This window comes from Rissa tridactyla, chromosome 9, assembly GCF_028500815.1.
Source record: "Rissa tridactyla isolate bRisTri1 chromosome 9, bRisTri1.patW.cur.20221130, whole genome shotgun sequence".
NCBI classification, from domain to species: domain Eukaryota; kingdom Metazoa; phylum Chordata; class Aves; order Charadriiformes; family Laridae; genus Rissa; species Rissa tridactyla.
The window spans coordinates 46,061,264-46,130,858 of record NC_071474.1 but is presented as its reverse complement, the minus strand read 5'-3'; the positions used below and the strand labels follow the sequence as shown (position 1 = coordinate 46,130,858).

Below are 69,595 nucleotides of genomic sequence, written 5' to 3'. Positions count from 1 at the left end.
AAAATGCCTGTTAGTCTGATTTGTCCATCCTCGCCTATGTCCATGTTTCAGTCATACAGATGCAATCAGTTCCCTTGACCTGGATGACTTCTTCAGAGGCCGAGGGTCTGCCAGGAGCCCAGTCTCCAGCCCCCAAAAGGCTCCTGGCGAGGTACCACCAACTCCAGCAGAGTGATTTACCCAAGGTGGCAGAGGTGTGAGTCCCAGGCCTGAGCACCAGGGCTCCAGGAACAGCTTTCCTCCACAACGTCAGAGAAAGGAAAGAAAAAGTACAAACTGGCTCTTTGCTTCTACATTTTCATGAAATATTCTGGTTCTGCTGACATTTAATGAATGAAAAATACAAATCCAGGAGATCAGCACTGTAAAACACCAACTTTCTGCCCAGATCTCAATCTGGGATCAATCCAGACTTGCTATGAGGTTTGCAAGGATTTAGGTAACTTTTTAAGGGCTGTTTTTGCCAGCCTCTGCGTCTTTTGGCTTGGCTCAAGACCAGAAGGAGCCATGATGAAGCCACTGGATGGAGTATGTGTTTCCAAGGATGCGGCTGCCAAGTTTGTTTGCCAGCTTTTGGCATAAACAGCCCGCATCCGCAGGCTGAGGAGCTGCACCCTCAGCTCTTGGATGGCACCTTCACCTCTCCTTCTGCACGCGTTTACCACGCAAGAAATTTCACCCGCATCAGAAATCCCAGTGACTTCCGTGGGTCATCCTGCATGAGCAAAGTTCCCTGGATAAATAAAAATAAAGGATTTGGGTCTTTTTAGTCTGGAAAAAAGACAGCTGAGGGGGGATCTTACCAATGCTTATAAATACTTAAAGGGTGGCTGTCAGGAGGATGGGGCCAGGCTCTTTTCAGTGGTGCCCAGTGACAGGACAAGAGGTAACGGGCACAAACTTGACCATAGGAAGTTCCATCTCCACACGAGGAGGAACTTTCCTTTGAGGGTGGCAGAGCCCTGGCCCAGGCTGCCCAGAGAGGTGGTGGAGTCTCCGTCTCTGGAGACATTCCAAACCCGCCTGGAGGCGTTCCTGTGCCACCTGCTCTGGGTGACCCTGCTCTGGCCGGGGGTTGGACTGGGTGATCTCCAGAGGTCCCTTCCAACCCCTGCCATTCTGTGATTCTGTGTGATTTGGGATGTCACCTAGGTGGTAGCTGGTATTCTGGGATTTCTTGGAATTGGGTTCAGTCCTGATGTGGTGACATTCGTGTCGACAGAGCCATATCATGGCTGATGCCACTCCAGTAAGTTTTTCATAGATAACACCCATCTCGCGGGTTGATGTAGATGGGGCTGGATTTTCTCTCTGTGAGTCCTTGCTTTGCGCAGCTCCGTCCCGCAGCGCCGCTGGCCTGCACCTGGCCAGGCCCCCGCGCACCTGAGTTATTTCAAACACATGGCGCAGGCCGTCCCCGTTCAGCAAAGCACTTAAACACATGCTTAATTTTCAGCTTAAATTCACAGGGCTATATCTTAAACCGATGGGACATTCAATCGATGGGATTTTTTCCTTCGTAAGGACTGTAGGGCCAGAATTTAATAGGGAAAGTCATGGGGGTTTCTCCTAAAGGCTTGGTTTATAAAAATGAATATTATAGCATTGTTTTCAAGCTTATTAACTGTGTCATACTGTTATTGCCTTCAGTCATTTTTTTAGAAAACACATAAACAGCAAGTATTTGTCAGTCTCAGCAATAAACTATAGTGGCAGCAAACTTAATCTGGTGTTAATTAGGCTTGTGGAAAACTAAATCAAGCATCAGAAACCACAGATTATTTTAGGCTTCCTCTAGCATAAACACAAAGGCTTGAGGATCCATAACATATTATTTTTGTTGACAGTTTTCCACTTTTCCCCCAATTTATTTCATGTATCCGATAGGCTGCTCCTTGATTGCTTTTAGCTCTGTCTTCTTTTGGCCTCGGTGTGGCAGTTTGTTAATCCTTCCTATTTTTGTGTATTTAAACAGGATTACAAACTTCAAATACATTGTAAAAGGAACCTGTATACAATCTTTCAAAATCACTTAAGTGGGCCAATGACAGAAGTACCAGCCTTGCAAGTAAATACAGAACATTTCGGAAATCATCCCCAGTGTTTATTTATAAGCCATTTTTAATTACTCAGCAGGAATGAATGAAAGAACTAGAAAATGGAAAACGACAGAGGGTTTTGCATTAAGTTACAACTCACGGAGAACAAGGCAGTGATCGCCGTGCTTTCAAGTCTAGCTGATTTTGGTGTATAATTATGCCCTGCCGGTTTATTGACAAGCTAATAAAATTAAACTGCGACCTCTTCTGCAAATAGCACGGCGATAAGGCTCCCGCAGCACAGAGACATAGCAGATGTCTCCGTCTGGGGAGCAGCAGGTAAAGACGATGGCTCAGTCACAGAAAACTCACTGAAAGATGAATTTAGGGCCGCAAAGGCTGAGAGAGCTTGGAAGGCTCACTCGGACGCAGAGCCAAGAGGAGGGTGCTCACGTTCACCCTCAGCACCCGTCTGAGGATGCTGCAGCGTGGTCCAGCACCGCGGCGCCCGCACGCCCGGCTCCCTGCCACCGCTGCCCCCGGTGCCACCAGGCGATGACGGCACATCAGCACTTTGCCGACTCATTTGAGGTTGCAAAGGGTGAGGATTTAAGATAAACAAGTGTGAAGGCAGCTGGTGCCATGAGAGCCCTGCGGGGAGGCAGGACAGGGCAGCCTGGAAGGCATGTTGCCTGGGGAAATCCAAACTCCGGCAAGGTGAGAACGGCAGGCAGGGTGCTCCCTAACCTGTATGAAATGGGAACCATGGAGCTTCAAGGTGGGGCTGCACATGAAACAAAGCTGGCAGTAACTTGGGCAGCAACCAGCAGGCTGCTGAGCCGTAACGCGGTTGGGATTTCTTCAAACTGCTTCCCAAGCTTCGGCCTCTGAAGCGATCCTTGCACCCATGGCTGGAATTTGTTGCAGGTGCCACTCACTGCAGGGCCATCTTGCCAGCAAGCTTTCTTCTGGGAGGGGTGACTAGTGTGGTGCTTCGAAATAAACGCAGACATAGCAGTTATACAGGGATTTCAGCATCTCCCAGGTGCTGTCTATAGGCTCAGGAGCAATTTGGTGATGCTGTGACACCAAACTGAGGACAGCGACAGTTGCAGAAGACAGCTTGAGCAAGGCCGGGGTGGTGGGTTTCCTCCGGATAGAGGACCCCCTGCCCTAACGGGAAAGACATCCCTTTGGAAAAACTCTGCCTGTTCCCAGCATCAAACCAGAGTGTTTTTTGAATTGATCCCAGGGCCAAAGTGATGGAGCAGCCACATGAAGTGTTGGTAAATGCCAAAGCGTCCCTGGAGCCGCATCCCCAGGGCCTCCATTGCTGCAGCATCGCCCAGCGACACAGGGCACATGGTGTCACAGGAATTCAAGGATCGGTAAATGGGCAAAATGCATATAAAATGCCAGTTTACATGGGACTGATGAATAATTAATCAGTAACAAATAAAAGAAAAAAAGTATGTGAAAGAAACTTAATCTTATTTCTAAAAAACCGGGCTCAGCAGGCAAAGATGAAGAGCAGCACATTCCCACCGAGCACGAGATGAGCCCACAAAGACTTGTTCTGACCATTAAGGCACAGGGATGGGAAATATCTTACAGATGACGGTGGTTTACTCAACAGCTTGAACAAATTCCTTGTCTCGTTATTCATCAGCGAAGCTGGAGGTCAACCTGTCTCAGATGAGCTGACGTGTTGTGCAGACAGAGGGAGCAAAGTTCTCCATGAGCTGCTGCCACCGGCTGGGAGAACACACTGGTTGGAAACCGGAATTCAATACTTGCTGTCCTTACACATTTTATTTATCATTTATAAATAAGTGTATGGTTCTAACTGAGATCTGCCATTTAAAGGTTGCCCGTTCCTGAAAGTAACGAGTCAATACTGTGACTCCTTGCTCAATGAGTTTTCCTACCAGACTGGAGAAGGAATGAGATTAGCGCCAATGAAGCCAAGAGGAATCCCACGTTATCGCCTCCCAGGAGAGGCAATGGCCACCCTCACGCCGCAAGGGCACTGCAGTTTCTCCTCTGGCTTCCTCCAGGCCCTCTCCTCTGCCCTCCAGCATCACCTGAACCAGCTCCAGATGGGATTCATTCCGGTCTCATCTGTTACCAAATACTGTTGAGAGCAAAGAAACATCAGCATCTGAATCAGATGTTGGGAATTTAAAAAGTAATTAAGCATCTTTAAAGGTTTTTAAGCAATAGGCCATATATTTTATGGGCTGGGAAAGGCCAGAGGTACCCATATGTCCTTCACGCACCACGTTGAGTTCATCCCTTTGAGCAGCCACCCCAGAGAGCCGAGCGCTGCCGTGCCTGCCTAAAAACCTGCAAAAAGTGATACAAACAATAATTTTGGAAGTGTATATGCATGTGCATCGTATGCTGGCCTGTCATCTGGATTAAGACCGTGAGTTCTGCTTGGCGTATCTGTGGGGAACAAACGTGTGGGCGCAGGAGGCTGTGCTAACAGGAAAGAGACGCTGCAACGCTGCAGGTTTACCTAAAAAGCATTTTATCTACAATTCCCGCAAGACAGAGCAGGCTGACAGAGCAGGAGAACACCAAAGGCTGAGGGCTCCACTCCAAACTCACCACAAAGTACTAACATTAAATCTTTTTTAATGACACCCCAAGGTTAGCTGTAAGAGCCAGGGGGGGTTTCCTCTCCTGTCCCCTGACGGTGCAACGCGACCTGCCTGGACGCAGCACGCCGGGCTCCGAGCGCCCCGGGTGCTCCGAGAGCACCCCAAAACCACGCGAGGCCATGCCGACCATTTCATCCGCCCCGTCCTTTCCAGTCGCACGGCTTTAAAGCCGTTCAGACGACCCTGAAGATACACAAGCTGTTTTCCCTGCTCACGGCAGTATCGCGAAGCACGTGAGGGATTTCCTAGCGACTCAGCTGTTTCTTACTTTGCCACGTCTAACCTTAATTCTGCAGTTTCAAATTCATAGCTCTTACGCTGGGACAATTAAAATATCCCTGCTTTATAGTTTACTTTTCTTTACTAAGACTTTCTCTCTCAAACATAAGTCCACACTAACGTAGGCTTTTTTGCATAATGATTTCCTTGTTTTTTTAAAAAAAGTCATTAAACATCTATGCACAAAGGCTGAACAATGACCCAAACTGAATAGCATATGCTGTATTTCCAGGGTAAAAAAGACAGGGTTTTTCCTCATGTTGCCAAAAACTGTGTTTCTTGTGGACGGCAGCTGAGCCAGGGGAGGTGCCGTGCTCTGGCTGACGGTGTAAATGTGCGTGTGTGGTGTGTGACAGCGGGATGGGCTCCAAAGGAAAGACCTGGGGCCTGGGCAAAGGGTCCAAAAGTAAAAAAAAAGTGAGAAAACCTCCAAACCCACATGGTTTTAGATGGGCAGCCCTGTGCCACCCCCTCCCTGCCCACGCCAGGGCACGTGGGCAAAGGCAGCAGATCTGGAGAGTGGTGCCAGCTGAGCTGTGTCGGTAACGCGAACTGTGCTTTCCTCTTATTAGGCCTTTACGTGTAACGTTTTTTAATGTAAAAAAGTAATTTTAGCTCATTTGTAAGAGATTTCTCATGGCAACTCCTGCTCCTGTATGTTTGATTTAGGGTTACCAAGATATTCGACTTAGTAAGCCCAGACCTGCAAAGAAAAAACATTCAAATAGAGTAACAGAAAAATTTCCAAGCATTTCTAACATTGTTCAGCCCCAGACCGATGACAGGGTGACGAAGGAATCAGCATTGTTGCCCAGGCCACGCTGCATCAAGGGTTTGCAACGGGTACAGATTTCTGGCCTGACAAAAAAATTTTTTCAGTGTCTACAGCACACGAAGAGGCTACACCACACAGCAATGTCAACATACATTACCCACACACCTTCACGTGGGCACGGTTTTCTTTGCAATTCAGTCTGTAAGAAATTTGGGTGAAGCAGCAGAAGTAATAACAAGCGGTGGGGCCATTTTTCACCTTAAGCAATATCCAATTTATGAGGCTGCTGCTTCCTTGCTTCCTTAGAAAGATTTGAGGATATTAAACCTGGGGACTGCAAGAAGGAGAAATCTCAGCACAGATAGAATCATAGAATCATAGAACCATAGAATCATAGGGTTGGAAGGGACCTCTGGAGATCACCCAGTCCAACCCCCTGCCAGAGCAGGGTCACCCAGAGCAGGTGGCACAGGAACGCCTCCAGGCGGGTTTGGAATGTCTCCAGAGACGGAGACTCCACCACCTCTCTGGGCAGCCTGTGCCAGGGCTCTGCCACCCTCAAAGGAAAGAAGTTCCTTCTCATGTTGAGATGGAACTTCCTATGGTGAAGTTTGTGCCTGTTACCTCTTGTCCTGTCACTGGGCACCACTGAAAAGAGCCTGGCCCCATCCTCCTGACACCCACCCTTGAAGTATTTATAAGTGTTGATAAGGTCCCCCCTCAGCCGTCTTTTTTCCAGACTGAAGAGACCCAAATCCCTCAGCCTTTCTTCATAAGAGAGATGTTCCAGTCCCCTCAGCATCTTGGTAGCCCTTTGCTGTCCCCTCTCCAGCAGTTCCCTGTCCTTCTTGAACCGGGGAGCCCAGAACTGGACACAGCACTCCAGGTGCAGCCTCCCCAGGGCAGAGCAGAGGGGGAGGATGACCTCCCTCCACCTGCCGGCCACACTCTTCTTGATGCACCCCAGGATGCCATTGGCCTGTTTGGCCACAAGGGCACATTGCTGGCTCATGGTCACCCTGTTGTCCACCAGGACTCCCAGGTCTCTTTCCACCGAGCTGCTCTCCAGCAGGACAGCCCCCAATCCCAGCCATTTCCCATTTCTTAATGCCAAGATCCCGGTTTCAGAATAACCTGAAATGGGTAGCCGCAAGGATACATCTACGACACCCGTACGTAGACTACACATTAACACTTGCAGTCACACACTAGCAGCACCACCATTACGAACCTCACTTTCCCCCAGTGTTTATTCTTCCTTGAGTTTCTATTCCCATAAAAGTTAATATTAGGTTGCCTGAGAAAGAACGGAGTGTTCATTTATCGGGACAAGATGGTTTTCAAGCTGATTTGCATTAATTTTGAAAGTAAGAAAGAGATTTATTTTTTTTTTGTTCCCGTTTCTTTCCAGGAAAAACTGAAGTCATATGAGAGCAAACCCTCCCTTGCCTGGTTTTGATCACTTGGCATACTTAGAACCAAACTCCTCAAAGTAAATATTTCCTAAGAAGATCATTAAGGGTGCGACCAACATGTAAGGAACAGCAACAGGAAAATACTGCTTTAAACCTAATACCACATCATGTTGCATTCATTAGTTACTTGACATTGTAGCTGGAACAGGAAAAAATAAAAAGGCATGGAGCAGAACGATATTTCAGCTTGTTAAATGCTTCTGAATCAGTACAATTACCCCCCCCAGCCCCCGAATTGCAATAGTTCTCCATGCGTTTAGCCGAGGCAGCAGCTGCCTGTGCACTCAGTGATACCCTGTTCTGCGTGGGTGCCGCAGGGTCTGAGAGTTCATGCTCAGCTCAGAACCACGCCAGAAGCCGCTACCAGCGAGACATCCAACGTGGGTACCCGAGATACGATTTGGGGGATGATGCCTTGCTCCCTGCATCACAAAAGAGAAGTAATATTTTTACCAGGATAAAACTAGGAGCCAGGACAGCCCAATCCCGGAGCTGCACCTTCACCTCCCGGGTGGCAGAGCCAGGAGGTCTGGCTGGGATGGATGAGGATGAGCCTAGGATGTGCTCCGGGAAGCTCGCCAGCTCCTGCATGCTAAAAACCAGCCTTAATTTATATTTAGAAAAAAAAAAAAAAAAAAAAAAAAGATGACGCACTCCCGCAGGGTGCTGGAGGAAGGAAGATAAGGCAGCCATCCTCCCTCCTCCCCGCGGCCCAGCTGAAAGGCTGTGCTTTATCTGGCGAAGGCAGGGCTGCCCAGCTCCTGCTGCCAGGCGAGGGGGCACGGTGCCAGGGATGGGGTTTTTAGGAAATAACGCAGCAGTTTTTAGCAGCGGAGGGAGTGGCCAAATGGCCCTGGGTGTGAGCAAGGGGATGCTCACCCTGGCCGGGCTGCAGCGCTTCGCTGGCTGGTTGCACCTTCCCACTTGTAAACCAGCTTTTTAATCAGAATTTCTGCTAACTGATCAAAAATCATTCATAGTAATAATAATATCAACCAGAATTTCTGCTGAGTGGTCAAAAATAATTCATAGTAATAATAATAACGATTTTGCCATGCTTTGCACCATGGATGCAATTCTAAATGAAGGACTTAACGAGGCTAGATGAGAGACACCAGCCAAAACTGAAAGCCAAAACCTACATTTTTGCGAGAGATTGTTCATACAAACGCACTCAAGCACCACCACACGAGCTGCAACTATTCAGGAGCTCAGGACACTCGGGGTGTGTCATAACTGTCACAGCTCTGTCTACCTCTCTAAGCTTTTGAGGGTATTAAATCGAATCGTGAGTGAGCTGAGCCTTTGGGCATCACTGGTTACGGGGGCTGGTTAGGAAATGCCCGCGTGCCCGGCGTTAACGCAGGCAGATTTCACATTATTCAAATTGCAGGAAACACATTCCCTCTGCCTGGCACCGCCTGCCCTTCTGCTCCCACGCGGGTGACGCTCGATGTACCTGCCTGCAGCGCTGCAGCACCGTGAGGTTATCGCAGAGGAACCAGGGGAAATTAAGGAAGGGCAAATATTAATTCCGCAGTAAGTGAATTTTCTTTGCTTTGCCACAAGATGGAGCCTTGAGATTAAACCATTTGTTCGAGGTTTGATTGTTATTTAAAAAAAAAATAAAATTAAGCCATATTTAAAGAGGTATGTTTAATTTTCTCAGATGACTATCTGTGTTTTTCTAATGAATCACATTTTTCATCATCTCTTATTAGTCAGGTATGAGGAAACTCTGAAGGCTTTGCCAAAATAGCTGCCACTCGGGCAGAACTCAGTGGGGGAAGATGTTGAACAATGTGGCTTTTCTTCTTCAGTAAGAAATCACACTCCAATACCACGCAACATTCTGGGAGGGGATGAGATGGTAGAAGAAAGAGCACTTTGTGGAAAAGCTGAGGCACGAATGAGGGATAAAAGGAAGATATTTGGGAGGCAGAAGGCTTTTTTATTTTTTTCTCATTTACCTTGCGGTTCCATTTTACTTCCGCAAAGTCCCCTAGTTATACATCTCATAGTTATTTCTCAAGAACAATAGAAAATTACCAACGCAAATATTTAACGGAATTTCAGCATTTGATATCAGCAGCAGAATTTAAGAGACAGCCATCCTAGCAGCATGTTCCTCCCTGACCTTGGTCAACAGGCACTTCCCCAAAATATAAAGCCTACGTGTATAAATTTCATTTCTCTTCTGATTTCACTTCCCTTCTGCCTGGGGGTGGGGGTGGGGGGCTGAAAACAAAACGTTTTGTTTTGTCAGTGCTGGGTTGTTTTCTTTTTTTCTAGTTGAAGTTAATTGTGGAAAAACTGGGACAAGAAGCGAGGTTTGGATTTTTCTCTGTGCGCATTCGAGCTCGAGAAAAGTCTCTGAAAGTGGGTTTTACAGGAAAATTAAAAAAAAAAAAAATCCCTCTTCTTTATTTGGGCGTCGCTCCTGAGAGTGATAGTTGCAGGGCTGCAGCGGCCCCCGCCCCTGCAGGGACTTGGGTCAGCAAGGAGAAGAGTTGGAGGAGAAAGAGCCAAATTCTGAATCCAACTCAGAGTTCAGCAGAAGGCAGGGGCTGATAAGGCTCCTTGTGCTCTCTGCATGGGTTTTTGTGTTCGGGAGTGACAAGGAAACGTCTAAATTCAGAAACGGGAAGGCAGATTGACAAATGCTGTTAAGTAGATAATAAGCTGATGAATAACCCCCCCGCTCTGGTCTTCGCTGGGAGCCAGGGCTTGCCCGGGTCACTGTAAGAGAGCAGTGACGCCTCTTTTGTGGGGATTGTCCTCCTCAGCAAGGTGAGCAGGATCAGGGCATGGCTGCCCACAGTCTCAAAGGGCTTATCCACCCGCCCTCAATCAACAGTAGACAATACTGAGGTGTCAGTGGACCTCTTGTCCTCCTCACACCTCTCGCTGGTCTCCTATCTCCTCCTGTGCCCAGATCCTAAAGGAATGGGATGGATCGATGGTCTCCCTTTTGAATTCCACCCTTGGCATCACTGTGTCTAGATCAGAGAAGAGCAGCAAAGGCCTGAACCCCATCTGCTTGTGACGTGCTGAGCGGGGACAATGAGCTGCTGGATCAGCACATCCATTGCGGTGGTCAACCCCATACTGGGTTTCACTTCTCCAAACTTCCCGGTACTCTGCAACTCACTCTCCAGCCATCCTCTCCGCAGAACGGTGGGGTGACCGCCGCCTGTTGCCTTGTCGAGGAGTGGGCAAATTTACCTGGCTGGTTTTTCACATGGAATATACCTGGTTGGAAGCCAAGAGCATGAGCTGAGGAGGGTGGTTCCGCTGGGAGAGGCTGGGAAGTGAGCGGGCACCCAGCTGCGGCCGCCGCGGAGGCAGCATCGGGCAGGCGTCCCGCAGGCAGCTGCCTCCCCTGCCCACCACAGTTCCAGGCCTTGGGCAATCCCAACCCGGCGGCTCCACCCTCGGAGAGGTCTGTGTCTTTTATAGATAAAAAAGCCAACACCCTTCCATGTGGTTTCTTGTACCAGCTCCTTTTTATGAAAAAAGAAAACCAAACCCAGTTGTAAATAATGACTCAGTTGTACCTCTACCCAAACCTTCACTTTCAGGCGTTGTAAATAATTTCTTTGCCTTTATCTGTTTTCTAATTGCAAGTGTCAGTGCTTCCTCAGTAAGTCAGGGACTCATGGAGACAGGGATGTGCTCAACTTGAGTCCACTGAGGACATTTCATAGCATAAACAAGGCTACCAAACTGCCCTCCGTCCGACGCTGCCTGGTGCCTGCAATAACTTGCACAAAGGATCAGAATGGATATCTGACGGGCAGAATATTTTTAGGGAGCACTGGATTTTGGTGTCCCTGCCCAGGGCAGGGGGGTTGGAACTAGATGATCTTTGAGGTCCCTTCTAACCCAAACCATTCTGTGATTCTAAGATTTTACATTACAGCAATACTTCCTTCCCTCTTCCCCCTTCCCCTAGTGCGGCTCTGCACCATTTTCCCTCTCATTCCACTTGTTCTTCTTTCCCCAGCCCTTTCCCAAGCCCAGCACTTTCCCAGCCCCTCCTGCCTTGCTGTTCGGGCCGATTAAAACATGGTGAACAACTTCATTATGGAAACAACAATCTGTGCGATATCTTTGGTGGAATAACCATTTCCAATGTCTGCCTGATGGAAACCAGGACAGAGGCTGCACCTTATCCTCTTAGCACAGTAATTGAACAGAAACTGGCCTCGGTTAATATTAATTTTCAATAAGTCTTGAAATTAACCAGAGACAGTTCTGCTAATTAAGATGAAAAAGCGGCTCATCCAAGAAATGGGGGCAATGCTCTCAGCAAGCAATTCCAAAGACATATCTATTTGTTATACTCTGTGTATTTATTATTCCCAGGAGGTTATACAGGATATAAGTGGAAGAATTTCTAATGCTGCCATTAATTTCAGTGGCATCTTTCCATATCAGCAAACACCATCCAACTCTGCCGAATGAAAGTAGCTAAATTTCAGGAGAGCAGTACTGCAGGGTTAAATTTGGATTCGAGATGGCATCATCTCCAGGCCTCCAGCATGTGACCCAGAGTAAGGGGGACACAGTAGGGGAGATCATGTCCTTCACTAATGGGAATATTCACTTGGGAAGAAGGAGAAGAAAATAACCTAGAAATAAGGGCATCGTCCTCCTGACAGCCCCACGGGAAACTCAAGTAGTGCTGAGACTGAACTAATTTTCCTGCTGAGCATGACAGGCACGTGGACTCCACTTCACATGGCAGCAAGAGCAGCAGGCTGCGAACAGTGGAAGCAGCTCTAATCTCTTTGGAAAACACTAGAAATTCCAAGAGAAGAGTCGGTGAAGAGTCTTGAGCTCTTTCTGCAAAGGGTCCTGTGTGAATTCCCAACACATGTATTTCAAGATTATCGTTGCATGAAGCTGGGACATAATTTGGTTCCTAGTTTATCCCAGCATTAATAAAAGATGAAATGTTGCACCGTAACTGCCGAGAACGGTATTTCTCTGTGGTGCAATCCTTACAGAAGTGGAAGGAAACACGCTGCTACCTCAGCATGGTTCCTCCTTCAGGGCGACTGCATTGCTGCCTCCAAGAAATGTACCCAAGCACTGAAAAAATTGACACCAGAAAGAGCTATTAAAATTTGCAGAAGAATAGAGATTTGTTCACTTGGATAAAAGGGTCACATTCCTGGAAGCGCTTCATCCTACACGCTCAGTTGCATGGCAAAGCAACAGCCCCGAGTCAGAACTAGGGCAGTGGGAACATGACCTCCTTCACACCATTGGAGTTAAGAGACCTGAAGGTACAAAAGGAACAGAAATGGTGCCAAGGAGTAGAGCCCACACATCCCAACACAGGACTTTGGGCGTAAATATTCCAATCAGTCCATAATACAGCTGATTATTTTCTAAAAATGCTAATTAAATGAACCAGAAACTCAGAACGTTTTACTTAATCACCGTGTCCACTATTAAGTGAAAAGGTAATAGTGCTGTGCATCGAATATTCCTGCTTGTTCACCTCATTATTGACTGACTGGTCAGAGTAAAGCACATATTGCATTAATATATAATGCCTAAATAGCCTTGACAAGGGTCAGAAATGGCCCTGGGGAGGACTGCTACCTATGAGCAGAGTAAGTGGTGTTTGAGAACGGACATGGTCCCATGAGAGGGAGAAGAAGACTAGACACGTTTAGTGGTGGCAGAGTGGCCGATGGAAAGAGCAGCAGAGCCCCAGCCCAGAGCGACGTGAGTAACCCCTGGGCCAGCAGAAAGCCCTGACATACAGGTGGGAAAAGAGGCAGATCCTACACATGGGCCAGGAAAAGGCCCTGCCCTGATACGGGCTGGGAAGCTGCTGGGTGAGGAACAGCCCTGCCGGAAAGGGCCTGGGGATTACAGCAGATGCCAGGCTGAACGTGAGCCAACAGCCTGCTCTTGTCTTCAGTAGGGCAAACCACAGACCGGGCTATGTTAGGATGAGGGAAACTATTACCCCCTTCTACTCTGTGAGACCTGGAGGCTGCCATAGGTGCAGGACCCTCCTGCAGCTCAAGAAGGACACAGAGACACCAGAAAGGACCCAGTGAAGAGATACCAAAGTGGTCAGGGCCCCAGAGCACCCGACCTGCAGTGAGACCTGGTGGAGCTGGGCTTGTTAGCCTGAAGAAGAGGAGGCCAAAGGGTGACCTAAGAGCTGCCCACAGCTATCTGAAGGCCAGGTACAGAAATGCCAGAACCAAACTCATCGGCAGTGCCAGAAGATAGCAACAAGGTGCAACGGCCACAAATTGTGGCTTGGGAAACACAGGTTGGACATTAGGGGAAAAAAATCAGTAGGAAGGTAGTGTAGTAAAGAACTAGGTTACCCAGGCAGGTTCAGGAGTCTCCATCCTTAGTGTTTTACAAGATTCAGCTACACAAAATCCAATCTACTGTTGGTCACAGTCCTACTTTGGAGGTTGGACTAAAAGAACAGATTTGTCTTCCAACAAACATTCCTGTGTTTCTGTGATCTAAAATTCAGAACAATGCATGTGTCTAACATTAACTAGGTGAGATTTCAATATATCCTGAATTGCTTTCCTTAAACAGACTTTCTTTCCGAAGTGGGGGGATTCATACAAAAGTGCAATAGAAGAAAACTTCCATATTTTAGGGATTTCTCAATTCCACTCCTTCAAAACGCAAATGCTATTCACTCTGCTGTCTGCTGGAGACCCAACACACTCAAAACCAGCATCACATGGGGTCCCACCAAAGACTTCTGATATCACCAGGTGTCTCCTCAGTATGAAGAGATTTCTTGGAACAGGAAAATAAAGTACTGCAAGTTATTTCCCGTATCATGATGTGGTATCTCTCCTGTGAACAGAAAACACGTTCCGCAGTAAAACCTGTAGTCTGTAAAAATGGTGTAGACAGTAGGTTTGCTTTCCCTTAAAGAAGGGGGGAAAAAGCCATCTTCTCAAAACTAATACATAAAAAAAAAATTATCAATTTTGTTAGGATCTGTTTTGACAACATAATATTTCACATATGGATTAAACTTAGTCCAAGTATGTGCTTGTGTCTGTACGAGCGCTCGGGTGTCTGATCATGTTTCTTCCTCTCTGCAGCATGAAGAGGAAACTTGTCTGTGTGTGTGTGTGTGTGTGTGTGTGGACGATCACAGGGTTCTTCCTTTCTGCATTGCAAAGAGGAAACACAAGCTGGGCTCGACAGCCTGCGTCTCACAGAACCAGCTTCCATCGTCCCCCAGGAGCAGACGCCGCCACTTTGTTGAGGCTTTGCCTCTCGGAGCTGTCGGTCCCTTTGCTCACAGACAAATACCGCAACAGGATACCAACTATCACCTGTGCTGCTCCTTAACAGAAAATCTGAACCCTCTTGCGCAACTTCTCTGACAATCTGCAGGAAAAAAAGCAACAAATCTCTTTAACTGACAATATTTGAACTCCAGGCTGCTGTTAGGACAGGTGTTCTGCGGTATTTCTATTTTTGACAGTATAGGCTTCACACAGATGAAAAGGGACACCTGTATTCTAAAAAAATGCCCATAGGAGTAGACGAGGGTGAAGGCAGGTTCATTTGCCATAAGTGCTTCTTTTTTTGAAGGTTCATATTATTTCATTAGGTAAAAGAAGCAAAAGGGGAGTGCAACTGGTGGCAAAAATCGCTAACGTGTTCTTTCTCGAAGGCAAGTACGGGGGTGATTTTTGTTAGCATTAACGGAATGAAGTTCAGTAGGTAAGGTGATGCAATAAAATATTTTGTTCTTTAAAGTTCTTAGAAATTAGTTCTATTGTTACGGTATCTAAAATATATACTTGCTCTTATTTAGATAGAAAACTGACAGAAAGTAGGGAGTTATTTGCAGGAAAGGTGTCTCTATAATTTTATTATAGCTTTTTTACTAACCAGACACCACCAGTTCCAATTCTGATATACCTCTGCATGATTAACAAAACTCTGCTAAAGCCCTTGAAAGATTCACCTGTGAGTTTTAACCCCAGCTCCGATACCTTCTCTAGCCTCTTACTGCAGTGCTCAGACTGGGTGCCTCATTGCATCATTCTGTAAATAAGAGAACTCTCCAGCGGGAATGTTGTCTACCTATAAATCCTTTATTAATGTCCTATTAACAGATAGAGCTACTCAACGTGCAAGTGGTGTGCGTGCAACACACACGGATGCAAACGATCAAAAGCTCTCATTTCCTTGCCTTCTTTCAGAACTGCGTCTTCACTGGAAGCCTTAATCGATGTTAAGCTGACGATGTGCCCACACAGCAATCATTTTCATAGTTCAGGAGCGCCGTCTCTATAGGTGCTATTTTCATTATGCCAGAACAGAGCTGCCCTTGTGCGCACAGCCGTATCAACACATTGCGAAGTAAAACCCCACGTAACAAGTCAAACAAGCTGCACCGGTCAACGCACAGTTTTGACAGCACATTAGGGGATCTCTGCCAACACAGCTCTGTTGGTCTGGGCACATCTTCCCCCAGCCGCCGTGTACGTACAGCTCTGGCTTAGCTGCATTCGTAGGCAAGCACATGCCGAGTTCAGCGCAGTTCGGGACAGCAGAGCCAAACAAGGTGTACCCATGTCCACGCTCATCATTAAACAAAGTTCAGACAATGACTGTGGTCACATGCATGGTCAACACGGCGTTGTTTTGCTGCTGTTGGTAAGAGGCTGGCCATCGGAGCGATGCCTGTCAAATCCCCGGTGTGGGCTCTGCTGCTGCTGAGACGCCCACCCCGCAGCTCTCACCCGCAAGCAGAGATCAGGACCCAGAGAAAATGCCCGGGACGGAGGGGTGGGGTTAACCCCAGCACTTTCCCATGTAGGGTGGATAACGAGTACCAGCCCCTGATCAGCCCATGGCTCTTGCTGAGGCCCAGGGGCTTCGCCTGCAGCCACCCCGGGCAGGTGGACCAGCAGCACGGTGCCACCGAGCAGGGGATCTGGCTGAGCCCACCTCACCAGAGGGAGAATTGCTGCCGTGTGCTGCCCACGAGGAGGGGCTTGCCTGAAAGGGAAAAGGGGGAACTCAAGATGACACCCCTCAATGCCAAGGTAAACGTTAATCTACATCCAAAAATGCATATTTGGTCAGTTCAGTAGCAGATAGTTTGAGCTTTGAGTGTTTATTGGTTTTCCTCTAATAGTAGCGTTTAGCAATGCTTTCTTTAGACCTGCCGAAGCTCTGGGTTCCTAATATATCTCTGGTGTAATTCTGCTTTGCCTCACTGCGGTTACACCGGAGGTGGATTTGGCCCTTTAATCGTCTGGGGTTGCTGATCACTCTGGGCGTGCTGCTTGCTCGGCAGATTTTCTGGGGGACTGGAATGTCTTGTGGAATTCTGTTCGGTGAGGCAATGGCTGTGTGGGCAGCGAGTCCTCTTCGCCATCAGTCTGAGCACAGCCATTAGGGGATGTGCTTTTGACGTGTTTGCTTTATCGGTAGTCACCTCTTCATCTCTGCCTCCTTCAGGCTCACTTTTCGGCTCCTCACTTCCACAGTTTGTCACTACAGAGAAAATGGACTTGTGACTTTCCCCTGAATTTTCCATTTAACTGAGAATTACAGGAATTTTGTAACAAGGCAGTCAGTAGAAGTGAGTAATGTATGCTTTGTTTTGGGTCACAGATATTAATCTGATACCACTGCAGTGACGAAAACCACGCCAGGCAGCAAGGGAAGCCAGTGGAGCAAACACGGCACTTGCTGTCCAGAAACAGCCATCCTCAGTCAAGGGCCCAAATTCATCTCAACCCAGTGGGAAAAATCTTTCCTTTACAAGTGTTTATGTTGGCAGCTCTCGGCATGACAGTTTCATGGTCTGAAATACAGCGAGATTCCTGATCAAGGAAACAAGAGTGAGGTAGAACCGCAAAGGAGGTCTGAGGGTCACTGACCAGAGAAGGAATGGAGACAGTGAATACCAGAGCTAGAGAGTGAGAGAAAGTGGGCTGAGGAGGTGGCGAAGGAGGAATTCTTAGCAAGAGAGTTGGAAAAGGACTGGAGGCAAAAAGCAGAACTTCAGCCATCTGGATAATCACAGAACGTCCAACTTGGAGAAGGGCTCGTTTCGTAAAGGGGAAAGCTTGCAGTTTCTCTTTCATTTTTAACAGTCCTACGTGACGTACTTATTGTTTACCTTTCGTTGTCCTTCTTTCAGTAATTATGCTACTCGTAAGAATAGTCAATTGATAGATATAGTGTATATTTAAAACTATTATTAGTTGCATGTATTAATTATTGTTTCTTTAGGTGTGCTACCTTGGTTCTGGGCTGGGGCTCAGCTGTGCGATGCTCTGCGCAGGGGACAGCCCTGTCACCTGGGAACTCGTGCGATGTGCAGTGCGAGTACGAAGCTCACGCTAAGTGACTGTGCCCTTCAGTACTTCACTGTGCGCGCACGGGGACTCCGGTCTAACAGAAAACTTAAACACACGCTTGACGCTGAGCTGTGAGCGACTGTTGAAATGCAAAACGTGCGCTTACATGTCTCGCCAGACTGATCGTAGCTTGCTTTGAACTCAAGCAATATACACGGCTGAAGATTATACACAAGCGTAGTAGTATCGTCTGCTTCAAAGTCTGAGAATACTTTGCAAACTAGGATAAATATAACATCATATTGTTCCCAAAAGGTAAGGAAGTACTCTGCTGGCATACAGGAGAAGGAGATGGAATAAACCTGAGTGTAGTTTGTGTTTTTTGAAAAAGTATGTTAGAATACTTTAAAAATTCCTGCGCAGTAAAAATTCAGTTTAGTGCTCTGCAGAATTGCTCAAAAAGACGCTTCAGGTGGCGTTATCTACTGAATCAGTGATTGGTCCAGTAAAAGATTCACCTGACAAACCTTGGTCTTTAATATTCTCAGCTTGTCTGAGCTACTTACATCATCACTACCACTAAAAAGGGAGGTGTCGGGGTTTAATGTCATGTTTAAGAAATACAGTCCACTTCTCTTTCTGAGTAAGCTTAAAGGTAACAGAATCATAGCTGCTGTGGCACACCAATTCACCCTTCTTTTTGGCCAAATTCCTCCGGTCTCTGAGACAATCTAGTCCATGTATTTGTTAAATTTTTAAGCAGTGCTGCTTTAGCATTACAAACACCAGAAGGATTAAAAGGATAATTAAGGATAATGGGATAATCTCCTGCCTCTCAAGGTGATAAAGATGATCTCAGAATAAATACCAGTAACTAAACCCAGGGTATTTTAGTAGAAAGAAAAATGAGCAGTATTATGGCATTCAAAAGAATAAGTGACGTGACTTATTTAGATGATTTGGGATTTCCAGGCCTAAACTGCAGCCAGCGTATGGCAAGTCTGAAAGAAAACTGGGATGGTACTAGGAGGCTGATGCAACAGCATTTTACAGATGAAGTGGTGGAGTTGCCCATGGAGATCCCCAATATTTATTCAGTCGAACAGCCTGATGATTTCAGGATAGCAAAAAAACCCCGAATTTTCTCATGTCTACGCATCTCAGGCTGGAATTCGTTTTCCCAGACAAAGTTGGTACTTCAGATTGCAACCGCTCTACAAAATACAGCCAGACTATTGCAGGAGGAGCTTTATTTGGAAGAAGTCGCTACTGACTGAATTGACAGTTATTATCTGGTGTGTAAGGACAGGGAAAATTGTTTGATGACGCTGGATTTACTTTCTCCTGGACATTGCACATTTTAAATAAGTTGTGAACACGTTAAGGTAACTGACTGTCACAGATGCTACAAATAGAAATGCACCAAAAAATCATGACAAACCTTAGAAGAGTTCCAGTTTTGCAAATTCATTAAGTGCAGACAAATGTCAAAAAACCTTACATTTTTAAATTTTTATCACAGCAAAATATTTTAAGATGTGCCCATCGCGTGCAACAGATCACAGAACACAGCCAGTGAGCAAGCCGGGATGTACGGACACTAGTCTCGGTAAATTACGAGGGTCTATTTCAGTTTTATTTCTGTGTTCTTTTTCAAGTAAAGGTGTTGGGTAACTGGAAGATGAAGTGAAGTTGTTTAAACACAAAGTAATTATTCTAGATTAAGATACTGAAAATTATTCATATAATTTATAAACTGCCACGTTGTAGAGTACACATACTGCATTGGCAATACAGGAAATTTATTTAATCTGGTTTTAAATCTGTGTTTTAGATACTTTGATGAGCGTATGGCTTAACTTATTCCCAGCACGCTAAAGCTAGGAAGTATGAAAATTAATTTTTCGCTGGTTTCTTGGTAAAACGAGGTAAAAGTGTTTTCTGTTACTAGACAAAGTCAGGTTAAATAGACATAAAAGACTTTGGTCTTCCCTGACTGAAGTCAAAGTCAAAATTCTAATTAACATGAAAGGCAGCAATATCAAATCTATGATCTTGAAAGGATGTAACAGTGGTATTGCATCTGTAGAATAACAGGAACGTGCTCTGAATGCTAGAATACACGCTGCATTTTGTTTACACTTAGAAGGATTACTTATTGCAATATTTGCATACTGTTCAGTTCTGTTTAATTACAGCTGTCTGTGAGGAAGAGTTCAGTGGTGTAGGCACCAAACTCAAACCAGACTTCTTTCTAGAGCTGTAAAGTCAAATTCCAGTGAGATGGACAGACTTTCATCCATAAGAAGGCTGAGATCATTTCAGACAGTCTAGTACACGAAGCCTTTTCTTCTTCTCCCTCTTTGGAGACATTAAATGAGTGGTGGTGCCTCGTCTGTCTCCTTATCCGTTAAAGATCCCTCAGGCTGTAGCTCATGAGAGAAGGGAGGCAGCTTGACTGAAAATATCCCCATCCCTGCGCCATACAGAATGTGGCCCAGAGATGCCTCCTTTTTACCAGTGCTGTGCTCCTGCTGTGAAATACAGAATATTAGACGTATGTAGGATTGTCTGCATGAGCGGTATACAAAGCTAAAAGGAAATGGGGAATGACATGATAGAGAGCAGCCCTGCGGAAAAGGACTTGGGGGTGCTGGTGGATGAAAAGGTGGAGATGAGCCAACACTCTGCGCTTGCAGCCCAGAAGGCCAATCGCATCCTGGCCAGCAGATCCAGAGAGGTGATTCTCCCCCTCTGCTCTGCTCTTGTGAGACCCCACCTGCAGTGCTGTGTCCAGCTCTGGAGCCCTCAGCACAAGAAGGACACGGACCTGTTGGAGTGGGGCCAGAGGAGGCCACCAAGATGATCCAAGGGCTGGAGCCCCTCTGCTGTGAGGACAGGCTGAGAGAGCTGGGGGGGTTCAGCCTGGAGAAGAGAAGGCTCCGGGGAGACCTTAGAGCCCCTGCCAGTCCCTAAAGGGGGCTACAGGAAAGCTGGGGAGGGGCTGTTTGCAAGGGCATGTAGCGACAGGACGAGGGGCAATGGCCTTAAACCAGAGCAGGGCAGGTTTAGATCAGACATGAGGAAGAAGTTCTTTACACTGAGGGTGGTGAGACACTGGCCCAGGTTGCCCAGAGAGAGGGTGGAGGCCCCATCCCTGGAGACATTCAAGGCCAGGCTGGATGAGGCTCTGAGCAACCTGCTCTAGTTGAAGATGTCCCTGCTCCCTGCAGGGGGGTTGGACTAGATGGCCTTTGGAGGTCCCTTCAACCCAACACATTCTATGATTCTATTCTGTGATTCTACGAAATAAAACGACTGCTGTGAAGGCAGGCTTGAGAAGCGTGCAACAAAAGCATGAGCCGCCGCTCGCTGCTGTCCCCTCACAGCCTCGCCTGCCGCCCCCCCACTGCCAGCCTCTCCCAGATTTCAGGCTATTTTTAGGATGCGGGTGCTTTAAGGCAGGACTTTGCTCCCTGCCCTTGCCCGTGAAGCTCCCCATGCACCCACGGGGCTGCTTGGCCCCTAACAGGGCCCTAGAAAGCTCCAGGGGAAGGAGGGCCTCCCCCCCAGGCCCGCCCGAGGGGCCGCCACGGCGGGCTGGGTCTCGGTACGGAGGGCGGGCGGCGGCGGCGCGCCCGGCCTGCAGGGGGCGCGCTTCCCCGCCGCCCGGGAGGAGGGGCTCGGCGGCGGGGCGTGGCCGGGGGCGTGGCCGGACGCTCGCGCCCCGCCCCGCCGCGCGCAGGCCGTCCATCGGGGAGGCGGCGGTGCGCAGCAGCGGAGCCATGGTGAAGATCGCCTTCAACTCCCCCTTCGCCCAGAAGGACGAGCCCAAGAAGGAGGGGGCCGAGGCGCTGGTGGCCGATAAGGTGTGGGGAGACGGGTCCCTCCGCTGCCGGGGCGCGGCAGGGGGGGAGCGGGGCTGAGGGGCGGCGGTGTTGGGGCGAGGGGGGGGGGGGCAGGAGGAGGTGGAAGCCGCCGCCATCTTCTCGCGGAGGCAGCGGGCCGGGGGAAGGCAGCCTGCAGCCCGCCGAGCCCCTGGCTGCCGTCCCACCGCTCCCTTCGGCGCTCTCCGGTGCTGGGGCAGCCTTCCAGCTTGGGGGCGGCCGCTCTGCTCAGCCCCGGGGTGTTGTGAGGGGGTCGCTGCCCTCGGGGCCGCCGCCGTGAGGGGCCGCCGGGCGGGTGGTGCGGCTCTGAGAGGGCCCGAGCGCGCCGCGCCGCCGCAGCCGTTTGCCGTTCCCTCGCCACAGCCATTTTGCCAGCCCGGCTGCCGGTTGGGAGGCCCCGGGCGGTACCGAGCTGACATGCCCGGGGCAGGCCCGGCTGTTTATCAGGCAGCTGGGCCCGTGCCAGGGCCCTGCTTCCTGACGGGGCTTTAAACCTTCGTCGCTTGCAGGAGGCCGAGTCCTGCGCCCTGGCGAGCTCCGGGCTTGGCTCCGGCCGGGGAAAGTGCCGTGCCCTTGGCGACAGCCTGGCTTTTCCCCCGGGTAAGAGCTGGTTTGCGTCTTCCGAGCAAACAAAGTGGCTTGGGGCTCATCCTCCACTCGCTGCTGCTCTGAAACTCTCGTAGGCAGCGAGTTGGAGAGCGGCGCTGTGGTAGGGTGTCTGGGCTTCTGGTATGTCTGGTTTAAATGAAGAAACCTGCCATAAAGGGCTTTAAATAGAAACCTAGGCAAGTAGTCTGTGGTTGGCTTTTCCTTCCTAACGAGTTGCCGTGTCACTGTCTTGAATTGAACTTTCCAAATCTGTGGGAGACTTTATTTTGAAGCTGTCTTGCTTACCTGCTGACGTTTTTAGTCAGATGAGGAAGATCAGTGTCTAGGTAAATAAATCAGTAGCTCTGGAGGACGAATATGGGATGGACTAGGTTTATTTGTAATCAGAGAATAGGACCATTGAAAAAACAAACACCGCTGGACTTGGACTCTTGTGTCTTTATTTTAATTTTTTTTCCCACTTCTAAGTTGTAATCTGGAAAGCAGTTTGCCTTCCAGCCTACAAAGCCTCTGCCTCTCCTGAAGTAGCCTCCCTTTAAAAGGGGAGGGTTGCAGAGTGGCGTTGCTGCTCAGTAGACTCCTCTGAGCTGTAGGACTTGTATGTGTGCACAGTTAATACAGTACCACTGAATTACTAGATCAAGAGGAAGGGAGGAAGGTAGTGAAACAGTGTAGATAAAAGACTAATTTAAATTTTGAAAAAGTCATCGGTCTGGCCAATTTTCTGTAGAACAAGCTCATCGGCTACTTCTGAGGCAACTTGTTATGTGTATTTTTGCTAGCCCTGTACCATGCAAGTTCTGAGCATAATAGTTCCTAGAATGGTTCAGGTTGGAAGGGACCTTAAGGACCACCCAGTGCCACCCCCTGCCCTGGGCAGGGACACCTCCCACCAGCCCAGGTTGCTCCAAGCCCCGTCCAACCTGGCCTTGAACCCCTCCAGGGATGGGGCAGCCACAGCGTCTCTGGGCAACCTGGGCCAGGGGTTCGCCACCCTCACAGCAAAGAATTTCTTCCTCATGTCTCATCTAAATCCACCCTCTTTCAGTTTAAAACCATTCCCCCTCATCCCATGGCTCCCCTCCCTGATCCAGAGTCCCTCCCCAGCTTTTCTGTAGCCCCCTTCAGGGACTGGAAGGGGCTCTAAGGTCTCCCCAGAGCCTTCTCTTCTCCAGGCTGAACCCCCCCAACTCTCTCAGCCTGTCCTCATAGGATAGGTGCTGCAGCCCTCTGATCAGCTTCATGACCCCTCTCCGAACCCACTCCAACAGGTCTATGTCTGTTATCCTATTAGTTCTAATATACACTTACATCCTTTGTTCTCTTCTCATGGTAGCTGCTCTTCTGAATTTAGAAGCTACTTATGCTGCTTTTTTATACCTATGACAATATTCTCTGTGTTTGTGTATGTGTTTGTTTTAACAACTCTTCACTCTGACTTCAGGGCTTAGATTTGCCTGTAAACATCAAGTTCACAATTATACTCCAAGACAAACTTGTTCTAGTGCTTGTTAATGTCTCCCTTTGCTGGACTGTTTGTGCAGAGCAAACAAGCTTAATGGCTAACGTTGACTGAAGCAGCACAATAAAAGTCCCCTAGAATATCCGCACAAAACACTTGAGCTTGCAGAATACTCTCCCTGCAGATTCTTTGGAGCTGACTGTGTCAACAGTGTCTCTTGAGCTAGCTGCAGATGTTAACACAAGTGATTTTTCTTCTCTGTTAGTCCTAAGTTGCTTTGCTGGTTACTGCGCAGCGTAGGACTGCATTTTCTTTGCAGGTTTTTTGAGCAGAGGCTTTGTAACCTGCTGAAGCAAAGTCTTGATACTGTGTTCTCTTGTCAGCTGGCTCTTCTCAGATTCGGGCTGCCTACGTAGCTTCTTAATATGATAAATGCCTTTGCTTTGTTTGAGATATGTGTAGTGCAAGTGTAGGTAATCACAAGTCGATGTTGTCCACGCACTAGGGCGTCTGTATTGCCAAAACCTGCTGCAGACTGTTGTGTTGGAGTAATGGCAGGCTAAATGAGTAAGTCACTGAAAGGTCTAGCTGAAGGTGGCAGAATACGGAGAGAACAGAATTAGTCTTGATCTTAAAAGCCACTTAACTCTGAAAGATGGTTTTCACATAATGTCATATAAACGTGGCATAATTCTGACTTGAAACTAGTTTGGGGTTTTTGTTTTTGACAAATGCTTAACTAGCCAATTGTGGCAGCTTACGTTTTGCTGAACCAACATTTTTCTGTTTGGAGGATGCAAGAGTGGAATGTAGGAGTATTGACTTTTGCAAAACAGCTTGTTTTTTGTTTCAGTAATTGCATAGCTGATGTGTTTGACTTTTACACTGCTATATCTTGCTGAGCATGGAAATATGTGCAGCCTTTGTAATAATACTGTGGCTTGTGATCACAGGTTGCTTAAATGTATTGTATTCTACAGGAGTGCAAATAGCGGGACCCAAATAAAGAAAGGCGATGGAAGCTACTGTGCTAAACCTAGCTACTGACTTTAGGAACAACGTGAAGGAAAAGATCTTTTGCTGTGAAATCTAATTTTTCTTCCTGACCTGTAGAAAGAGCAGGTCTTGAAAGTGAGCTGCTAAATACCAGGGTCATGAATCGTTAAAAGGACACACTTGACCAAATATATTGATTATCTAAACATTTGGTGTTTGTTTGTGTGTGTTTGTTTTTTAAAGACCCAAAACCACTGTGTGTTTGCCCAAAGGGAATGTCACTTTTGATTGTTTAGTATTTAACAGTACTTTTGCAATTCTTCTCTCAACTTGGTTTGTGTGAGCTCTAGAAGGGCTCTTGTCGTTGCCATTCAGACACCACCGCTAGCTCTGCAATCACTATTACACAACTTACCACCATGTTACGTGATGGTGATAGTAGTTTCCTCTGGAGGCGGTCATCTTCTGTTTCAGAGAACACTGGGGGGAAAAATCAAGTCACGAAACTAAAGAGATTTCAGGCTGCTAGAAACAAAACTTCCCTGGGACTTGAGTGGAAGAAAGAGTATTTTGAAGCTGCAAGGTAGGATGTGCCACAGGGACTTATTTTTATTTGGCATAAGTTGAAGCTGCATTTAAGCTGATGAGTGGTTCTCTTTTGTAGTGGACTTCGCTTGTGCATATTACAAGTTCTAAAACCTGGTTGTTCGACTTGTGTCAGATGTTCCCCAGCTAATAGACAAAGTTGCATCTTAGCTTCCTCTGTTAGTCCTGCTGTGTAAGGAAAAGTAATGTTATCTTATTCCGTCTGATAGCAAGAGGAAGATAGGAAATAGGCTGTTGGGAAGAGGCCTGAAAACACTGTGTACCTTAAAATGACCTTGCTCTACAAATCTTGCTTTCCTTCTACTATATTGCGGCTGCAGCACTGTATCTTTTGTTACAGTTATTTAAATGTCTTACACCTCAAATAGTTTCTCGATAAAGGTTTGTCTAGAAAGCATCCTCTAACTGAGAAAATATCCTCTTTCAGTGTTGTTTGAAAACTGATCTTGGTATGATTCAGTACTATTGTGTGTACGTGTTTTCTTATTATTTGATGCTTCACTTAGAATTCTCACTGCACACCTAGAAGAAATAGAAGATGGTAGGTCAAAGTGGAGCAGTAGATAACAGCTTACTTCTAATTCTGAGCAGCTGCACTTTCTAAGTTCTCATCCCTCTTTATTTAAAGGATCCAGAAGTTGCCACACACAGAGGAGAAAGCTCATCTGGAAGATGTCTGTTGACTCTGCTGGGTCTAGCGTTCATCTTGGCAGGAGTTGTTGTTGGTGGAGCCTGTATCTACAAGTACTTCATGCCTAAGGTAACGTGAAAGTTCTCTTTTCTTTAAGCATCACTGAATAATAGAAGTGTAATTATAAATGGATTACTACTATAATAGAAAACCTTCAATAACTGGGACATGAAGACTGTTATGTCCTCTATAAAACCACCAGGTGTGACAGACCTGTGCTCTATCATAGCATAAGTGTTAGAAATGGAGTTTTAAAGCAACATTCGCTGTAAAAATAACTAGCCTTGCTCTTACTTTCAGCATAAGGTGTACCGTGGTGAAATGTGTTACTTTGAAAATGAAAATCGTGATCGTGCAGTAGAACCTTATTTCCTCCCTATTGCCGAAGAAGCTGACATTCGAGAAGATGATAACATAGCCATCATTGATGTGCCTGTTCCAAAGTTCTCGGACAGTGATCCAGCAGCGATCGTTCATGACTTTGATAGGGTGAGTACATGTGAAGCGATAATGAATAACTATTCTTGTTGCTCACTGGAAAACTGTGGAGCAGATGGTAATCATAACGGCTCCAGGGTTTTCATTCTGGAGACCTTCAAAGCTTACTGTCGATGCAAGCTTCTCTTTGGGGGTGGGTTCGCGTGTGGGAAATCTGACCCTTTTAACTCTATAATAGTAGACTTAACTTCTGCAAGGGAGGAATGTTTCAAGAATATTAGAGGAGTTCATACCCACAGTGACTCTAACTGTATCGTTTCTCAGAACAATACATCTCAGTGCTATGCAACTTTAAATATTGTTGCTCATAGGATGTCTGGAAGTGACACTTGTTATTTGGTCAAGAATCCTATGTGAATGAAAATGAGGATAGGAAAAACGTTGTAAATGTGAGTTAAGAAATGGGGAAACTGAGGATTTGGTCTAAGATTATGCAAAACTATTACAGCAAAATGGAGAATTCCAAACAAGTGTGGGTTCCTTCTTGGATAAGTGAACTGAAAAATCACTTCAAGTGTCCGAAACCTAGAACTTGAAAATGCTGTGTTAGTTGTATGTAGTGTCTCTAGAGTAAAGATGAGAGGATGGTTTTAATTTTGACTTTTTTATTGAAGTTGTGTTGATAGTATTAACAGTTATCCTTAGCTGTAAAAGTTCTCATAGGTTGTTTGTAAATCAAACCTTGGCAATGCAGATATAATCACGGTAAAGACACCAGAACTGACCTTTGTACATGCTGTCTTTTAACAGTAGCATGGATGCCACACAACCAAGCTGTGCTGCCTGTGTTCGCAGTATTTGCAGCTTTTATCTGTGTTGTCTTGACAGAATCTTGGCTATAACTTAAAAGGGTTCAGGCAACTTAAGAACTTCGGTTGATTCTGCCGAAGTGCTATGCAAAGTCAGAATAAAAGAAGTAGATGCGTTCATAATTTTAGTCCCTACAGTTCTTGCAAACTGTGGTAATGCTGATGTGACTTTCTAGAGACTAATACTTTTTCTGAAGAACTATTTACAGGGAGTGATTGCTTATCAGCAGTTGGAGACTTTTTGTTTATGCTGTGCTTAGTTGGCCTTCTTCAGTTATGACGGCATACTCCTAAATACTTTCTTTGTATTAATACAAACTGTACTCATCTAGAGTTATTATGATAGAAACCACTTTAATAGTCAGCTCTCCCTTCTGTACAAAAGTCTTGTTGTAAACCGTAATAGCTGTAACCACTTTGTTTGCGAAAGTGGTAATAGCTAAATTCTAACACTAGACAGTTCCTGAATGCGTTGCTTTGACACTAGCTGTGCATCATCTCCAGCTTTTTGAGCTCCCTTCTTAGTTCTTGTAAAACTGTGTTCTAATAACTAAAGGCCACGCTTAATTAATTGAAAACTTCTTTTCAAAATAGCTTTTGACGGCGTATCTTGACTTGCAACTGGGTAACTGCTATGTGATTCCACTGAACACATCCATAGTTATGCCACCAAGAAATTTGATGGATCTCTTCGCAAAACTGGCGGTACGTGGAAACTTTACTGTTTTGTTATGCTCACAAGATCCCTTTTGATAAGAATGCTGGGTGTTGCTCCTGAACTACGGTCTCTTGCTAGAACAGTCCTCCTGCCATCAAAGTACATAATCCCCCTGGCTCAGTCACTGTACTGAAGTTAAGGCCAGCTGTCAGTGTATATTATGTTGAGTAGATTCATGCTTAATGCTCTTATTAATACCTAGCTTTATGAAAGCTGAAAGCAGCTAGCAAATAGGTTAAATTTAGCTATTACAAAGGAATTTGATAAAGCTCCAAATATCATTGAAAGCCTAAACCTGAAAGTTACTACCGGAAAGCTGACTTGCCCCATGAGAGTTTTAATGAAAAGAACAATGCTAACTTGTTCTTCTGTTTTATTGGCACCATAGTTACGAGCTCACCGCCAGCACTTTGACTCTTCAGTGACTAAAACTTATTTTTCCAAGAAGATTTGTCGTATGGGTCAAGTTGATAGAGCTTGCTGCTACTTTCAAATTAAATGCAATACTGAGCTATTGTGTGTCAAATGGACTTTCGAAAAAGTATTGACTCCTCTACACCTAGTGCTAGAGGCCACTTGATCTACCTTAGCTTGTTTCATTTTCTTTAACTTCATGAAGACAAGCTTTAAGTGTGTCTCCCTGCCCCCTTTTTAGGAGTTGGTCATGAGGGGTGGGAAGTCGTTTCAGTAGTGCTGTGATCTTGTGGCGAAGGCTTAACTTTTATAGGTCACACTGCTTTTTTTTTCTTTTGTGTTAGAAATATATTGCCTCAAACATGGAAACTTTAGTAATACTTTCTCTCCTTTTTTAACTGCAGACTTTCCATTGCATACAAATAAACTTGAACAGGTTGTATTTATGTTTGCTTCATGGGAAACAAGCAATGTTAGGGTTAACTGTGCTTTGTTTGGATGTAACTGCAACTGTTTGAAATAGCCTTTGTCAGTTTTTAACTTCTCTGGTATGCAGCTGTTCAAGACTAGCATATCTTAGTATTAAAAAGAAGGAAAGCTGGAATCTAGTGCTTGAAGCTCTTCCAAAGCAGAGAGTAAAATGTAATGATGTTTGTCCATTGTTAGCAGAATACTGTTTCACAAGGGTTTTTCTCTTTTAGACTGGCTCTTACTTGCCTCAGACCTACCTAGTCCGTGAAGAAATGGTGGTTACAGAGGAGATAGATAATGTGTCTGATTTGGGCATCTTCATCTACCAACTCTGTGTTGGAAAAGAGACGTTCAGGCTTCAGCGCAGAGACCAGATAACGGGTAAGTTCCTTTCAGTAAAGAAATCTATTGTTCGAGTAGGGAAAGGGTAAGTATGTAAAGTTCTGGATTTTTTAGACTGGGAAATCTGTGAGTGCTCAACATGCGCTGAGACTAATTGTAGAACTGATGGTTATTTTCCCCTACTTTCAAGTATATATCTGAAGTTTCATTTGAACATGACGAGAGAGAGTTTCAGTTATGGAATTAGAGGTTACATGCCCAAAGAAAATTTGAACTTACGCCTATTTCTGTTCCATCTTTTGGTTGAAACTGTAAGTTAATTCACATAATGCATCTGATAATGTGAGTCGCTGTAGGTGCAGCTTAGTCTGTCACTGTCCTATCTAAAACTGGGTTACAGGAGCACCGAGTTAAAGCATTATCTTCTGGTTCACTTGCTCTGGGGAAAAAAAAGTAAAAATGAACAACTAGCTCTGGACATCCCAGACTTCCCTTCTAAAAGAGGAAGATTGCTTCCTAGAACTTCTGAGCTCCGTTTCTTTATTGCCTGTCTCCTTGTGCTACCCCCTGCCATTCTGTGAAAAGGATTGAATTTGAGGTGTCAGTGGTTTGGCATACTGGAAGGAGGCCTGGAGTACAGAAATCTGATGCCATTAATTTTAGTTTGCTGTAGTTCTCAAAGCATTTCATAGTTTGCTGCTCTCACCAAACACATAGCGAACTAATCCTTTGTCAGTTACAGCCTTTCAGAATGCAAATGTTTGGTTTGTCAGAACTCTCTGCTCTGGTTTTCCTGCCAAGCTCTTAGGCAAGAGTTTCCTCAGCTCAGTTACAGCTTGCAGCATCAGGAGCCACATCTGGTGTTTGCTAGAGACTACATGTTGTTACTAGATGGAAGGCTCTGTATGTGGGAGCATAAAACTTGTCCTGTGTAGCTAACCGTGCAGGGCACAGGAAGAAACAGTAAATGTAGCCTTTATGGGAGGGAGAGGCATGTGTCTCGGACTTGTTCACAAAAGCGTCTTCACAACAGCTAAATTGACTGCTGCTGTGACCGAAAGACTGTAGTCTACAGACAATACCCCGAAGAGTGTTCGTGATGTTTCCTTAAATCATCTTGCTGCAGCATCTTGTTGACATCCTTGCTGCATAGTAAAAAACTTGTGCAGAATACTTGCACAAAAGGACTCTAGTAAATGAATAATGCCTGTTGGTACAGTTTGTGTTCTGTAACTAACCTTGTTTGCCCTTGAGGGAGGGAGGCAGGAAATCTAGTCAAATAGAAGACTGCTGCTGAGGAGAAAATTGTTCATTGGCAAGGCTTGTCTTGCCTTCAGATTTCTAAAATGCCTTTCTTCTAGTGTGTACAAACCATGCACATGTAAACAATTAGACTGAAATGGATAAAATCATATAACTTCTGTGGATAAGTCTGCTCATTTAGCTGGTGCTGCATTGGTGTTTGGATTTTATAGAGTTCATCTGTTAGACCAAACTGACCTCTGGTTCTGCAGCAGTTCCCTGGCATTGTAACTGAAGGCGTGTGAGAAACCAGACAGTTTATCCTGACTGTTCAGTTATGTACCCATTTAGATAGCCATTGGAAATTTATACAGGCATTAAGATTGAGATTAATTGAAGGACAGCTTATATTTTAAGTGTTTATAAACTAAAGCAGTATCCTCCTGGCTTTAGTTTAAGAGCTAGTGCTTCTAGACTTCAATAGATAGCTTCTCTTGCTTACTCTGGATGATTCTTTGCTTATTAAACAAGCTATAAATCTTTCTTCTCTAATTGTTATATATTAGCGCTTTAGTCGAGCAGCTTGTCTTTGATGGCAGGACTGCTATATTCTTGTCTCCTGGCAAAGATTCACAGCCGATACAGGTAAACTGCCTATGTCAGATCCAGTGCTGGCATGCCCAAAATAGAGAAAAGCACTTTAATAGTGTTAGGAAAAACTTCAGTAAGATCATCAGCTGAGTGGCAAATCCTCACGGGGCTGTCATCAAAGTGAAGGCTGCTCTATAGAAGCACGCTCTGCGTTAATACATACTGGAGGGGGGGAAGCACTGATAAAGAACTAGGGGTTTTCGTCTGCATCCTTCCTGTGTGTTTTGGTTTTGTTTTTTTTTTTTTTTAAACTCTTTCCCTGTAACTTCAGTCTGTTTTGCTTTTCCTTTTCTTTGTGGTTAGGAAGAGCTATGAGAAACTTTGCCATAGACGATCTATTTAGTGTTGTCTCTTCTGTCACTAAAATGGTGGCAGGATATTAGAAAAAAGTGCTTGCTTGCTTTGTCCCCTGTGCTGTATGCAGCCCCCTCTGCTGTTGTTACTATTCTGAAAATGAGGGAGGCTTCCTCATAGAAAACAAACTGATACCAAGCTCTGGTGGCAGTTCATGGCTTTAGAAACACTAAGTGATTGTGTTTTGCTGAATGATCGTGTTTTGCTGCTGTTCATAATGATACAAAACTTGTAAATACGTGCTGCTGGGTTCTAGAACTGCTTCACTTAGGCTCTCATCTTCTCTCGTCCCCAGGTCTGCAGAAACGTTCAGTGGAGAACTGTCATTCAATCAGACACTTTGAAAACTCTTTCGTTGTTGAAACAAAGATCTGTCAACAGTGAAAGGTGTTGGATGGGAGGTGACTAGTTCACACCTTCACTGAGAAGTCTGAGCATTAGACGTCGACTTCTTAAATTAAAATGTGCAGTGATAATCAAAAGCCTTATGCATTTTCTGTGTATTGCTTGTATTTCAAAAGGCAAAGTCACCATTTCAGCTTTCTTTGATCCTTGGTATAACATTTTAGTTGTCTCATGTAAGACTTAAATTTGAGTAAGGTTTTTTTTTTCTTTAGAAGGTTAATATCAGTTTATCTGTTGAATGTGTTTGATTTAGTGTAATCTGGGAATGGCGGAAAAATATATATATATAAAAATGTTAACCAATTCCTTGGCTGGAACCAATTCTGTTCACCTTAACTTTCACAGAATGATTAATATTAATAATCTGTGGTTTGCACATCTTGTGTAGTTCTGTAGAATAGCTCTGCACTCCGTATCCTGGCTAAAAAACCTTCTGATGAGTATCACTCCAGGTTTATTTTAACTACCATGTGTGAAGCATGTAAAATCCAATCTCAGTGATCATAAACCTCTAACACTACCCTCTTTCATTTTGTGCAATTACTGTATTGAATTCATATGTATATTTGGAACCTTCCCCGAGCTCACGTTTAATTCTTCTACCTTGGTTTGGTTTTGTGGTATTTAGTTATTAGATTCAGATAGAGTTGCTCTTAAAGCTTGTCAGTATTTTTGGTTATGAATTGGTTTATCCTGTAACTTCCTATTTCAAGAATCTGTTCTGATATAGCTCACTTGTGAATGTGACTGTAGTTGTAAACTTAAACTACTCCAGCTTATATAAACTTTTTAGATCAACTTTTTATGAGCAAGTAGCGTTACTACTGCAGTCAGAGCATTGTTCCTTTTTTGAAAGCTGCAGTATAAAGATAATGAAGAGTTAGTGTCCTGCAGTTGATGAACTTGAGAGTTTTATTAAGGGACTTTATATTGGCATAAATTCTGCAACCCTATAATAAATGTTTCTCTAAAATGTTGGTGTTTGTGTAACTTCATGGCGCTCAGAGGCAAGTGTGCAGTGCACTGGTGTATGGCCCACGTGGGGGAAGTGGCGGTTATGGGCCTGGGGCAGCATGTAGTGCTCTTTCCCCTCTTACCCTCACCTCTTTTTCAGCTTGTGAAGCCGAATTTCCTCTTCCTGTTGCTGTGGAAATGTTTTGTGGTGCAAAATGAACCTGGGGAGCAGAGGGAGGAAGAGAGAGACATCTCGCTTCAAACTTGATCCCCCAGTGGGCAGTTCTCAGTGATGTTAGTGCTGTAAGCTGAATCCATTGAGCGGAGTTCTGGCATGCGGGCAGTAACTGTCAGTTGTGCTAGAGCAAAGGAAGGTTGCATTCTGTAATTCATCCTTTTGGGTATTGGTGCTGATGAGGCTGGTGATTAAAGGTATGCTAGTCTCTGTGTATTTATGGCAGTGCTAATGAGAAGTCTTTAGTGTATCATAATACACCAAGACAGCAGAGGGCTAATCAACAGCTTATTATAACACCTTTCAGCATTCACCCGTGAGCTTTGCTGTGCTCTATGCTCAGAGCTGAGAGAGTGCTGCAGTGAGATTTCTGTGACAAAGTGTGTCTTGAACCCTTCTGGCTTTCCTGGAAAGTGACTTGGATTATACAACTGGAAGTAAAACGGTGAGCAGGCTGTCTGCACTAAGAACTAGGGAGCGAGGAGTGACTATAGGAATAGCTGCTCTTAGCCGTTGTTTATGAAGCTGTGCAGTATGAGTAGAGCACAGCTCCCGGGCAGTAGGGAATTTTGCTGCCTTGTCTTGGAAACTAATGCAGCTCTTCTCCTGAGGTGTATGGTGTTGCCATGTGGAGGGCATGCCCCAAAACTAGAGTGTTGGTCTACTTGGCTCTAAAATAGTAAGTGCACGAGAGTATTTCATTGTGTACTTAACTTTACTGAAGTAGAATGCTGTGGAAATTCTACTAATTCTACTAATTCTAATAATTCCCTATTTATTGTCACTGGGAGTCAGGTATGCTTTCCTGAAACAGGCATGTGTTACTGGGGAAAGTAACCACACTGGCAAGTTTCTGCTGCCGACTTGCTGTGTGCTTGGTTAAGTTACTGTTGTGGTGATCTCCTCCTCCGGATTGTCTGAGAGGATAACGAGGGTGGGTTGGCTGTCTGGTTTGTTTTGGTAGTCTTGAGTGGAAGGGTTCAGATATGTGTTAGTTGCAGAGAGCAAGAAGCATCTGCTTGTAGCGTTGAGGTTTGACTTTATTGGAAAAAAAAAAAAATGAAATTCTTCCTTCCAGCTATAAGCAACTGTGCAGTGGATGGTTCTCTGGGAGCCACGGAACAGGAATGCTAGACGTGTTTCCAGATAGGCTGAAACAGTTTCTCTTAACCTTTGTCTGGTAAAGATTTTAAAAGAAATTAAGTCACTTCCTTAAGAGCTTATTAGATGTTCCAGACAATAAGCCAGCATACTCAAAGGAACAGATTGTTCTTACCTGCTTGGTGCTCTTGCGTTGAGAAAGTAGCTGAAGCTTTGGTCATGCGTGTGGTGTGCTAGGCTTATTATCTGGCCCTAATCATTTTATGCTGGGGGCGGGCATTCAAATCAAAGGACTGCCGTTTTAAGGTTGCTTCTATGAAAACATCCAATATTCCTGGGATCTTCTAATGCTGTCTCTCACTTTGAGTAGGTCCTGTGTTCTGCTGGTCTGTAGGAAACAGGAGAGAGGGTGCGAGCCAGAGGGGTCCTTTACACCAGTAGATGGCACAATCAGCAAGCGCTTGGGCATAAAGTATGCTTAACTATAAAAACTTGGTATATTTTTTTCTAACATACAGGTTTTCAGGTATTTTCCCAAAATTAAACCTGAAAACAGTTTTATGAAAGCTTACTCTAGGTGGTCTTTGCTTAGTTTTTATCTATAGTAAAGAACGTTTTCATAATACAACCGTAACCTATGTAAAACCCTATTAAATAGCTGAGTAAGGCTGTGTGTCAAACATGGGTGTGGTAACCAAAGGGGTGACATTACCAAGACGCAAATGCAAACTTATTTACTGTAGTAGCTTCTGTTTACAAGCATGTTTACTGAAAAAGCAACGTGTGTACAGGACAATCAGCAATATCTGTGCACTTGCTTATTGACAAGTTACCTTTATGCTAGCCTGCACGTGATTTTTCTGACACAGTATATTTAGGTGGAAGTTTTAAATACCTTGATGAACATTGAGCTGACAATACAGTGCTTTAGATGATTCCTGTTCTGGCATCGCATGTGAGGGGTTTTTTTCCAAGTTTAAGTACTCTAATCAAAGAGAAAACTCACAATTAGGAACAAATTTGAATTTGTCACTTGGAGATGCTGTTGACCTTTGTAGAAGCCTGATAGCTTTCTGTCTGAGTGTGACTGGTAAGATGTGGGCTGCTGGTGGTGGGGTGTGTGTGACAGACACTTCCATTAGAGTAGGTGCTAGTCTACCCTAGAACTGCAGAGTTTCCTCCAGCCTGACTTTGTACAAATTCATAGGATTTAAACTGTTACTTGCATATATAAATACCTTGAGATGAAGATTCAGGGAAGAAAAAATGGGGACAGCATGGAGACCTTTGAAAGATGTACCAAGGCCTCAACCTGGTATGAAATAGAGCTTTATCACCTCAGGCTTGATAAACAGGTTGTCTAAAAGTGAGGCATTTCTCACAATAAGCTCAAGTCTGTACAGTGGACTGTTGCAGCACAGCCACGCTTGTATGGTAGTGAAAAACTCTCACCTCCCAGCCCCAGCAAAAGTCACAGTGTATATGCAGGTGCCTGGAGGACTTCAGCAAGACCGGACCGACTTCTGTGGACTTCATTAGTTCTCGGCATCGCAGGGGAAGCTACCAAAAATTCAGATGTGCTCAACAGAGTTTATGGTGAGTGATGGCAGAGATACCAGAGCACTGAAATCAGCTCTGAATTTCCCTGAGCAAAATTCTGGTTTACTAGGTTGAAATCATCCACCTATGTCTGGGGATGGTTCTTCCCCAGCTGCTTCAGCTCTGCTTGCAGCAGGGTGGGATGGATTGGGCAGTCCCCTTGTTAATGACAACTTTAGATTTTCTGTGTGGATGTTTTTGTTTCTCGTTCTCTGAAGTACTCAGGAAGGCTAGAACGAAAGAAAATATTATGGCATTTAACTAAAGTCAGTTTCCTTCACTCTACCCCTTGCCCAATCTGTCGCATTTCATCTTGCGTTCTTCTAACATGCCCTAAACTAAAAATCTAGAAGAGAAGAGACCATTTGTAGGGCCACATAAATGTAGCGCAGTCCACAAAGCCTCCGCAGTGACACAGTAGCTAACTGTGTGGCTGAATTGCCACTCTGGGAAGACTGAGCTCGAGGTCAGGCTTGGAAGGATTAAAGCTGCTTTGACTGTCCTAATTTTGAGCCGTGTGGGGGATGGCTTGGCCGCCAGCTATGGCACAAAGCCCAAATACTAGCACTGATTGAAGCTTCGAGGCTGCAACCAAAATAATTATGCTATATATAATTACAGCCGCATTATTTCATTAAAATTATTTCTTCATTATATGTATATATTTGTGATATTACCTAGGCAATATGAATGGCTGTATTTCCTGTCTTGGGAATAATTAAGGACTCTCCACCTAGCACTCCACCTCCAAAGGAAATTACTTCTTATAGTTCAACTATTTTGTTTACTTAAGTGTATTTTCTCTCTCTTTGTACTGTGACACCTCAGAGTTCCACATTAACAAATGTGAGAGTGAATTTACTGTCTTAAGTCGTTCTGACTGTGGATGTAGACGTTGTGTGTCTGTTACAGAAGCATTCAGGTTCTCGCGAGCTGTTCCATTTTAGGCCTTGTTGATGTTTGAAGCTGTTCTGGGTTAAGCCCGTGTGTAGACACATGCTTCTGGAACACGGAACTTTCTTCCTACAAACCTAATCCCTTGTTGGAGTGGAACCAGGTGCTTTTATTCTGGAGTGAGAGCACTGGCATGACGGATTCATCGGGAGTAGATCCATGGATAGGTAAACCTACAGTTTCCACTTGGTCAAAAAAATCCCTTGGGAGGGAAGGAATGTGTTGGGTTTTTTGGTTCTGTGGGATGGTGATATCAGTGGTAACTCTGCACTCCCACTGGGTGGTAAGTAATTTAGTACTTTGGTTTCTCTGCACTTGGTGGTCATAGCTCCTTTGTCATCTCGCATTCTTGGCTCCTTTCACTAGTTAATGCTTAGAAAAATGAGGGATGTAGAAGCTGCCATTCAGGCTACCCTACCCTTAGCAGTGTGCCTTATCGCCCGGTGTGAAGTTGGAAGCAGTTATGGCTTTGCCTTCTCAAATCACTTTTTAAAACCAAAAAACCCCCCAAAACACCCCCCCCCCCCCCCCCAAAAAAAAAAAACACCAACCACCAAAAAAAAAAAACCAAATCAAAAAAACCCAACAACAAGAAAAGCAATTAAAAAAAAAAAAAAGGGGAGGGTGGGATCAGATTGTCATACAAAATAAACCGTAGCATGTCCCTGGTTGTGAGATGAGCTATAACTGCTGGCTTCTCGCTTAAGATTCTAGTCTGAAGAGAAATGAAAGCATTTCTGCTTATCTTGTACATCTGTGCTGCAGAGCGAGCTGCTTTCCTGGATGTCTGAGTTCTTTCTGCTCTCCTCAAAGCTTCAGTGTTACTGCTCTTGACAATTCACAAACCAGCGCTGGGTCAGGTGGGTGATCTGGAGGGCTGAGAAGCAGGAATGACGCCCCAAAGACACAATCTCCTTACATTACTGACTGGAAGTGTTTTCTGTGGTAAAGGTTTGCTTGGGTGGAGGTGGTTAGGAAGCAGATGGGTGTGAGGAAGTATGGGTTGAGGAGAGCGTGCACCCAGAATTGCTGACTGCTGGTGTATTTCTGAGGCCCTGTTTTCACCGTAGATGAAGACCCTTGATTTTCAGCAGGGCCATGACTCATACTAACTGGAGGGAAAACAAAGTTTCTGGCTGAGTGCCTTGAGTGTAAGAGAAAGAAGTGAGCTCCAGATCTCAACAACTTCTGTATTTCTTCTATAAATACCGTATTTGCAGGTAGACGAGATATCTGCAGTATCTATTTGCAGACTCACAATATTCATTGTTTTTTAATGGAGCTAATGGTTTCCCTCTACAAAACTCTTCTTTTTGCTTTCTCAGCATCACTTGATTTTCTTCCTCTTCTGTGTTTTCATTTACTTCTTTTTTTTTTTTTTATTAAAAAAAACAACCAAACAAAAACCACTATCCAAAAAACTCTGGTGCACCAAAGAAAAGATGGGTCCTCGCTGCAGAGCTGGGATCTGCAACCGAACACTGATGTTCAGATGAGTTGCTGCCTGTGCTCTGAGGCTGGGCCCCTACCTCCTCTCAAAAACCATCACCCCCTCATAGGGGAGGTGGTTGGAGGGACCTGGTTGCTCTCTCACACCGTTCCACATTGAAGAGGTTGCACCAGTTGTGGCTGTTGCACTGAGGAGCATGGATGTGTTCTTCAAAGCTGTAAACTCTTGGCCTTGCAGCGTTGCTTTTGCATTCATCTTTTTGCCTTTCAGCTCACAGTGTTGTGGTCCCCCATCTGGTGTTTCTACCAAGGGCTGCTCACTTTGTTCGGTGCAAATGGAGGCAAACTCACCCTCATGAGGCCCTTGCAAATGCTAACCATCAACCCCTGAGGGCTTGGCACCGAGCCGTGGAGAGCCTGCATGTGTTTTGGCCCAGCGTTGGTCTTAGACCTGGCCTTAAGCCAGCATTGGAATACCTTCCAGTTGCCAAATACGATTCAGAGTAAACTTCAAAGTGCATGGATGTGCTTTCGTGCAACGGACATCTGAACACAAACCCCATCAGTAACAAAGTCATCTGTGGGGCTTGAATCAGGGGTTTCTTCTGTGTTTAGTTCAGTGCTTGTGTGCCACATTCAGCCCACTTACTTCTATAGCTTACAGTCAGGTTTTTTGTTTCTTTTCAACTTCTAAATAACTGACTGGTTTGGTGTGAAGTGGGCTTCGGTGCTGTGCTGTTGGGTGCTGGCCGTGCTGCCTGGGCAGCAGTTGTATCTCCAAAGGGATTTTGATGTCCAGAAACAATCTTCCCTTGTGCTGAACTTGTGGGTTTTGATCAATTGCCAAAGAGCTCTTGGGTGATGGGAGAAGACCTTAAAAATAAGTGCTCTGCAGCATTGCCCACGTTACATGGCTGCAAAGGGTCGCACATCCATGGGAAGCGAGGCAGTTGTTCAGAGCTATCTTGTATCCCAGTGAGAAGTGGGATTATTTGCTCCACACCAAACCATCCAGCTTCCCCATCCGTGGCAGCTCCGGGGGTTTCATCCCTTCCGTGTGGTGGGCAGAAGTGCAGCGTGGTGCTTCTGGCCCTGGCAGGGACAGCACCCAGGGGCTGAGGTGCAGGGGGGTGATGTGCTCCACAGTCCTGGGGACACTGCGCCACATCCCTTTTACTGGTAAAATGGAACTGCTCGGCTGGCTTGCTTGTGAGAGATTTCCTGGAATTTGTAGCAATATTTCTCAGGACAGCCCCATCCTGCAGCCAGCGTGTCCCTGGGAGCCTGTTGTAGCCCGTGGCTTTTCTTTGAGTATAATGACGTAATGGGGGGCTGGAGGGTAAATACCTCCTTTGCTGCCCTGTAGGGAGAACGTGGCCCTGTCCCAAGCCAGTGGCTGCTGTTGAAGATCCCATTGAACCAGGGGGCAGCCAGAGAACTTTTGAGCTAGATGCCACCCACCAGGGGTTTGATGTCCCATGGGAGACACCTGGGCTGGGTCAGTCAGGGCAAACGAACCCAGAGGGAGAAACTCTGGGTGAAGGAACGCACAGGAACAGCATCACACCAGCATGGGCAGTGGGTGCTGCCTTTGGGCTTGTGATGGCGCTGCCCTGGGTTTTACAGACTGTTAACCAACAGGAACAGGCTGGGATGTGGGGCTTTGCTGGTTAGCTTTAACTCACTTAAACGAGAAACCTCTCATTAAACTAGAAACTCAAAGCTGTATGAGTTTTAGCTTCTGTTTTACATAGGTCTCCTGGGAACTTTCTCTCTAGCTGCGTAGACCTCTGTCTGACCACAAGGAGTTACCATTTCTTTAAATAACAACTATGTCATGTACTAGTGGAGTTTGTGTGCGATAATGGCACTGAATCACAGGACTGATAAACATGCTGACAGCAGATTAGGATAACTAGTCAGCCAAGAAAAGAGTTTGGGTGGATTCACAACTTTAAAATAGAGGGTTTTTTTCCTTGGTGTTCCTGGGAGGGCAAGCAGGGAGGCAAAGGCGGCCGTGGGGTGCTTGGAGCAGACCACTGGTGGTTGAATGTTGGAGTTGGTAAAAGCTATGACCTTTGCTTAGCTGGAGCCCCACCAGGATATTCCCTTCTTACATCACTGTTGAGCCCGCGGGGAAAATGGGTAGGCAAATGAGTTCAGAGATTTGTTAATTCTCACAAATACGTTATGACAATCGTTACCTCATTTGTGTTCATCCTACCTTTGTTGGTTGGTCTGGTTATTTGTTTTGGGTTTTTTTCCCCTGAATTCTAGGTTTAGGGGGAAAAAAAGCAGGGATGAAAGGAAACTTGAGCAGACTGGCATCATATTTTTTGATCTTGATGATTGTAGCTCAGCCACTTGCTGACTATGGAGATACCCAGCCTCTGAGAGGCTTCATTTTTCCCCTCCCTTTATGTTGGCACCTCTGTGTGTGCCCAGACAAAGCACTGGCTCTGACTTGAGATGAGGACTTTTTTGAGGTCTAACTCACGCTGAAACAGGCTTTGGGGACATCTGGGCATGTTGCTGGACCGACTTTCTTAGAGGTAGCTGTTGGTCAGTCATCACCCACACATGGACAGGATGGAGATCCCTTAAAATGGAGCATTAACTGCCGCCAAAAAACCCCACCTAAACCCTACCAGCAGCTGGTGATGTTTACGGAGTATATCCCGTGTTGGCTTGACGTAAGGTACAGAAATAGAGCTGGAAGCAGGAACAAGCACCCAGGTCTTCCCCTTCGAGGAGACAGCACTAACCACCAAAAGTCATGTTCATGTCTGTTCCCTGTACCCAGGACCAGCCTACTGGGCTGCTGTCTTTTCTGTTTTCCCCCACTGCTTTGCTGGAGGAGCAGAGACTGTCCTCGTACAGACTAACCAAGGGCATTTTCCTAGCGAGGGGAAAGAGGGTTTTAAATTCCCTCTTAAATTAAGGAGGAATTTTAATCATTTTCCTTCCTTCTTAGACAAGGACTGTACTTACAAGGAAGGGCAGTGACAGCCTTATCCCTTCTGCATGTTTTAAGACCAGGCTGTGCTCCTCCCAGAGAGATTCAGGTGATGCTGAATCGTTAGAAACAATTAATGTAGCCCTTGCTATCTCAGGTGGATGTGCCTGACCCTGGATCAGGTTTCTGGCTGAAGGTTTCTCTCTGAGGAAGAGGATGATGGCAATCCTGAAAGAAGATACATTGATGCCCAAAAGCAGTCTCTGTTACAGCTGGTGATTATTCCTAAATGCTGTGCGAGGCTTAGGAGCCCGCCAGGCCAACAAGCCGTGTGGTCGTTCCCCTTGTAGATACTGGAAGCACAATGAGAAAAGAGATTTCTATTGCTTCTCTCCCGTGGCTGCCCTGACTCTGGTGGATCAGACTCTTGGAGAAGGGTTGAGCCTTCAGGAGACTGCACCAAGGCCACACTCTCACATCAGCTGAGCTAATCCAAAAATATGATGGTGTCCATCCCTGTTTCCTCCCAGGAAGGTCAGTGTTTTCATTAATGGACATTAATGAGCCTGCTGCTGTCAGCAGGACTCTTTGCATGGAGTTCAGTCTCAGGAGGTAAGGAACGATGTGAAAAGTATGAGAAAAATAAAAAGGTTTGGGGGTAACTTGTCAGTATTGAGAGACTATGGATGAGTCTTTAATAGAGTAGAAAACGTTAAGGAACCACTGGAGGAAAGAACTGGTAGATCCCTGGACCTCTGACTGCTCATTTCAACTGGGATGTCATGTTTTCACCCCGAGTTTCCCAAATACTCTCCTTTCTGGCATACTTCAATTTTGAGAAATTCATAGAGTCTTCCTGTATTTGCTTATTTCAGCAGTGCCACCCATGCAGTTAAATTCTGAAGTGCAAATCACTGTGTTAGAAAGGTGAGTGAAACAGGTTGATCCGATGGTAGCTGCTGGTCCCAACAAACTCATTTCGGCGGTGAGTAGTGGTACCAAAACAGCTGTTGCAGATGTGTTCTGTTTTTATTACTATCATTTTGTTCTTGATGGCTGGATCTTTTTCAAAATCAGATCTTTTGACCACTAATGTATGTCATGAAGATGTGATCGATGTAGATCACGTTTACGCAGAGCTCAGTTTATCAGCCCAAATGCTGGAGCTCCTCTGCCCTGTCTTACCTGGCAGCGTGAGCCAGACATTGTCCAAACAGGTCCAGCTTATCTGCTCTCTTTCTGTCAGGGTATTTATCAAACCATCTCTGACAAGATATCTTTTTTTTTTTTTTTTTGTCTTTGGACTGAATGGGGTTGACTCTTATCTGGGTCACTTGCTGTGGTTGGGTTTTTTTAGTTATTGAGGTCAGAGGAGTGGTGTTCAGCAGCACTGTGTATGATGCTCCATGTGCCTTTATGGCCAACAAGTTATTTTCATCGTGTTGGGGATGACATTTTTTAGCCTTTAACAGCAAAGTGAAAAAGGAAGTAAACACTGCAGTAAAAAGCGTGAAAGTTTGCTGCTGGTGCAGCCTTAACCAGTGCAGGAAAATCTAACACCAGCTACAGAGAAATGGGGAGTCTCCTCAGGACGTTGAGCAACCAGATGACAAAATAGCAGATAAAACCTAGTGCTGATAAAAGACATGTATGGGGGAACAAAAACTGTGCTTAGGTAAGAGGAGTGGTAAATAAGCTCTTTTCATGAAGAAAGCAGATCTTTTGAGTTATGCTGATAGCTGATGGGCAATGGCTGGTGATGGCAGTGGAGACGAAGAGGACATTGGAAATGTGGGAGGACCCATGTCGTGGCCATCAGCATGTGGCCCTGCTCCCACCCAGGAGGTAGCTGGGGGTCCTGAGCATGGGTGAGACCTCGCCTCCGCCGAGGCACGAGTTGTGCAGAGGAGGTGAAAAGGGAACCGGTGGCTCATGATGCAAGAGGAACGGACACCGAAAGATGTTGCCAGCTGGCCAGCTCGAAGCAACAGTGGTATGTTTCCGAGCAATGTACGTATAAGAGGGAATTACTTGCCACTGGACTTCAGGAGTTGGTGGGTTCAGGTGTCTGTTGATCAAGCATTGGAACAGGCTGCCCGGGGAAGTGGTTGAGGCACCATCCCTGGTGATATTTAAAAGCCGGGTGGACACAGAGCTGAGAGATATGGTTTAGTGATGGTTTTTGTGAGAGTTAGGTTGATGGTTTGACTTGATGATCTGAAAGGTCCCTTCCAACCTGGGCAATTCTATGATTCTAAGCAGGTTGGAAAAGAGCTTTTCATGGCTCTGGAGAACAACGCTTGCAGTGCAGCTGCAGGAGGCCCCGCACCAGCGGTTGAGGACGGCTGTGCCCGGGCAGCATTGCTGCCCACAGCCCGGTGTTTCAGCACTCTCCCCAAGCCCACCATCAGCAGCAAGCGAGCTGCTGCGGCGCTCTCTCATCTGGCTCAACGCAACCATCTTGCAAAGGTGTAAAGAGGAGAATGGGAAGAGGAGCAGGCGCTCGCTCCCACTTCCGCAGCTGCCTTCACTTGCAAGTACAGTTTTAAGTCTGAACGTGCAAAAAAAAAAAAAAAAAACAAAGAAACAAAAAAACCCCCCGTCATGTCTCTTCTCATGGTGACAATGACATAAAGGAAGCTGTGAGAAGCGGCGCCCGAGGTGTGATGAAATCGGCTGCAGCTGTTGCAGGCAGCGCCTGCACTTTCGGCGGCGCGTGGGTTTGGAGGTGCGCGGCTGTGTGGGAGTCGATGGAAATGGGGGGCTGCCATGTGCGACCGTCGGAAACACGCTGAGAGCTCTGCTTCCACCCAGAACTCTGTCATCCTCATTCCCCTTGTTTCATCTATAAATAAGGCTTCCCGAAAAACCTTGATGCTGCTTCTGAACAGCTTAAGGTCCCCAGGCATCCCCAGAGACCTTCCTTGGGTCTGCGTTGTTGCCACAATACCTTTTCTTTTGGCCTAGCACAAATTAAACTCAGCTTTCTTTGTGTTAAAAAGTTACTTATCACTTCAGCACAAAGTCCGCCTGGCGAGGTTGTTGGCTGAGACCTCAGTGCTTTGCTTCTCTGCAATATCAACCCTCTCGGGGAAGAGGTGCTTCTTGAGCAACCAGAGGAAATACTTCATGCAGCATAAAGGGGGTGTTTTGGGGTGTTTTCGTTCGGATTCCCAGTCCAGTGCTCCAGACTGGACTTACTACTCAAAAGGCTTTTTGGAGAAAAGATTTCTGTGGGAATATCGGTTTCTGCTGGCTTTGAACAGGCTGTTGGAGGACTGCAGCCAGAGCTGAGCAATGTCCAGCTGAAGAACTGGGTTTTGCCTAGCGCGGAGCTTGAAGCTGGGCAGAAAAGCAATCAAATTGCTTTCGCTACTGCAAAAGTAGTAATTGCTCTTGCTGCTGCAGTGGCTGGGCTTTAGTAGTCTTCTCCAAACCTCCTGTGTGCCATGTGCCATTCCCACTTGAGGCCTTCTTGGGTGGCGGAAATGCAGCAGAGCATCTCTCTGCTGCTGTGCGATCATTCCAGGCCTCAAGCATGGGCTGCTATCATGGATCCCAAGCCATCAACAGGGTGTGAAAATACACCTTCTGTTAATCTAAGTAATACCTTGATTCTCCAGGTGTCTGTGGCACCATCAGCCAAGGGCTTCTGAGACCTCTGTGGTGGAGAACGTGGCCCAAGCAAATCCCACCTGGAGCAGAGTTGCTGTGGCAGGGGGAGGGCAGGCCAGGCATCTCTCTCCTGAATTCGGCTCGTGTGAGCTACCGCGACTATTACACCCGACTTCCTGTAAAAAGAGGCCGTTAATACTAATATGAATAAACCACATTGCTATGGCAGCAGGGGAAATGGCTCGTGTTGCACCCACGGTATTTTCTAGGGGGGAAAACTGAAGCTTATTGAGGTTTTTCTCATTGAACAGTTTCTGAACTTCTTGACACCACTTTATGTAACATCTTTTTCCCCTCAGAAGCTAAAAGTAGCTCTAGGGGGGGGTTGTATGGGGCCATCCGGCACCCCTCCCACATACCCGGCGATGGGGATCAGTGGCCAGAAAGGAGGGTGATGGGCTCAGGCTGGTGCTGGCCTTCAGCTATCGGAATTCATGTTTTGGTGAACCTCTCCTGGGGGTGCAGAGGAGCTGCTGCAGTTCGCGGCAGTGTGTTTTGTCCCTCGGCAAGCCAGTGTTTCGCTTTTCTCCCCAGTGCAAGGAGGTTAAAATGATTTTGAAAAGGCACCTAAAATATTCCACAGGTGCTCGAGAGGCGTCGGCAATCCAGGTGCTGCCGCGCGTTGCTCCACACACGCATGTACTGGTGATGCAGTTACAGAGGTGAGTGTGGGCCAAGAATTCCGTTAAATTTTTTTTTTTTAAAGATTTTTTTATCGTATACAACAGGAAATAAAAAATGATTTTTTTTTTTTCATTGCTGTGAACAAATTACAGTGTGCTTCGTGGTTTCCGTGAATTAGCAGTAGTTACTCAGCCGGCACGCTCGGGTACAGACACACTGGCTCAGAATGCTGGAGGGATGAGATAGATGATGGAATTTTGTTTTATTATACAGAGGGGCTTTTAAAAAGGACAAAAGTCTTTCTGTGTTCCAACACTCTCTGTGATTCACATCATTTTTCTACAAAATATATTTTTTTCTTTTTATAAATTAAATCTATAAAACAACATTTGCATTAAATAAGACCTAATACCGTCACAGTATTTTTACATTTCAAAATGTAACATTTCAAATGTTCACAGAAAAATAAATTTTATGAGAAGGTGCAAAAGAAATACCAGTAAAGCTCAAAGCTTCTGTTGTTTGATTTTAAAGAAATTATTGTTAAAAATACATCCACATTTGAGCCTTTCTTAAAAAAATCTCTTGTAGCTTGTTGGGTGGCACCTTTGACTCTGCTTATAGTGAGTTCAGTTCCCATTACAGTAAACTTCAGAAAGGTTTCGCTCCTCTGACTCTTTTAATCACGCTGCTGTTAATGAAGAGTAGATGTGATGGCACAGGGTCAGTTATAAGTGAAAGGGAAATAATTTACCCCATCTTTGGTGAAAAGAGGACATCTAGTCTGAAAAAATACCCTCAAAGCACAGCCCTGTGGTTAAAGCTTATCCAAGGCAGCGATATGGCTTCAAGCCAGAAATGGGAACTGATGGCAGAAAAATAGTGTCTGGACACTTCAGTGACTTTGTGATTTGGGGTTATGTCATGTCATTTGCTCCACCCCAAAATGGAGGCTTGGTTAACTATTTCAATGGCAAGTCCTTTAGGGCCACCTTACGCTCCTGGCTCTGTGGTCAGCATGGCTTAAGGCAGGCTCTTGGCACTCTGCATAGAAATTAGTCACTGCTGGATTGTCTTTTGCTTCAGAAATATATAATACTGTGTCGTCTACTAATTTTTAGGATCAAATTCTTTCTGTATAGCAAGACTCCAAAATTCTTGCTGAAGCCAAGAACATGGCTGGGCAACGGCCCCACCAGTGACAACGGGGCACAGCATCGCTTCTTGCCACAGGTCAGCGTCCTCCTCCTCCTGCCAAAGCTACCTGCTCCTGGTGCCTGACTTGGAAATAGGGCCTGTGGGAATTACCCGGTGTTATTTGTATTCAGAGAAAGTTTGCAACCAAAGTATTAAATCCGCATGTTTTCATGCAGGTTTGGGTTTTGGGGGTTTTTTGTTTGTTTTTCTCCAACCCTCACTGAAATCAGCAGAAGCTTGTTTAAGTCATCGCTCTCAGTGTCCTGGGGGGCGGAAAAAATGGGCCAAACTCCAAATATAGTGAACGTTTGAAGTCTTGGCAACAGTTTGGGGAAGGCCAGCGCTAGTAGCCCATGGTGTCCTCCCTGAGCACATCTCTGGAGTGCTTCCTCACGTAGCTGAGGTTGTGGAGCTGAATGCTGTCTTGCAAATCCTGCCTGGAAAGGCGTCTCCTGAACTCCTCTGTAGTAAAGTAGTAGATGACTGGGTCCACGCAGGAGTTCAAGCTGGCGAGGCACAAAGCTACAACGTGAAACACCGAGATCACCTTCTGGACGCACCTGTTTTTAATCGTTTTGGTTTTGACAAAGAAATCTAGTGGAAAGCTGATATGATAAGGTGCAAAGCAAATCAGAAATACCAAAGCACAGGTGAGGATCATCTTTAAAGCCTTTTTTTTCTCTCCGAGGTCATGTGAAGCTGAATTCTTTTCTTTTAGGGACAAGATAGTCTTCCATGAGCAGTATAGGATGATAAGTAGGGGTGTTATGAACCCCACCAGTTCACCTATCGTCATCATTGCAATGGAGGTGGGAAGGCCAACGTTCTCTACAGGGAGATCCACAAAACACGTGCTGTTGTTATTATCATCCTTGTGAAGTCTGAGAAGCAGGAAAGGCAAACAGCCAACGCAGACCACGACCCACCCAACGATGCTGATATACACATCACAGATGCGTTTGCAGTCGCTGAATTTGAATGGGTGCATAAGAAACAAATATCGTCTTACGCTGATGCAAACCAAGAAGTAGATGCTTGCGTACATGTTGACGTACTTCAGGTAGAAGCAGAGCATGCAGAGGCCTCTTCCAAAATTCCACGTCTGGGTCAAGTAGTAGAAAATCCTCAGGGGCAAGGACAAAACCTGCGATAAGTCAGCAATGGCTAAATTGATCATAAATATTACCGCCCTTTTAGTCTCTTTCATGTAGCCATAAAAGACCCACAAAGCTAATGTGTTTCCTATTAGTCCAGGGATGAGGATGAAAGTGTACGTAATGGCATAGTAGGGCCTGAGGTCTGTTTCGGTGCAGGTCGAACTGTTCGTCATGGTTGTGCTCCAGATCCGAGCTCAGCCCTGGCATGATAACATGTTCCTCACTGGCGTCCTGCAGCCACGTCGTCCTCAGGTTGTTGGTGCTTAAATAAAAAGGTTCAGCCCTGGCATCTGTGTGTGAAGCTTTGATTACCAGACCGTCGTGTCCACTCTGGGGAGGAGCTTCATTATGGGGTACGTGAGTTAATTAAAAGTCCTGCTCATGTGCTTGGCTTATGCTCTTTGTCAGAAGTTACCAGACCTTACTCCAGTGGCTTGTAGGATTGTCAGGGAGGGGATCCGCACCTAGAAATGCATGTTGTGTGCCGAAGCAGTCGACAGTTTGTCACCGGAGCTACACCTCTGTCACCTTTCAGGTGGTGTTTTAGCCACTTCTCTCAACACGGGAGTTTGACAACCGACGTGGCTGAAAGACAGACAGTTGCAGTTACAACACTGCGGGGAGACAGAGCTCTTACACAGCAAAAGGGACGGGCAAACTTGCAAGAGCGGTAGGAGCATCTCTCTAGCAGAAACCTATTGCTAGTGGCATATGTGATGGCAGCTTTTCTCCTGCCTGGCAAGCGCCATGCCTCACCCAGGGAAGGGAGGTGCAAAACCACTGAGGAATAAATAGAAAATGTGCTTAATTGCTGATAAAAACCAGCCTGCTGTGCTCTACCGCCAAGCAGAAGTCACCCCCAATGGCAGGGTGTATTTAACTTGCTGCCAGGTTTCTGCAGCTGCGTCTTTCCCAGCTCCAGCTTTTCCATCCGAAGCTCCCTCTGCCTCCGGTTGGGTTGGTCTCCCCGTGCCTGAGCCCGTGGTCAGCGCAGAGATGCTCCAGCGAGCGCCGTGACCGCGTCCCTCCTCACTGGCCTGCTGCGGGCGGAGGGATGCTCTCGTCTCACACAGCACTCAGGAGTTGAACGCTCCCCTGGTCTTCCCAGGAAAGCCCTTCAGAAACTTCCCACCCGCACCACGGCTATAGACAGCCGAGAAGACGACAGAATGAAATCAGCTCCTTATGTAAATGAGCCCGACACACGCGCCTGAGAAATGAACATTTTCCACCGGTGCAGCCACTGCTGCTGCAGCACGGAGTGGAAATCCCAAGTCAGTGGCTTCTACCGAACCAGGGTCAACTTTTTCATTTATCTTTTATAAATAGAATATGAAGCATACTTGCATGCAAGCAGGGACAAATGGCCCACTTATTAAACACTTTTTGCTGAAGAACTACCTGCATTAAATTAAATTTGACTTTTTCACAACTGCTTTTTCTAAGCCTTTCTCTTAGCCATCTCGCGCATGTGACTGCTGTGGCTGTTGGAAATACCAGATATCGTCACTAAGGTGACTGTAGGTGGACTTTATTTTAAAATTGTTTGCATGGTAAGCAGCTGATATTATCTGAATCTGTCAGACACAAAAAAAAACCCAAAACACCAACCAAAACGAGCCCCGAATCTGGTAAATATAGAGGAAATTCAGATCTCTCTCTAAAGTCTCTCTCTTTTGCTTCAGCATGAAGAATTAACCTACAGGTCTAAGTGGGGAAAGTTTGCAGGTGCCAACCAAGATGCCAAAGGCACATTTTTAGAGGAAAAATTATATCCTGCTGCAATCCCTGATTTGAGGTATAGGCGTTAAAATGTGAATGTTTATTAGTAAAGCCAATGTTCAACACTTGCCAGTGTGATTGCACCGGAACTTTGAAGTTGCTTTGCGTGGAAACTGAAAATCTTCCACAAAAGGAAACAGTTCAGGGGAGGAGGGGAGCTTTTCTGTGTCTATTTATGTAGTTTCTCATGCATACCATTGAGTTACGAGTCCAACGAGACTGAGATGTCTTCCTTTCTTCCAGGGAGCCAGCTTCTAACATAACCAGTTGAGCAAAATGGCTCATGAAATAATCCCGTTAAACTTCAGAAGCTACGATTAATAAGCCACAAGAGTTAATTAGCCTTCTGTTCAAAGACTTTGCAATTCTTTTATTAATTCTCCACCCAACATCCGATGCACAAACCTGCGCGACTAATTCTAGAAATGTGAGTAATCTCTTCGTCATGCAGGAAAACTAATTGGTGCTCACTTACTCATTAGGTTTTATCCATCACTGGGGGGTAACTTGGGCCGAGGGCTTCAGTTTCCATTTGCTGGAGCTTGGCTGGCACAAGTAACTGGGAGGGGGTTGTGGATGTGGCTGGTTTTTGGCAGTCCCTGTCATGCCCTGGGGTTCCCTGGGGCTTCAGAGCTCCCCCTCGGCAGCTGGTTAACCCCTTTGGGGCTTCCTGCCAGCAGCGCCTGCTTCGGGTGTGTTCCTCTCTTCTCCTCTGTACTGGGATCAAGCCAAACCAGTTGGCCAGAACCAGCATATCCTCCCTGAGTGGTCGGAAATTGCTTTGCTGGGCTTGAAGAAATGCTGAGTATAGGTACAGGCAGAGTGGGCTGTGCTGGGAAAGCATCCAGAGGTGCTTAGTGGGGACCGGTACTTATAGAGGATGGGAGGGATGCTTCTCTTTCATGTTGATTTCTGATGGTGATGCTGAGGCCCTGTGAAGACATGCCCGTCTTCACTTTTACAGCAAACTCCTCAGCATGACGTGTCCGGGCTTCCCATCCAGGTCCTCGTCCTGCCGGAGTTGTCTGAGCAAAACAACCGCGTTGTAGGTCGCTGGGCCGTGCCCAGGCAACAGGACTGGGGCACCAGTGACTAGGTGCATCCTCTCACTCCCGGAGAGCTCCTCTGCTCCTTTTGGCTTCCCAGATACCAGCACCATTGCTTGGATGCGGGCAACGGGCCCAGCAGGGCAAGGATGGATCATGAGCATTGCCTTGGCTTGATATTCACTTTTTTCACCCAGAATGTCTCAACTTCATGCCTGAAGTTTGCTCTGAAACACCAGCAGTGAGGAGCTCGGGTGACTTTGTGGTGCCATCGCTCACTGCCCATACGGGTGTCGCACTCCTGCAGATGTACACGTGCCCAGCCGGCACCGCTCCTGTGGACACTGCTCGGGCAGGGCTACACAGGTTTAGACTGGATATTAGGAAAAATTTTTACACTGAAAGGGTTATTAAGCATTGGAAGAGGCTGCCCAGGGAAGTGGTTAAGTCACCGTCCCTGGAGGTACTTAAAAGATGGGTAAACGTGGTGCTTAGAGATATGCTTTAGTGATTTTTAGGTTTTTGTTTTAGGTTTTTGTCAGAGTTGGGTTGATGGTTGGACTCGATGATCTGAAAGGTCCCTTTCAACCTGGCCAATTCTATGATTCTGCGATTCTACACCTGGCTGAGGAGCATCTACAGGGGTGTTGGCAAGATAAAGCCCTAAATCCGCATCACCCAGTTCTTCCTTCCAGTCATTTTATATTTTTTTTTCCTTTTTCTAAACAAGTTTGCCTTTCCTTTCATCTCTTGCCCAAGGGCTCCTCTCACCCAGCCAGGGAGGCTGAATCATGCTCCTTTTTTCCTCTGGCTGCATTCCCGGGTGGGTAAATCCACCCTGCCTCGATCGCTGGGCCATGAGACACGCGAAGGGAAGGACAAGGTGCAGTCCCAGCCCGTCTGTCTGTTCACAGCCCAGTGCACACGCACGTGCCCACAAGCATTTTTCCTGCTGCTTCCCCCAAGTGCCCTCATTTCCTTGTCCCCACCACATGAAAACTTTCCTGCAAGGCCATCCCCTGCTCCCTCCAGCCCGGCCCCGGGGCAGGGATGCGCTTGCAGCACCTTCTGCCTCTCCCGGGAGCTGAAACCCACAGCACGAGGGGACCCAGACAGCCCAGCCAAAGCCGGGGAGCAGCGGGGGTCCTCGCCCAGCACACCCCAAAATGACCCAGCGAGAGCGGCCGCCCTCGGAGCGGGGGTAAAAACATGACAATGTGAGAAACTGCGCTTTGGAAATCCCGAGCAGTAACATTGCAAAGTTCAGCCAAATGTGCTATGTAAAAACCAGCAGGATGCTAAAAAAAGCTCCAGAAAGAGGAAATTTTGTTTCGCGTGCTCTGCGCTCGCTTCCCCTCAGCACAGGGGAGCTGGCTGCGGCAGTAGGTGCGAGACTCCCCAGGCACGGCTTGCTTCTTCACCCAAATGGTTTTTTCCCCCTCCCTGTATTTTGCCAAGGAGACCCCACAGTCTCAGGTCACCCGGAGTGCCAGGCAAGCGGATGAAGACTTCTCGTTTGTACTTAATGAGTCAGAAACACCTGGTAAGTTTTGTTGCCAGCCTTTATAACCAGGGCTCGTTAACGCTTGTTCAAGCTGGGCACTTACTGTGTAAAGCATTCTCCGTACGCTGAAGGGCAGCCATATATCCATATGCTCCGCGGGAACAAATGCAGGAGCTGGGGATGCGGGAGCAGTCGCGTACAGCTGCAACACCCATTGGCCTAAGACGCAGTAGGGCTCTGCCCCGTACCCACACCAGAGCCCATCACCCCCTCCAGGGGTAATCAGGCTCCTCACCTGAGGACAGTTAGAACGGCCCGGGGCAGCCCAGGACCCTCATTAGCAAATCCTGTGAGTTTTACCTCGGGAAGCAAAGCCACAGCAGCTCTTATAACCCAGCTCAGTGGAGGAGAGGCTCTTAAACCAGCTTGGGGCAAAGCAGCCCGTGTCCAGGCATGTTTGTAGGTGCCGCCCCTGTGGTGGCATCGTGCCTGGTCCCCTCTTGGGGTGCTCAGGTCCTTGAGGAACCCAGGATGCTGCCCAGCACCTCCTGCTCCCTCCTAGAACCAGGGTAGCCGATCAGCCTGGCCCCATCCTGCCACTGAGGACCGTTCTCATGAGGACCTGCTGGCCCAGGTGAGCAGTGGGTGCGCAGGCACCCTGTGTTTGGTGGGGGGCTGGTATTTATGCTGTAAAAACACCTAAAGCCTGTGGCAGAGGTGACATGGGCAGAGCAGCAACTGGTGCTGGCACCCGGGTGTCATCTGCTAACTTACCCTCTTGGGGGGAGGCTTGGGTGTGCTGCTGGCTGGGACTGCTCTTCTATTTTTTTTTCTCCTTCTCCTCTGCAGCCTGAAATAAAAGGAGAACATGCACAGGGGTGATTTCAAATAGACATTTAGTTTCCTGCTGAAGTTGCGCAAATAGAGGCGGTGTGGCCGTCGCTCTGTCCTTCCCTGGGCGGTTGGCTGGGGGTGTGGGGACATGGGAGCTGGCCCAGGGACCAGAGCAGGGCAGCGGTGTCCCGTGCTGGGCTTCTCCCGGTAACCGCTTGCTCTCTGTGTCACCTGGAGTGCTGCTGTCCTGTTTTGGCAGAGGTAACTACTGGTAGTAACAATTAAAAGGTATTAACTGAAAATAGAAGTGATTGATAGAAATATAAGCTGATCATTGCTTAAGATTGCTTTTAGTTCTTTTTAAAAATGTCAGGGGAGGATAAAGGCTTTTCTCCCTCGAAGCAGTTTTATGGTAGATGCTGGGTTTTATTTCTTCCATAGGAGCAATGTTGCCTCTTGCTGTGTTAATTGCGCAGCTTGCTTTCTGTTTATTTCTTTGGTAGCATCTGCCCACAGAGGCCATGGTGCTTTTGTCAGGCATCCTTGGGGCATCCTGTGTTTTACTGTGCTCCTCCTGACGCACCAGGAACCCCGAGCCCCCCTGTTCCCTGCCCGGTCACCTCCAGGGTACCAGCAGCCTCCGGAGCATCCCTCCACCGGTGCATGTGCTCCGTGTCAGCATCTGTTCTGCACCACCCACCCAACGTACTCCCGGTTGCCAAAATATATTAGCTAACACCGTGTTTGCAAAGCAATATGGATGAGAGCGGCTTTTTCACTTTGACTCTGTTGCAGAGTATCCGAGCAGGTGCCAGTTCATCCCATCTGATTTCTGTGGTCACATGAGATGTGAGCCACTAAAACTGGTGAATGTTTGTTCTAGGGGGAGGAAAAAAGAAAACAACTGTGAAGCAGCCAAGATTTTACAGGTTAGGGCTGTGGGGCATTGGCACAGCAGAACGAAAAGGTTTCTTTCTGTTTGTTCTTTACTAGTGTCTCATTTGCTCTGGGTAGACGTGGTGCTGAGGAACACGGTTTAGTGGTGTTTTTGTCAGAGTTAGGTTGATGGTTGGCCTCAGTGATCTGAAAGGTCCCTTCCAACCTGGGCAATTCTATGAAGGTAACTGAGTCTTTCCATGGCATGCCTACCCTCTGCCTTGCCCGCGCTCCACCTCTTGCCACCCATGTCCCCCCTCTGCTGGGAGGAGCAGCAGAGCTGCAGCGTCTGCTTGAGGGGACTCCCTGTCTGGCACTGGAATTTTGGGAAGGGGCTGTGGGGGGGGGCTCGATGGGAAGGGTACTGCATCCAGCTTTGGGAGTCCTCAGCACAAGAAGGGCATAGGCCTGTTGGAGCGGGGCCAGAGGAGGCCACGGAGATGATCCAAGGGCTGGAGCCCCTCTGCTGTGAGGACAGGCTGAGAGAGCTGGGGGGGGGCTCAGCCTGGAGAAGGCTCTGGGGAGACCTTAGAGCCCCTGCCAGTCCCTAAAGGGGCTCCAGGAGGGATGGGGAGGGACTCTGGAGCAGGGAGGGGAGCCATGGGATGAGGGGGAATGGTTTTAAACTGAGAGAGGGTGGATTTAGATGAGACATGAGGAAGAAATCCTTTGCTGTGAGGGTGGTGAGCCCCTGGCCCAGGTTGCCCAGAGAAGCTGTGGCTGCCCCATCCCTGGAGGGGTTCAAGGCCAGGTTGGACGGGGCTTGGAGCAACCTGGGCTGGTGGGAGGTGTCCCTGCCCAGGGCAGGGGGTGGCACTGGGTGGTCCTTAAGGTCCCTTCCAACCCAAACCATTCTGTGATTCTCTGAGGGGCTGGGCTGGGAGGGGGCTGGCTGCGGGCTGGTGGGCGGTGAGTCAGGCAGGCAGCCCGGGACACCAGGGGGATTTTGGCTGGGTAAATTCCAAGAATAGGCAGGAAAAAGTAAACACTCCAGTTTAATGCCATGTGAAATAGGCTCCTTTTGCCTTTTAATCCTTTGTGAAAGCTGTCGTCCCCCCTTGTTAATGTTTATCCTGGTTATAAAGGAAAGATAAAACCCGGAGCAGCAGTGCTGTGTATTAGCCTAATCCCCCTCCCCTCTTCTCCCTTCCTGGCACACCCTGACATCCCTGGTAAATGTGCATGGTAAGGAGTACCAAAACTGCGAGTTTTCCACCCAAACTGTCAGCGCGCACCCCCAGGGACACGCGGCCGTGTGGCTGTGCTATCGGTGGCGGCACAGATACCCCTGTCTCCTGCCTCCTCCCTCCCCTGGCTCTTGCAATTAAGTGGAAAATTGCCAGTGGAAAGTGAGCGTGCCGCCTCTTGTGAGAAATGGACAGTTTAAGAAAATCCACTGGACGAATACTGTGAGACAAACCCAAGCGAGACCCGGAGTAATGAGTAAATCAGACCAGTTATTCCTCTGCTGGTGGAGATGGCGCTGTACGGCTTCAAAAAGTCCACTTACAGACAAGTCCCTTCACAAGCAGCTGTGGGCTTTGCGAAGACTAAGAATCTCCAAAATTGGTGTTCTTAAACGCAGCTTCTTGATACTCATGTAATAGAAAATATGGTTTGAAACTTCATGGCTGGCTATTTTGGCTTAAGCCGTACCCCTCCCTTGGATACACAGAGTATCTCGTGAGCGCTTACAGGAGCTCGCTCTTCTGATAAATGGAGATACGGGCTCCTGGCCCATGCCTGGGCTTAGCCCGCATCTCCTCGCTTCTACTCGTTTGCTTTTGGAGGTTCACAGGGGTCGGTGGTTATCGCTGCACCCTCCTGCCCCTCGGTGGGGCGTCCCCATCCCCTCTCAGCGCTCCTGGTGCGAGTAAGAGGAGGCACCAAGTCCATGTTGCGATAATAAAAAAAAAAAAAAAAAAGTACGATTTAAACCCTTTAGCCTGAACCAAAGGTAAGTGTGGATAAAAGAACACCAGTCCTACCTTTGCCGTCTCGCCGGGCTGCTCCGGTGTGACACTGCGGGCCCCGATCGGCGGGTGCCGGCAGCGGGTCCCCACCTCTCTTGACGTGCAAAGCAAAAGTGCAACCGCTGGGAGCAGGCGCCCGCGTGGGAGCGAGCGGGGCCCTCCCCGGCCGGCAGCGGCCCTGCCACTCCTCCTGCCCCCTGCCTCAGCAGGACCCGACCCCGCTGCTTTCCTTTTTTGTGGGTATTTATATATGGAGATAGATGTATGTAGAGGCGCTGTTGGTTTTGGGGTGTTCTGGAAACTGCTGCCGTGGCACGGCAGTCGCCGTTTGCTGCCAGGCTGCTGTCACCCCCGCAGCTTCCCCGGTGCTGTGGTGGGGGTCCTGGGGGGCTTGACCCCCCCCATCTGAAGCAGGGTGGGCTCCCATGGGCCAACACCTGCTCGCAGGGCCCCCTTCTGCTGAGAGCACAGAGCTAACGAGGCTGATGAAGGCGGATGCTTCATCAATTCTTTTCCTGTCCCTTCCCCATCTTTCTGGGAAAGGTTCCTTCACTCTCGTCTGGATGTTTTTTACCCCTGCACCGCAGGTCCCGGCACCCAGCGCTTCGGGAGGGCTTCAGAAAGTCACACTGAAGCTAACGGTCGTCTGGTTTAGGCTTCCCCAAAAGCAGGAGGTTCTCCACAGTCATTATTTTCTTATTCAGCGGGTTAATGCACCTTTTGCAGAGCAATCCAGGGCCAGAGCCAAGGGTGCCTCCCTTACCAACGAAGGTCACCCATCGCCGCATTCCTGAGCTCCTGCACACACACACACACACACACCCACACCCCCACACCCCCACCCACCCCGGCTCTGCGCCCACTGGGTGCTGGGCAGGGGCCGGCCGTCGGCAGAGGGTGTTGCTGCCCGCGGCACAGGCTGCTCGCCCGCCTGCGCTCCCCGCTTCTACGACTTTAGCACTTCTGTAGTTATCCATCTGGGGGACTCTAGCTCAAGAAGTATTAATTATTTTTTTTTTTTTTAAGATCGAGAAGGGTCGATGATTCTTAATTCAATTGGTTGTTTTGAAAAAGTGACTTTTTTAACTGTTTCTGCCGCCATTCAACCTAAAATTACTTGCAGTTTTTTCATTTGCATTTATTCGTATTTCTCGCGTGTCTGCTCAGGAGAACGGGACTTATCTTGCAGCATGACTTGTGGAGGGGGTTGTAGCTCTGCAGAAGGGTCACGCAGGTGCCAGGCGGTGTCCCCACGGCGGTGTCCCCACCACACCTGCTCGCAGCAGGTACTGGGGCTCAGTGACGCCTACTCCTTTAAAGCATTATTGATTTAGTTGTACACCAATTCCAGCTTCTAGCAGGGGTTTGCAGCTCTATATACTCCTTTTCATTGTGGTTCATAGGAAATTAATCTCTTGGGCACCTCGTGGGCTTTTATGGCCCCACAGCGTCCCAGGTTTGTCATCCCTGTGGTGACACAGCTCCTCGCTGGGGCTTTGCAGCTTGTGCCTCCCAAAACACGCAGGCGCTCGCCTGTTTCAGCCGCTGATAATCCTACTAGTTAAAGCTTCTAGCCATTTTTTTGAAGCCTGCTGATTACTTAATGGGCCTTAATTAATCTTGCGTGGGAGCTAGAGCTTTCAGCACTGGGGGATCTTTGCCGCAGAGTTGTCCCCTTGGGTGCGGGGATGGATTCATCTGCTGATGCTTCTGGACGAGAAGCAGTGGAGGTTTGGGGGTTATTGCTTAAACAGGGCTTGTTGCTGTGGCGGAGTCTCCTGGGAGATGTACTGAGACCTCGGTGGAAGATGCCGGCTCAGTTCACATTAGTCCTGGAGCGTTTCCGTAATTGCAGCGGGATCTGGGACGCAAAGCTTTCCCTGAGCCTGCCAGCGCCTCCCGGCAGCTGCCTCTGCCGTGTGCCTTCGCGCTTCACAAAGTGTTTTCATTGTAGTGATTTAAAGAAAAACCTTTTATTCCCCCCCCCCCCCAAATCATGTGAAGTGAAACCTGGCAGCCCCCCGGCTCTGCCCCTGCCCTGCCAGCCCTCCCTTGCGTGACCCTGGCACCCCCCACCTCCGCGAAGGGGACCGCGGGGGACGGTTTGGACACCACTGCCATAGACAGCAGAGTTGGGGCCTGTCCCAAGAATAAAGGCAGTACCAACCCCGCCGTGGCTGAACACCACCTGGGCTCTGAAGATGATCTCTTATTTTCTTTTCCTAATCAAGTGTGTGACGGATGCTCAATTTTGCACTTTCATTTCCACAGAAGCCAGCCTATTTATAAGAAAGCATAGCCCGTGCTTCAGGCAGCGAGTGTATTTACTGTACGGGCAGACGTTTTGTTTCAAAAGCACCTTTCAGAGCATAACCATATCCTGTTTTGCTGATGCCACGCTCCGCGTGCAGCTGGTGTGCGTTGCCGCCAGCATCCATCCCGCTTCCCGTCACTCCAGGAGCCCTTGCGTGCGACGGTTCAGCCCCTTCTCGGGGTGCGTGGGTGGGAACCCCAGGGTGCCTTCCCCGGCTCGCCTTTACCGGCAGCCCAACGCCAGCCTCCCAGCCCTACAGTTCCCCGGTACAGGGCGCGCGGCGGCAGCGCTGCCCCGACCCTCCCCAAACCTGCCATAGTTGAGGCCACCAAAAATCAGGAGAACACGGCGCTGGGACCAAATCACAAAGCAATTATTTTATGGATAAAATTTTATCTTATATTTTTTAGCTTTTATTAATGATATGTTTTATCTCATACTTCCAATTTTTATAAAATAAAAATGTAAATTTTTGGTTTGTATAAGCTCCTGCTTCGTGACCGTGTAGGAGATCCTCAGACAGAAACAGCTATGGTACTTCTGGGCTGCACTGACAGTCCTTAACAGAAATAATTCCGGAAAATAGGTGGCGTGTCTGTCTTCTCTGCACATGGCTGGTGATGTTTTGCTCGGTGATGACCCAGGAGGAGCCTGGGGAAGGGCACGCACCGGGCAGGAGCGTGTTTGTGGAGGGGGAGCAGGTGCAGGACCCCGGCCCCGCTGTCCGTGGGTGCGCTGGGCTCCCACCCACATGGAATTGCCCAGGTTGGAAGGGACTTTTCAGGTCATAAAGTCCAACCATCAACCTAACGCTGACAAAAACCCTCACTAAACTGTGTCCCTCAGCACCATGTCTACCTGGCTTTTAAATACCTCCAGGGATGATGATCCCACCACTTCCCTGGGCAGCCTGTTCCAATGCTTGACAACTCTTTTGGTGAAGAAGTTCTTCCTAATATCCATCCTGAACCTCCCCTGGCACAACTTGAGGCCGTTTCCTCTTGTCCTATTGCCTGTTCCTTGGGAGAAGAGACCGATCCCCCCCTGGCTACCCCCTTCTTTCAAGCAGTTGCAGAGAGCAAGAAGGTATCTCGTCAGCCTCCTTTTCTCCAGGCTGAACACCCCCAGCTCCCTCAGCCGCTCCTCATAGGACTTATTCTCCAAAGAACAAGGCTTGCTCGGAGCCAGGGGTGCAGCCATGCTGCTGTCACCGGGCCGGGGGCTAAAAAGTTCTGGATTTTCCTCCCCAGCCTCAGTGCCTGCCCTATCCACCAACAGCAGGGAAATTTTCTTAAAAAAACCAAACTAAAAAAAGCCCAGTTAAGAGGAGCAAGACTGAGCGATCGGTGGGGCGATTCCTGCTGGAAAGGGCTTGCTGGCTGGGGCTTTGACTGTTTCTGGGAGGAGAGGTAACCCTTACAGTGGCCTGGCATTGACGTGGAGTTCCCAAAACCCTTTCCGTGTGCCATGAACAGGACTCGGCAGCACCGGAGGGGCTGATGGCCATCCCTGGGTCTCTAAAATGGTGCTGTCACGTTGAGCACCAGCGACTTGGGCTTCACAGGGTGTTGCTGGCCGAGCCCCTGAATCAAAAAATTGGCCTCGGGTCAGATGAAATCACGACTGTCTGGAAAATCGCTCCGTGGCTCGGCTTGGTTTACAGCAGCGAAATGTGCTTTCTCTGCGTTTGGGTTGGGCTCAGAAATGAAGTTGTCGGTGTGTTTGTTCCTCTGCCAGGTGCAGCCCTTTCCCCTCTCTTCGCCGCGAGGTGGGTGGATGGAGGAGCAGCTCGTTACCAGCGCCGCGCCAAAAATCATGAGTCGAAGTCTCGCTACCGGGTAGGTGGTGCGAGCTCTGCTGAGGCTGAGTGGTTTTCCAGAGGCAAAGTCGCTTTGCTGGGGCTGGACTGGAAGCATGCGGTCATGGAGGGAGGAAAAAGGTATTTTTAGCAAAGAGAAAAGCAATCTTCCCTCTTTCTTGTGGGGCCCTAGAAAGTGCTGTGCACAAGAGACGGCTTCTGGGATATTCCGAAGTACTGCATAATTTTAGGTATCTGTAAGGATAGTGTGTGTGTGTGCAGGGGTGTACGTGCATATGGATGGACACACACACTGCTCCGCTCTGGTGAGACCCCACCTGCAGTGCTGTGTCCAGCTCCGGAGTCTTCAGCACAAGAAGGACATGGAGCTGTTGGAGCGGGGCCAGAGGAGGCCACGGAGATGATCCAAGGGCTGGAGCCCCTCTGGTGTGAGGACAGGTTGAGAGAGCTGGGGGGGTTCAGCCTGGAGAAGAGAAGGCTCCGGGGAGACCTTCCAGCCCCTTCCAGTCCCTAAAGGGGCTCCAGGAAAGCTGGGGAGGGACTCTGGATCAGGAGGTGGAGCGATAGGATGAGGGGGAATGATTTTAAACTGAGAGAGGGTGGATTTAGATGAGATCTCAGGAAGGAATTCTTTGCTGTGAGGGTGGTGAGCCCCTGGCCCAGGTTGCCCAGAGAAGCTGTGGCTGCCCCATCCCTGGAGGGGTTCAAGGCCAGGTTGGACGGGGCTTGGAGCAACCTGGGCTGGTGGGAGGTGTCCCTGCCCAGGGCAGAGGGGTGGAACTTTATGATCTTTAAGGTCCCTTCCAACCCAAACCATTCTATGATGCTATAAAAGCAAATAAGCAGTTCTAGTCAAAGCCAGTTGTAAAGGATTAAGGCATCTAGAATAATTAATTGCATGTGAAAAGCCCAGGATACGCAGATACAATTGGTGCTGGTGGAGATCCGGCTGAGCTGCCCGCTTGGCTGCTCTCCTGCCGCCACAGCCCCTCGCCCTTCCCAGGAGGATGCTCCCGGAGCCCACCCGCCCGCACCCGTCGCCACAGCCAAAATCCTCGCCAGTGGCTTATCGGTCTGAGCTCTCGGGCTGGCTGAGGCCACCTGGGACACCCATCCTGGAGCATCGTGCCAGGGATTTGTCCGTACGAGGAGCTGAGGATGGCACATGGGACCGAGAGGGCCCGGGCTAAGGGATGTGCTCTCAGTGCTGTTGCTCACAAGAGCATGGCCAGGGTCAGTAATTACCTGGAAATTTCCTTTACCTGAAAATTAACGAGGCTAAAGCGCAGCACTAGGGTTATTACTGGCTGATTTTGCCACGTGAATGAAAGGTTTAATGCCCACAGGTAATGGCTGTGAGAGAGAAATGCTGAAAAGCGCTTAATTCCCCCTGCCCTCTCCTTCCCCACACGTGAGCTCCCAGTCCCTTGCTCTCCCTTCTCTTCAACCTTGAGCTTTTCCCTTGTAGGAAGTTAGCTCACGCCTTGGCCTTGGCAAAGCAAATCCTCAACACAGCAGCTTTTTACCTGAATCTTCTTAGGGACGCTGTAGAGCCAGACGTCCCCCGGCCTGCTCGGACCTGCTGCCCCCCAGCTCTTGCATCCCTGCTCCGGGGACCAGCAGCGTCCCTGTCTGTCTGTCTGTCTCCCACCTCGATGCAGCATCCAGGTGGCAGAGCTCCCATTGACCCCAGATCCCCACGGTTTGGGTCGCGGTGCCCAGCCAGGGAGCTTGCGGTAACGGAATTTGGTGGACTGCGATAAAACGGGAGGGCTGGCAGGCGTCTTGTGGCCTCTGAAGGGCAGAAAGCACTGGTCTGCACTGGAAAAAGATATTTCCACAGGGTTTGGTTTGCATAAAACCCAGCAAAATCCTTGGTATCCAGCACATCTAACCTAGAAGGGGAATTTTCTGCTGTGTTTCCGATGCAACCTGCGGTGCGGCGGAGCCTGAGGGGCGGCAGGGGCAGCCCGAGTCAGGGTTGCTCTTGTGTTTCCAAGTGACAGATCAGTGAGAGCTTTTGGTTTGCTTTCTCTTTCCTGTTTTCCTTTTTGGAAGGGGAAAGCTGCGTTGCAGAAACTTCAGAAAAGCTGCGCAATCTGAAAACAAGCGGACAAAGTCCTGGCGGTGACTGGAACTGCTGGGAAACCTGGAGCTGGCGCTGCCAGTAAGGTTGGAGCCGCGACGGGGGCTTTGCGGTCGGTCAGCAGGACTTATAAATATCTAGCTGTGGTTATTGAGGGCTGCCTACATGTCCACCCCAGCTACTCAGGGTTGTGCTGTTCCCAAAAGACACTCACAGGTTAAAACCACGCTCCCAGTTAAGGTGCTGGTGGTGTCACTTGTCCTGTCCGTGGAGAAGTGACAGGAGCTGGGTCTTGCCGGCCACGGCATCGGTGAGGTTTTGCTTGAGTTTCCTGTTTTTCCTGCGCACGCCGCTGGGTTTGTGCCATCTGAAGCAGCTTTTTTCAGCCCCGAAAACTCTCCCCCCCCCCACTCCCCAAGCAAATAAGGAACACATGTCCTTTTGTTATTCTTATTTTCTTTTTTTTTTTTTTGTTGTGAGAGGAGATTTAGGACAGAGTGAGCTGCAGGGCAGCGTGTTTTCTGCCCGGCTCAGTGTTTTCTGCCAGTCTTTGGCACACTGTAAGTACCAAAGCAAATTCCTCCAGGTCGTCTTCATCTTCCCCTCGTCGTTCTACGACCAGCCTTGGCAACGCGAGGGTAAACCACCGCCTGCTTTTCCCAGAAACGCTGTGCGGGTTGGAAGCGTGCATCTAATCGTCGGCAAAGCTGTTTTCTATCAAACGCCTTCTGCCTACGTTTACTTGTATAATTCCCCGAGGGTTTTTTGGCATTGCAGTCACTGATGCCGTAGCCCGCAAGGAGGAAACCTTGTAGCCGCTGTGCGAGGAGCCATGGTGGCCACGGGGCCTCTCTGAGCCCCAAACTGGGGTGCCCCCCCCCTTTGCAGATTGTACCGTTGCCCTGAGAGCAGACGTGGTGCATAATGAGACCATTTACAAGCACTTAAAATAATACCCACGATGCTAAAATATGTGTTGAGATCATTTTATTTCCTCCCGAGTTTGAAGCCTTAAGGATGCACTCGGGCCAGTTTTGTAAACTTTTCTCAGTACCCAGAGAGGGCTGGGACCTTTTCCGGTTTTTAAAGCAAAACTGAGAGGCTTGGGTAACATCTTAATCTATGACCACAGGCTTTAGCAGAATGCCAAATAACACAATACTCCTAATAACAACACAAGACACAGCGATGCCAGCTGCTAGTCCTCCCTTCTGCGGCTCGCCCCGGCTCTCTGTGAGCAAACGTGCCCTGGGATGTGTCTTTCATCCTTCGTCCTCTTCGCTCGTGGCATATCCAGTTTTCCAAATATTCAGCCCCCCATACTCAGCTGAGCATCCCGTAGCTCCCGGGAGCCAGGCGCGCTCCCCTGCTCAGCTCCGGGTGCCTTTTTCGACAGCGTGATCTGACCCCAATTTGTTTGAAAACTCTCTTTAACACTGGTGTGGATATAGGTTAATACTCTTTGCTTGATATAGGTCGGTAAAGTTATTCTTGCAGTCCAGAATAGGCTAGATTAGGTCCAGATGATTGATTTTTCTTTTTTTTTTATTTTTTGCAATGGAAAGAGGTTCAGTTTACGTGGAGATAATTGACAGGCCTGATCTAGAGCCTCACGCGGGCACGGTGGATGCTGTAAGTCATCACGGGGTGCTGGTAGCTGCAGTTGGGGCTGAAAGTCCCCCCGTGCTACCTCCCCGAGCTGTGCCGAGGCTGAGCTGCCTGCTTGCAGCACAGGATTCCGAAGGCTTTTCAAAAATGACAAGTATGTAGAAGCACTGAAACAACAGAAACGAGAGGGACCCGAACCTGGCTGCAGTTCAGCACAGGAGAAGAGCCGGCATCAGCGACGGCCGTTTTGGGTATTTTAACAATACAACGTTCTCCGTCATAGCAAGGCAAACAGTCCCCAACAGTGACAACACAACCAGCAACCCTTTTTTTTTCATTAAAATGTCCTTCTAGGTCAGATCCTGGCATCTGTTGCACACAAGGGTAATTCAAGACGTATTTGGAGACCTAACGCAATCTTCACTCAAGCTATGAGAAGCACCTACACAGACAGAAACGCTTATGTTTCAAGAGATGGACTCCAGCAGAAGCTCGTCGGGCGGCACTGGGGGGATTTCCATGCTGTTTATTCGGCCAAAGAACTTAGGAAGAGACCAAAACTTAAAGCGCGGAAGATTTCTCTTCTTCATGTGAATGTCGTGGCCAGTTTCGGTGATGGAGGGGGTGCTCCCACGGCGCATGAACCGAGCCCGCAGGGCGGCACAGCTGTGTCGCAGCAGCTGGTCCTGGAACTCGGAGGTCATGAAGTAGTAGAGGACCGGATCCAGGCAGCAGTTGAGGCTCGCCAGGCAGAGGGAGATGGGGTGGAAGCGGAGCGTGCTCCTGTGAACGGCACAGTCCTGGATGATGTTCTCTATCACCATCATGAAGAAAGGGAAGTTGATGTGGTAGGGGGTGAAGCAGATGAAGAAGACGGCCGCGCACATCAAGACCATGCGCAAAGCCTTCTGCTTCTCGCTGGTGTTTTGCAGCTGGCTTGGACACTCCCGCAGGGACTGCCACATCTTCCACGTGCAGTAGGCGATGATGCCGAAGGGGATGACAAATCCAAACAGCTCGGCCACCGTCACCATCGCAATGGAGGATCCCGGGCTCAGCTGTTTCACCCCCAGGTCTGAGAAGCATGTGTTTGTGCTCTTGGACAAGGCTGGGCTCCTCACTATGAGCAGGGGCAAGCACGCTGCCCCGACGACGAGCCAGACGGCAGCGCTGATGGCCGCGTCATACCGCCGCTTCCAGTCCTTGGCTTTGAAGGGGTGGAGGAGGAAGAGGTACCGCTGGATGCTGATGCAGGTGAGGAAGCAAATGCTGGCGTACATGTTGAGATACTTCAGGTAGAAGCACACCTGGCAAAGGAAATTTCCAAATGGCCAGGAGTGGTTTATGTAGTAATACATCCGTAAGGGCAGCGAGAGGACGTGAGCCAGGTCGGCCACGGCCAAGTTGATCATGAAGATGATGGCTTTGCTCTTCTTGCTGATGAAGCGGCACAAGACCCACAGGGCAGCGCTGTTTGCCAGGAGGCCGGGGATGAATATGAGGGTGTAGGTGGTTGCGTACAGGGTAGACTGGAAGGACATCTGGGGATCGGTACAGTTGCCGGAGGACACGTTGCTCTCCATCTCGGCTGAGTCTCTTCGCTCATGGGGTGATTGAGGTGGGTGGAGGGTTTCTGTTGAGAGTAAAAACAGAAGCTGTAAAGCCCAAAACTTCCCAGTATTTCCCCACTTGGAGTAAATGTGCTCCAGTACAGAAGAGTAAGGTGTGTGCGGGTGTGTGTACAGCGTGTGCGTCCAGGTGTATGGGCAAGATGGGGGGGGGGGGTGGTGGGAAGGGTGTAGAACCAGACCCCGCTTGTAGGCAGTGACCCTGGGTGTCTTCCACGCAGCTTCTTTCAGGTGTGCTCTGCGGGATTTTGGCCCCTGCCACCCCCAAAGGTGATGCCACAATTACAGTGACATTGCAGTTGAGCCCAGTAGCATTAATCTCTTTATTGCTAATGCCAGAGAGCTTCTTCAGCTCCCCGGGGTTCTTCAAGACCACTTTTATTGCCTACGGTTTTCTGTCGAACCCCTCATCAAATTGGTGTTCTCTGATATACAAGCGATTTTGGTGGGACTGTAAATAAATAGGGACTTTAAATGTCTCTAGACACAACCCTTTTGGATCCGTGCAGGGGTCTGATGTGAATCGGCAGCGAGGGCAATAATTAGCATCAGCAAATGAGGTGCTGGCAGGCAGCCGACCGGAGCAGAGGCCAGTGGGAGAGGTGCAGACAGATCTATCAGAGCTCTGGCTCCAGACTTAAGGCTGGATTTATAAGCTAATAGCTGGCCGAACACATGCCGGTTGCTCTGCCGGTCCTGCTAACTCAATTCCGGCACCCGTGGCACATTGTGTAGGCATCGTGTTGTAGCAACAGAAATTATCCTCCAGTAACAGCTCAGGACATGAAGGAAGATAAATACATCTGCCTTTTAGTTAGAGCAGAAATTCTTTTCATCCATTTACCCATTCCGCCTCATCCAGCTGGCGCTTGAGGGTATTAGTGGGTCACGGGGAGTTCACAGGTACTCCTGCAGCTCTCCGGAGAGGTGATGGATTTTGCCATTGGTGAGCGGATCTGCAGGGAAGCGGTCTGCGCTTTTGGGAAGAAGCGATTTGGCAGCAGCAGGTCACAAACCGAGGGCCTTGTAGCTTTGCCTACAACAAAACAGTGTAATTTTGCCCTTGGAAACGGAGCCCGTAGCTGCCTGCAAGGTTCGTGCAGCCTGCCACCTTCCCGGTCAGGAGACCAGAACCTGATCTGCCACCACCTCGTGTCATTGCCACCGAGCCCCTTGACAGCGGCGTTTAATTAAGAAGCAGCCAGTGATGCTGTCTTCTGCGAGGACGGGTTTCTAAAAGCTAATCGCTTGTGGTGGGGACCAGGCGTCTGTGCAGAGCCTGGCACTGCTTCGAGGCACGGGATGAAGGCTCCTCTACCCTGCTCCTCCTCACCTAGGCAGCTCTTCACGTTGTGGTTGTCACCTTTTCGGTTTCAGGAGGAATGTTATCTATTTATACATACGGATACATAGAGAAAAAACATAGCCAGCAGCCTCCAATGCAAGAAGGGTGGGTGCGTTTGCCCACGTTTCCGTGCGCGTGCCGCGCTGACGCCCTGCGTTCTGCGCTGAGCCCTTGCCAGCTGCCTTCTCCCGTCTGCTGGTTTCTCCCGGGTTCGGCTGCAAAGGAGCAAGGCTGCTGTGAGACCCGGGCTGCGGGGCTGGCGCACCTTTTGGCTGCTGGTTTCGGTGGGAGGTTTCCGATTTCCCCACCAAGACAGGGGAGCAGGGACGTCTGTCACGAGAGGACAGCGGGGAAACAAACCCCTTTGGTCCCCGCAGAACCCCGACGTGCTCCTCACCCGCCTGAAAACCCACGAGGGGCTTGGGCTCGGTGCTGGTCGTGCTCTTGGCTGGTGCCCTTTGCGCCGAGTCTGCTTAACCTTGGAAAAGTGGCGGTAGGATGCCGTGTCTTTACATCCCTGCGGAAGGTAGGGAAGGAAAACTGCCAGGGAGCATGGGGAGTGCAGCTCTTCCCAGCTGTTGCCATGCTCTTCCAGTGACAGAGATGACACTTGGTGGTCTGGGCCTGTGAAAAGGGTTATAGAGCACCGGGTGTCCCTGTCCTACCACCTCCTCCCTGTCACGCGTCTCAGCCCAAATCCTAAACTTTGTCCCTGCAGATGTGACTGGGAGGAGCCTCCTTGCTGGTTTTTTTTTCCATTTTTTCCCTGGGAGTGCCTGTTTCTCCTTGGGGGAGCTGGGTGTCACTCCTGGTACCTAAAACTCTCAGTTTTTAGGTGTCGGCACTTGTCAGGGCACCTGGCAAGAAAACAGCAGGGGAGCTCCCTGCCAAGCTGCTGCCGGCTCGGGGTTAGGCCACTGCTTGTTTGTTATGATGCTTCCTGAAAGGGAGGATTTTTTTATTTGTTATTGTTTTGCGGTTTTCGCCTTCCCTCCCGCCTGCCCGGCCCCAGGCCCCTCCAGGTCCCCTGGTGTTTTGCGGCCGGTGATGCCTGTGCCGGGGCAGAAATGCTCCCGTGGGCTTTGGCAGGGGTTTTGTTCAGTGATTTTTATAAAGCTTGTACAAAATACTCCCTGCCATTCCTTGTTTGTTTTCCTGTTTCATCCACGCATGGATTTATACACGGGCAGGAGCAAGTGGGGGGGGGCTTTTTTTTTTTTTAAGTGGTAAAGCTGAGTTTTGTCCAGCCGCGTGCTGAAATTAGAGGGGAAGACGGGCATCGCTGCCAGAGCTGTAAGACCGCTGGTTGTGGATGTAGCACTGCAATTCATTAAACATCAAGTAACTTTGCAATTAATCAGGAGGCAAAGGCGGCTATTTGAACGCCTGTGCTTCTTTTTCTGTGTATGTTAGCAGTGTCTGATCCTGGAGGCGTATGTGGCTGTCATTGTTGGAAATCGCCCGGCTACTCTGAATCACGCTGCGCCCCACCCAGCCCCACGTCGCTGCGGTATTGCAGTTACTGCTCCCAGCCTCGCTGGCAAACTCGCCCTCATCTTTTCCGTGGGCTGGTTGGATAAACCAGGCTAAAGCCGCGCTTGCCATGAGCTGGGGAGAGCCCCCGGCTTCGGGACCCCCGGAGCTGGCGGGGACCGGGGCAGAGCTGCCTCCCTTCAACCCTGCTCCAGCCCGGGATGCTGGAGGGAAAAGCAGCCTAAAAAGCAACCAACCAAACAAAAAAAATAATCCACTTTTGGCTTGAAAATAAGTCCGGATTTGAAGTAGTGGAGGCTTTCTGGCGCTTGTGTTTTAAGCAATAATTTTGTTTATTTAATCTAGGCACTAATAGGAAATGCGTAAACAGAGCTGGTCAGTTAGGGCAGCTTCTGTCAGTAACAAAAAAAAAAAAAAAAGAGCTATTTTGGGTAAAACAGGCTTTCCCCCCGTACTGCCGCACACAGCAGCCTGCTCGGATGCCCTGAGCTCTGCTCACCCGCCCCTCGGAGCCGAGCGAGACAGAAATACATGGGCACAGTCAGAAGCCGCTGAGGATGTTGTACCAGCTTCTGCCCGATAAGATCTCTTGAAGGAGGAGGAAAGAAAAAAAAAACCCAAAAACAAAACGTTGCTCAAAACTGCGATAACTTCAATCTACTGAAGAGAAACACGCAGCAGAAATCAAGCTTACCTTCCTGTGACTCCCATCCTTCGCCGGGGTGACATCCATGCTAGGCAGCAGGAGGAGCGAGCTTTCTGCTTTTATTTCCTACCGATTTTCGCAGCGATCCCAGCCCCAGCGACTCCTCGTTAAACTTCCACATGTTTGCGGAGCGCTGGAATCCTGCCGGCATCTGCAACCCAGTACAGTGGCTGCAGAACAGGAAATCCTGTATTTTATTTCTCTTCACCACACAAAACGTGTACAGCTAACGATGTTAAGACAACTGGGAAGGCGATGACGTCGTTTGATCCAACGGCCGGGCGATAGAGAGCTCGGACGCGGATTTCTTTCCTCCTCTTTGCACAGAAGTTGAGTTAGGTGACGGTGTCCTTCGGTCGAGCTGTTTCTGCTTTTATCCCCAGTTGCTTGCCTTTTGCTTGCTAAAAACTATAAAATACAGAAGCAAGTATCTTCCAGAAAGTGCTCACTAGAGGAAAACCGAAAACTCTGCCCGTGTGAGTTACTGGAAGGCAGTAATTTTCCTTCGTTTTCTTGGAAGTTTGGTTAGCCTCAGACTGTGAAGGCTATAGGCTAAAGCTAAGGGTTTAGGCTTTATTTCTGAAATAATAAGATGGTTTAAGATGGAGATTTTCCCAAAATACTACTGTTTAAAAAAAAACACCTTAATGTGCATCATGCCCAATTTCTTTTTTTCTTTTTGCCTCCTTTAATTCCTTTCCCATATATATATATATATATATGCATATATATGTAACGTTTAGTTCTTTTACTGCCTGCTACGTGTGACCTTCTTTCTGAATTGCTGAAAACTGTCAGGCATATCTTGTAGTGGAACTTGTTATGAGCTGCCTTATTTCCAGCTGAACAGTTTTATGTGCTATACAACGTCCCATCTTACGGCCCAG

The 69,595-nt window shown here is 48.0% G+C and overlaps 3 protein-coding genes across 7 annotated transcripts; 1 reads left to right on the top strand and 2 right to left on the bottom strand.

Annotated features, from left to right (window-relative positions):
* The first annotated feature begins 21,289 nt into the window (after positions 1-21,289).
* On the top strand, positions 21,290-32,705 carry ITM2A (integral membrane protein 2A). The gene is made up of 6 exons (XM_054215419.1): positions 21,290-21,446; positions 25,766-25,897; positions 26,129-26,317; positions 27,730-27,840; positions 28,969-29,119; positions 31,623-32,705. Exons 1-6 carry the CDS (start codon positions 21,363-21,365, stop codon positions 31,709-31,711), a joined length of 756 nt encoding a protein of 251 aa, XP_054071394.1. The 5' UTR covers positions 21,290-21,362; the 3' UTR covers positions 31,712-32,705.
* A 12,628-nt stretch (positions 32,706-45,333) lies between these two features.
* Positions 45,334-55,808, bottom strand: GPR174 (G protein-coupled receptor 174). 3 transcript variants are annotated; one of them, XM_054215416.1, is made up of 4 exons: positions 55,724-55,808; positions 52,740-52,815; positions 49,611-49,726; positions 45,334-48,218 (listed from the first exon to the last, which is right to left on the bottom strand). In XM_054215416.1, exon 4 carries the CDS (start codon positions 47,804-47,806, stop codon positions 46,820-46,822), a length of 987 nt encoding a protein of 328 aa, XP_054071391.1. In that variant the 5' UTR covers positions 47,807-48,218; positions 49,611-49,726; positions 52,740-52,815; positions 55,724-55,808; the 3' UTR covers positions 45,334-46,819. The 3 variants fall into 3 exon arrangements, with proteins under 3 accessions (XP_054071391.1, XP_054071392.1, XP_054071393.1); XM_054215417.1 differs by lacking the exon at positions 49,611-49,726; XM_054215418.1 differs by lacking the exons at positions 52,740-52,815; positions 55,724-55,808 and adding an exon at positions 52,069-52,721.
* Positions 55,809-58,227: 2,419 nt separating this feature from the next.
* On the bottom strand, positions 58,228-69,084 carry LOC128915274 (putative P2Y purinoceptor 10). 3 transcript variants are annotated; one of them, XR_008468573.1, is made up of 4 exons: positions 68,697-69,084; positions 66,008-66,199; positions 61,368-65,168; positions 58,232-59,928 (listed from the first exon to the last, which is right to left on the bottom strand). XR_008468573.1 is itself a non-coding variant. In XM_054215411.1 (3 exons), exons 2-3 carry the CDS (start codon positions 66,009-66,011, stop codon positions 64,003-64,005), a joined length of 1,170 nt encoding a protein of 389 aa, XP_054071386.1. In that variant the 5' UTR covers positions 66,012-66,199; positions 68,697-69,084; the 3' UTR covers positions 58,228-64,002. The 3 variants fall into 3 exon arrangements, 2 of the variants coding, with proteins under 2 accessions (XP_054071386.1, XP_054071387.1); XM_054215411.1 differs by having other exon boundaries at positions 58,228-65,168; XM_054215412.1 differs by lacking the exon at positions 66,008-66,199 and having other exon boundaries at positions 58,228-65,168; positions 68,697-69,082.
* Between the last annotated feature and the right edge of the window lie 511 nt (positions 69,085-69,595).

Bases quoted from the DNA above. Each gene is read 5' to 3' on its own strand.
- ITM2A (XM_054215419.1), top strand. From the start codon at position 21,363: ATGGTGAAGATCGCCTTCAACTCCCCCTTCGCCCAGAAGGACGAGCCC. The intron at 21,447-25,765 runs GTGTGGGGAGAC...CTTTATTTAAAG, and splicing joins AGGCGCTGGTGGCCGATAAG to GATCCAGAAGTTGCCACACA. The intron at 27,841-28,968 runs GTACGTGGAAAC...TTTCTCTTTTAG, and splicing joins ATCTCTTCGCAAAACTGGCG to ACTGGCTCTTACTTGCCTCA.
- GPR174 (XM_054215416.1), bottom strand. From the start codon at position 47,806: ATGACGAACAGTTCGACCTGCACCGAAACAGACCTCAGGCCCTACTAT.